General features: G+C 53.1%; 3 protein-coding genes and 1 long non-coding RNA gene across 11 annotated transcripts in view; all 4 read left to right on the top strand.

The window, feature by feature from the left end:
• The first annotated feature begins 13,291 nt into the window (after window positions 1–13,291).
• On the top strand, window positions 13,292–18,360 carry Lbhd2 (LBH domain containing 2). Of its 7 annotated transcripts, XM_074067104.1 has the most exons (6): window positions 13,292–13,446; window positions 15,069–15,155; window positions 16,050–16,103; window positions 16,307–16,377; window positions 16,784–16,940; window positions 18,048–18,360. In XM_074067104.1, the coding sequence occupies exons 3-6, from the start codon at window positions 16,085–16,087 to the stop codon at window positions 18,143–18,145; spliced, it is 345 nt and encodes a 114-aa protein (XP_073923205.1). In that variant the 5' UTR covers window positions 13,292–13,446; window positions 15,069–15,155; window positions 16,050–16,084; the 3' UTR covers window positions 18,146–18,360. The 7 variants fall into 7 exon arrangements, with proteins under 7 accessions (XP_073923205.1, XP_073923204.1, XP_073923208.1 ...); XM_074067103.1 differs by lacking the exon at window positions 16,307–16,377; XM_074067102.1 differs by lacking the exons at window positions 13,292–13,446; window positions 16,307–16,377 and adding an exon at window positions 14,520–14,649.
• Window positions 18,361–21,907: 3,547 nt separating this feature from the next.
• Exoc3l4 (exocyst complex component 3 like 4) lies at window positions 21,908–39,668 on the top strand. The gene is made up of 12 exons (XM_074067100.1): window positions 21,908–22,035; window positions 26,304–26,835; window positions 27,761–28,415; window positions 29,332–29,443; window positions 29,659–29,781; window positions 30,110–30,210; window positions 30,404–30,484; window positions 31,889–32,003; window positions 32,424–32,543; window positions 32,617–32,769; window positions 33,363–33,484; window positions 34,535–39,668. Exons 2-12 carry the CDS (start codon window positions 26,442–26,444, stop codon window positions 34,722–34,724), a joined length of 2,166 nt encoding a protein of 721 aa, XP_073923201.1. The 5' UTR covers window positions 21,908–22,035; window positions 26,304–26,441; the 3' UTR covers window positions 34,725–39,668.
• Window positions 39,669–43,743: 4,075 nt separating this feature from the next.
• Window positions 43,744–55,896, top strand: Tnfaip2 (TNF alpha induced protein 2). Of its 2 annotated transcripts, none has more exons than XM_074067099.1 (12): window positions 43,744–44,002; window positions 46,326–46,695; window positions 46,954–47,587; window positions 49,487–49,601; window positions 49,749–49,871; window positions 50,069–50,169; window positions 50,807–50,905; window positions 51,347–51,470; window positions 52,291–52,413; window positions 52,674–52,829; window positions 53,001–53,122; window positions 54,327–55,896. In XM_074067099.1, exons 2-12 carry the CDS (start codon window positions 46,341–46,343, stop codon window positions 54,466–54,468), a joined length of 2,094 nt encoding a protein of 697 aa, XP_073923200.1. In that variant the 5' UTR covers window positions 43,744–44,002; window positions 46,326–46,340; the 3' UTR covers window positions 54,469–55,896. The 2 variants fall into 2 exon arrangements, with proteins under 2 accessions (XP_073923200.1, XP_073923199.1); XM_074067098.1 differs by having other exon boundaries at window positions 46,323–46,695.
• Window positions 55,897–66,653: 10,757 nt separating this feature from the next.
• Window positions 66,654–68,439, top strand: part of LOC109688801 (uncharacterized) — a 7,847-nt gene continuing 6,061 nt past the window's right edge. Inside the window, exon 1 of the long non-coding RNA XR_002212650.2 lies at window positions 66,654–66,946. This is a non-coding gene — a long non-coding RNA (uncharacterized lncRNA). The remainder of the gene's footprint in view (window positions 66,947–68,439) is intronic.

Raw genomic sequence — 68,439 nt, 5'->3', positions numbered from 1 at the left:
CTTGCTGACCAAATACTATTTTTGCTCTGGGTTCCACCCAAAATTGGTGGTCTTAGAGGATGTTCAGTAAATGAATCAGAAGCTGACTCAAAGTAGTAAATGTTATCTAGAAAATTCAGTATACTGTTTTGTAAACTCTTCTTAATCCACAGCTATGCCCTCATGATCAGTCAACATAGGATGAAAAAATATGGCATGGCATGAATATTGATCTTCATGGAGTGCTGGCTCCAGCCAGAGGTGGATGACCATTGCTTAAGAGACACTGTGAGGTGAAGCCCTAAAAGGTAATGTTGAACAGAAATCCTCCCGGAAGGCAAAACTCCATGTTTTGGAGGCAGTGGCACAGGCTAATGGGCTGACTAGAAAGTCAGAGACTCTGGAAGAATAATAACTATTTTACTGGGGGAAAAGTAAGTGGATGGATTTCTCAGAACAGGTTCAGAATGCCTGTCCCAGGAATGAACATTTACCAAACTACATTGACAGAGGAGGAGGAGGAGGCTCTCAATACTCAGATGGATAAGATGATCCATCTGGAGACATCAGCTGCTCTCTTTCTTCCCTCACCCTGTGCTTGTTTAAAGGACCCATGCACAAATGACCAAAGACACAGGGATGGAGGCTACACGGGGCTCTATAACACAGACTTCCCTCACCCAGGCTGACTTGGCTTCCATTATGACTGACAACCCTAACTTCAACAGCAAGGACCCATGAACAACTAATATGATGCCTTTCCCCAAGTTACTGACACTAGATTCCTTCCAACATGGAAAGGACAGTGATTTGCTCTCTACATTTCAGGCAAGGATTTGCATTTTCTAGCCACTTCACTCCTACCAGCACCACCATTTTCAGACTTGGAGAATGCTTTATTTATCTATTACCATGGCAACTCAAACAACATCACTGTGAAATGCAGGACTCATTTTATGGAGAAGGAAGTATGTCAGAGAGCTCATGCCCATGAAATTCCCTGACTTACCACATATCTCATCATCAGTGCCATCCTGCAGGGTGCTGTGTAAGCCTCCACCCAGCAGGCAATATATGGCGCCATCTCTCAAGAACTCAACACATGAGGTCAGGAACCAACAAGCAGAGGAGGGGCCTTCCCACTTTACACCAAATAACACACGGGAATTTTGCTTTCCTTCCTGTGACCTTGGGCTAGAGTCCAAGAAAGGAATGCTTCCCTCAGGAAATAGTCATAGTTCCAGTGGATTACAGGACTAGAGTTGAAACTGCCCTTCCCCCCACTCGCTAGGCTGGTCCCTCCACACTGAGCCAACAGGCAGAGAAGCGATGACTGGGATGTTCAGTCCCCAGCACCAGGGAAACATGAATTGGTTCTGCACAGCCAGGCCAAGCAGGCTATGTGTGGAATCTAAGAGCTCCAATAGGGCGCATCTTACTACTTCCTGCTTAGTAGTTCATACTGGGGAAAGAGAAGGGAGCTCATTAGAGTAGGGCCCATAGAGAGCTCTGTCCTGGAAGAACAAATGTTTGGGTCATCCCACCAAGGCTTAAAATAAGTGCTGTCTAGGAGGGGAGGGACCATAGTAGGGGAAGGTCCAGGAAGTAGGCACTGTGGTAACACACCTCTGTTGACTGCTTCCTTCAGCCTGTTCCAGCTGCCCACCTGCCCCCCTTATATCCTGATGGTACTTCAGGTAGGTGCACACTCCAATTGTCACATGGCCATTGGAGGCTGATGGACATGTGTGCTCTTGGGGCTGAAGACACATCTTCCATAGGACAAGGGTGGAGGGTGAAGGGCACAGTGGGCGGGTAGTTTTCATTTTGCCTCCAGAGCTCCCCTTGATCTTGCTCTATACCTCAAATGGGCTGTCCCCACAGGCCACATTGCCCTTGGACTCCTAGGAGGTTTTGGCAAGTCACAGGAGCCAGGTGAGAGTGGGGGGGGTGTTTTTTTCCTCCAGTAGCTGGAGGAACAGCTTCCATGTGGGGTCCCTCTCCTGGGAGCTCCTCTCAGGTTCTGGCCACCCCTCTCTTCAGCCATCCCCAGAGGATCCAGAGATGGGAACAGCTGGCCCATCCCTTCCTGACCTGCCTGGACCCTGCCCTCACTCAGGTGAACAGGCCACTTGCATGGCTTCCTTAATTTCCCTGCACTGTGTGACCCATGCCAGAACCTGGCTGATCGTGTGGGTACTCATGACACTGTTACTTCTCACTGAAAAGTGAAATTCAAAATGTCCATATAGAAAGAAAGACAGATAAATGTAGGACATTCAGAATGTGGTGCTCTATGTAATGATGTGGAGTCATTCATTCAACCAACCACAAGCTGCTGCTCCCATGCCTCACCCACCCTGTCTGGGTGTGAGGACACCAGAGCATCCATTCCCACCCTAGGGACAGGCCACAGACCAGGGGACAGAAGAGTAGCAAGAAGGACCTGAGACTGTGAGGAAAGTGGATGGGGCAACTGATAATGTGATGGGGAATCTTACAGATGGCAGAAGTAGAACAAGGAGATGCAGAAAAGACAAGGCAGCCATGTGAGGCTGTCCAGGCAGAGAAAAACCCCAGGCACAGCAAGGGAGCAGAAGGTGGACAGTGTGAGTGCAGAGAGGTGGGCAAAGCCAGACCCTGCAGGCAGAAAAGAGTGCAGAATAAGAGTGTTGGCAGCAGCCCTCCCTGTCTGCCATCTCACTGTGACCCTGGCAGTGGCTTCTGAGGTTTCCTGCCACCAGCCTCCTCAGACCACAGCTCTTCCTGAAAACGTTTTTCCTCCTCATTCTCAACATCCAAACTGACCACGTGGAAGATTTCAAAGGTCAGGGGCACCGAGCAAGGTCAGATGCAAAGAAAGCATCCACATAACATTTGTGTGAAGGAAGGAGACAGGGAGTGAGTGATGAGCAAGGTGGGAGGGGATGTGGTTGGGTGTGTCAGGCTGAAGGGTGAGGGCCTTCATCCTTCTCCCCTTCCTCCTCCTCTCCATCCTCTTCATTCAACTGTGTTATGGTGCAGGAGCAGAAGTGTGGAACCAGAAGAGCCATTATCAGAGGCACAAGTAGCTAGGACCAAATGCACAGAATTGGAAAGGCAGAAGGCCAATTGGGAAGGTCCTACCCACCCCTCATGTGAGCCGGGCTGGGCATAAGCTCAGAGTAAGCCAGACAGCAAGCCTTCATGGGGATTTAAAACATCCCTATTAGCCAGGGACCCAGCAGGGAACAACTGGCACCTTCAAATTAAGGTCTCTGAAGGAGGGTCTATTTGCAAAGAGCACAGTGACAGGCAGGAGGAGACCACAGGGATGGTGGTGGCAGCACAGCTGTCACAGCCAGGTCTTCCAGTGCCCTTCTGGGGCCATCTTTGCCCTCTATGTACTGCTCCAGGAAGATGCCTTGTGGGCACCATCAGCTCTGGGTCCTCTGACTTGCATGTGGGTTGAAATAGTAGGGAGCCCTGCTGCACATCTGGAAAGGAAGGAAGGAGGAAGAAGTGGGGGTGTTTATCACCAGGCTTCTTTCCTGCTGCATGGCTCCTGGCAGGGTCCTGACTGAAGATGACTCCCTCCCTCTGCTCTCTGTACTTCTTCCTTCCATCTGAGGGTGGCTTTTGGCTGGCTGCCCCAGACCAGGGGCTGGTGACACAGGCAACCTACACTGTCCTTCCTTGAATGTGCTTCCACCCAGTTCTGACCACCCTGGTCTAGACTGGACTGCCCTCCTAACCCCTCACCCATTTCTTTTCAGGAAGGCCCATTGCCATCTAAGAACACTGAGCCCAGCAGTGGCCAGCAGCCACCCACACAGACACCCTGTAACTTGGGAGCCAGGCGCTTTCTGACTCTGAGGTCCCCAGCGACTCATCACTTGCAAGGGGAAGGGACTCTGTGCTGCAGTCAGTGAGACTTCAGGAAGGTCACAGGTAGAGCCTGCAGCCATAATGGGTATGTTCTGTATGATAGTCCTAGTGTCGCTGAGAGCAGCTGACACCACAACACAACACGGCAGAGGCTGGGGGTGCTGACCACAGCCTGTGCAAACCCTTGCCCTGCTGCACATACTCCCCTCCTTGGCCTCACCCATCTATCTTCCACTGGCTACCAGGGGCATCTTCAGAAAGGCCACCTTGACCACCTCCAAACTCTGCTCAGAAGCTTCCTATGGCTCCCTGCTGCCTCAGGCAGGAAGGGGAGCTCTTAGGTTGGCATTCAGGACACTTTGGAGCCCTAGTCCCACAGCCTGCAGACTACAGCACCTGGGTGGGAGGGGTGAATGGAGGAAGTGAGGGAGGAGATAGAGTGGGGAGGGCCATCAGGGAAAGAAGGTGATTCCCAGCAATAGCTGCAGACACTTTAAATGCCCTGTGCTCAGCACATTGCAGGCTCAACTCCAACCAATGAACCCAAGAGGTAGGGGCAGGAATTGGCTTTACTGTACTGAAGAGCAAATGATGTTTGAGAGGCAAAACTGCTGTGGCTAAGTTGAATTTTAGGGCCTGGTATTGAGCCCAGGCAGCTTGGTCCAGCATTTAATCCTGCTTCCCCACAAAGCGGCAGGATTCTTTTTCCAAATGAGGCTGAGGTCTGGGTCCCTGGGCAGAAAGACTAACCCCATAAGGAATATTCACCTCAGGAATCTCCCTGTGCCAAGCAGCTTCTTTCTTATCTGCACACAGTGTCGCTCCCCTCTGCACTGTGTAAATAAGGTAACGAGGCTCAGAGTGGGCAAGAGACACACCCAAGGGCACACAGCAAGTTGAAGGAAGAGCTAGGACTAAGCTTGTGTGGCTGGCATAAGCCTGGGCATTGCCTCAAGTTCAGATGTCCCCAGAGGCTGCAGGTCTGGCCCATCCTGCCAGGGGTGTGGACAGATGATGCTTGGGAGGGGCAGAATGAGGACACTCTTGTCCTCTGGCCACCCCTTCCACTTGTGGCTTTCAAAGTGTGATCTCCAGATGGGGCCAGTAGTGGCACTTGGGAACCTGTTAGAAATACACCCCAGAGCCAGGCATGGCAGCACACACCTTTATCCTAGCACTCTCGAGGCTGAGGCAGGAGGATTGTGAGTTCCTGCTTAAAAACAAAAATAAAAAAATTTTTTGGCTGGGGCTATAGTTTAGTGATGGAGTGCTTGCCTAGCATGCACAAGGCCCTGAATTCAATCTATAGTATAAGAAAGAAAGAGAGAGAGAGAACAAATGTACTTCAGACCCACTCACCCAGAACTGCTGAGAACAGTACCCCCTAGTGGGGGGGTAGCAATTCTGCTGCAGGTTCTGGGCTGTTGGTCTCTGCTGAAAGATTCTGCTGCAGACTTGCTGCAGGGCCTGTGCTTTAGTCCTGTGGGCACACACTTTCCTCCTACTCTCTACCTGTGTTAGTCAGCTGTCCATTACTGTGACAAAATACCTGGGAAAATCAACTTAAAAGGAGGAAAGTTTAATTTTGGTTTATGGTTTCAGAGATTTCAGTCCATGGTCCACTTGGCCCTCTTGTTTTGGGCCTAAGCTGCCACAAGGACCTCATGGTAGGAGCACGTGCCAGGAAGTGACAGATTATCCATGATCCCCTTCAAGGGTGCATTCCAATAGCTAACTTCCTCCTTTAAGAGGTGGTGAACCTCTTAAAGGCTCCACCACCTCCCACTAGTGCCAGGGGCTGGCAACCAAGTCTTCAACACAAAGGCCTTTGGCTTACATTCAAGACCCCTACTATAGCACCACCCCACCCCTGCCAGGGCTGAGGGAGAGGGATTTGAGGACCTTCAGGGTCTTTACCAGTTGGCACACTGGTAAAGCTGGGAGATTATTAACAGTACTGAGAGAAAAAAAAAAAAAAAACCCTTGGTAATAAGAAAAAGACACCCAGTTTTAAAATGGGCAAACTAATCTGAATAAAAATTTCACCAAAGGCCAGGTGTCGGTGGATCATGCTTATAATCCTAGCTACTCAGGAGACAGCGATCAGGAGGATTGAGGTTCGATGGCAGCCTAGGCAAATAGTTCCTCAAGACCCTATCTTGAAAAAAAGGTACCACAAAAAAAGGGTGGGGGTGTTGGTGGAGTGGCTCAAAGTATAGGCCCTGAGTTCAAACCCCAATACCACACACACACACACACACACAAAATCACTATCTCACAAGGCCTGAGGACAAAAGCAAGAGGAGGCACAGGATGGGGCAGGGGGTGGCCCATGGTCCATATCTTAGCCCCTTATCTTAGTATCACTATCACCTTGGCTACAACCTCCTGCCCTCAGTGTTCAGAGGATAGTCTCCTAAACCAGTCTTCCAGGCCTGTGCAGGTGGGGAGCACAAGCCTGTTGCCTGGCCACCAGTCCCACCATGGCTTCTGGCCTTTCTCCACCCTCACCCCCACCCAGGTTGGCTCAGAGCACATAGCCCTCAGGTGGTCACAGCATTATGGAAACTTGGCTCCCACTCTCCAGTGTGCAGTGCTGCTGGCTGGTCTCAGTGCATTCAAGAAAGTAGTTCAGAGGAAGTGCTGGCCTGAATCACTTTCCCAGCTCGGGAAGAGGTGGGTGGGAAAGGTGAGACTGGGGCTGCTGGGGGGATGTGGCCAAATCCGGGCAGAGTGCATCCAGTTGGTCATGCCTTGGGCATCTGTTCTCCGTGGCTGCTCCTGGGCATAAAGGCTGGGTAGGCCTGGGTGCCAGGCCCCACAGTTCAGCAGCCTTGAACACCGCCCTGTTCCCATGCATGGGTGGAGCTGAAGCAGGGAGTGGCTGTACCCTACCTGTTAGACCCCCCAATCATGGCTTTGCCCCTAGGCACACAGTGAATTCACATGAGGGGTTTTAGAAACTGCACTTCTTTCAGAATTGGGGAAGGAAGAATCTGTTAATGCTAGGCTGTGGTGGTGGGCAGTGTCTGTGTGGTCTCCTGGCCTAACACCCATCCCAGCTGTCCTCAGGGTCTCCTGATGGGAGAGGAGAGGGAAGACTCCAGAACCCCGTACACAGCTGGTCTTGGGAAGCAACAGGAGCTGGGAATATAAGTCCAACCTTTGCGGATTTCCAGTTGCTCAACCTGGGGCAAGACACTGGCCCTCTCTGAGTCTCAGTATTGGAGTCAATACTAGGGAACAGAGGTTAAAGGCTCCAGTCCCTAGCACTGCTGTGAGGGGTGAAGGTCCAGATCTCCACTGGGGTGTGTCCAGTTTCAAAGGGATACTGAGAGAGGTGAGCCTCCCCACCCCTGAGCATCCTTGGCCCCAGAGGTGGCAGGCAAGGCCCAGGGGTCCAGTCCGATTGGAGCTCCATCTCTCATTCAGCTCTGGGCAGCTTCCTTAGCCTCTCCGTGCTTGGTTTCTTCCTCTACAAAATAGGATAACATGTCAATCCTCACAGGAGTTCTTCCATGATTAAAGGAAATGACTTAGTTATAGGCAAAGCCCCTGAATGGTGCCTGCCACACAGGAAGGGCTGTCAGCTCAGCTAGAATCGCTGAGTATCCTTCCAGAACATCCTTATGCTATCAATCATGCATAAAAGGCACAGAATTTAAACTTTGTCACCCAAAGAAGACTCATGACAATTGCTACTCATTTACCAACACACCCTGGAGAAGAATCTGAAGCCTAATGGTGTAGGAGTAGGGTGACTACACAGAGTTTGGGGTATGTCTGAGGCTCTCTACTGCAATCTATGGGTGGGGCAGAGAGAAGAGCAGTGCCTAACACTGTCCCTGTAGGCTGGCTGAGGGTGGGGCAGGCGCCCAGGTGACCTCCGACAACTAACTCCCTTTCTCTCCCCTGCCCTGATCACCTCTGACCTGGGCCCAGCCTCCCACAGGGCCTGCTAACCTTTGTCCCTGCCTTTGGGCTACCTCTTTCCTTCCACCTCCACCTGTCTCAGGTCACCTGTCCCTCAAGCCGGAAATCAAGCACTGCCCCACCCCCAGGCCACCTGGCTACAGTCCTGGGATAGGCCGCCTAGTCCCTTGGATCCATTGTTCTCCCCCTCCCAGCCTGGGTTGAGCTCTCTGAGCAGTAGGTGAAAAGCCACTGAGCCTAGACTTCCGCATCTGTGCAATGGGGAGTAAACACCCCCCATACACCCATTGAGCAGGTGTCACCACTGCGCAGGGCACCTGGATCCTGTTAGGCTTAGCCTTAAATTCTCAGGCCAGCTATCTTCCCTGAGCCTCAGTTTCTCGGACTGTACCAGGGGTCGGGGCTGGAGGCAGTGCGAATGAGTAGGGCAGGAGTGTCAACAGGCCCCCCTTCCCTGGCTCTTCCAACCCGGAATCTCCCCTAGCTCTCCTTGCGAGGTGGGGCGTGGAGGGAGGGCCAGAGGCCAACAGAGATGCAAAGCGACCCTGGTCCACGGAAGAGCCTGAGGACCCATAAGTTCTCAGTGCCTTCCTCCATTCCCTGCTGCTATGTTGGCACAGGGGTGACAACCCAAGACCTACTGTCCCGACCTGCCGTTCCTCCTCTAGGTTCGGGGACCTCGGGAATTGAAGTAGGGAGTGTCTCCTCCTTTCCCCCCTCCCTTCCCCGCCCCCCCCCCCCCCCGTGCTGGGCACCGCGCAGGGTCGCTTCATCCTGGCTGCGCTGCCTGTGGCTGCTGAAGTCGGAGCATGCTGACCCGCATTTGTCGCTCAGACCAGTAGGGGGCGCTGAGAGAACAGTCCATGCCCTGCAGGAACCTTGGGACCCTTGGGGCTGCCGGCCCCGCGCCCTCTTCCCCCTCCCCCCAGCCTCGGGTCCCCATTCAACCAGCCCCAGAGTCGGGCTCAGTCCTGTGGCGGACACAGGCCTGGGTCCCCTTCCTGTCACCACTCCGTGCTCCCTGGGAGGAAAGATTGTCCTCATCCCCCGGAGTTGATCTGTCCTCCAACTTGTCCTGGGCCTTTTTGCAGGAGGAGCACAGCACAGGCCTCAAGGGAGGCTGCGGTGGTGGCTGATGGCAATGTCGTTGGCTCTCGGGGTCCCACAGAATGGCCCCCTGCAGTACACAGCACACATCTACTCCCCTTGCTCTCCTAGAGCTGCCTGTGTTGGTAGGATTCCCTCATTAAGGTATTTTAAAAACTCTGATATCTGATTATTTACACCTGGAAACTTTGTGCAACCAACCAATACTTAGGGGTTCAGGATTTATTTAGGATCCTCTGCCCACCAGCTCATCAAGGACAGAGAGGTCAGTGCTGGACCTGCCTTCTCACAGAGGATCAGCACATGAGGACAAAGTATAGGATTGTTATGCTTAAAGCATCCTTCAGCAAATATTCAATATTGCCAGACACTGGTGGGTCAGGCCTCTAATTCGAAGGCAGAGATTAGGAGGATCATCATTAGAGGCCAGCCTGGGCAAATAGTTCAGGAGACCTTATCTTGAAAATACTCAGCACAAAATTGGGCTTGGCAGAGTGGCTCAAGAGATAGAGTACCTGAGCATGAGGCTGTGAGTTCAAAACCTCAGTCCTCAAAAAAAAAAAAAAAAGGAAAAGGGAAGGGAAGAAAGAGAGAAGAGAAAAAAAGAGATTCAATGTTACAGACGGGCAAAAGCTTTCTGGTTTGCCAATCACTCAGGGTGTCTGGGGGTGTTGTACCGCAGAGTGGCCACCAGAGGACGATAAGGGCAAACATTTCTGGCCCAGGACAGGGCTGCTACCAGAAAAAGTCCTGTACCCAAGCTTTGGAAGGGGTGTCTGTGCGTGTGTGAGAAGGCCTTGCTGGAAAGGGGTAACTACAGTCCCAGCTGGGCCAGAGGATGGTTGTTTTTTGCCCTTTAATTTGTCCACTCCATCCCCTTACTGCATTGGCAGAGATAAGAAGGCCCAGAGTGCTGCAGAGCCTCCCCAGAAACAAACAGCAAAGACCAGGTGTGACAGGACACAGCTCCTGCTTTTGGCTTTGCCTTTTTCCTGTGGAGACCATCATGGTGGGGGAAGGAAGGAGGGACAGAGGAAGAATCTGAGATGAGAACAAAGATGGGTCCCAAGGCCACACTGCAGGGAGCCATGGGCTCTGATCCTGTTTTTAAAGATACTCCCTGCCCCCACCCATTACAGGATACATCTTCCAGACAGCTCTATCAGGAGCAATTCCAGGAGCTGCTAGACCCTTGTCAGCTAACACCTCATATGACAGCTAACACCTTAGGTGACAGTTAACACCTGCATTAACAAGTAGGGAGAGCAATGCCTGCCCAAGTGGCAAGGAGGTGGGGTGACCTTTGGGGGATGGGGTGTTGGGAAGGAGAGCATGTCTGCACAGAGCATTTCCTGCCATGAGAGCATCTCTGTGTAGAGACTGTATAGCTGCAGCCACAATGACCCCAGTGTCAGGCATGTGATCTACTGGGCACTGCTGTGACCCTAAGGTGAGCAACTGTCCTTGCAGTCCCTGGGTTCTGGAGTGGAGAAGTGTATTGTATGGGAGGGGTCCCTTCTTAGAACTTAGCTAACTAGGGTACTTACCTGCCTGAAGTCCTCCCAGTGCTCTTTGTTGTCCCCACATCAGGGACTGATTCCCTAGACCTTGCATGGTTTCTGCCACCTCCTTCCCCAGTCTCACCTCTCTTTATACCATATCATCGGGTCTCTGCTGATCCTGTTGTGATGCCCCCTCTCCAACCCAGAGAACTTGGGGAAAGAACTTCATCTGTCCATCCCACATCCAGGAGATGAAGGCACAATGTACATTTTTACACTGACACCTCTCTCTGACCTGTTTGCTCCTTTCAGAACATCAGACCATGAATCTGGATTGAGTCTTACTCATCTCAATATCTCAGAATCCAGCTCTGGTATTGAGTAATAAATGTTTACTATTTATTAAATGGTAAATATTAATAATGAGTATTAATAGCTGTTGATAAATTAATATTTTGTTTATGAGCACAAAATAAGGTAAGGAAATAGCTGGATGAATGATGAAAATGGATGATGGAGAGATAGTAGTGAAAACAGTTCAATTGGAGTTGTGTGGCTCAAGTGGTAGAGCACCTGCTTAGCAAGTGTAAGGCCCTAGCTCAAACCCTAGTACTGACAAAAAAAGAAAATAGTTGACTGATGTATATATTATCAACAATATAAGAACATATTATAAAGATAACAAATGAGTAAATGGAAGGATGGTGGATGGGTGAATTACTAGCTAGAGATGAATGATGCATACACTGGTAGAATGAGTATGTGGGGTGGGTGCATAATGGCTGGATAAGTACTGGAACATGGTAGATGGTGGTACTAGATAGCAGATGGATGGAAAATGATAGATGCATCTATGTAGTGGAAGTTGGTGGAGTGATGAATAGATAACTTGTAGATTCATAGATGGATGATGAATTGGTATGGATGTTGAATTGATGATTTGATGGCTAGCGAATGGATCTGTAGGTAATGGATGAAAATTGCAGGTAGATGGTGAATGAACCACGGAAGTATAGGTGGATGGTGGATAAATAGTAAGTGGATGATTACACTAGATCTATCCACAGAGAGTGGATGGAAGGGTGGTAGGTAAGTGCTAGTAGATATAAGACTAATGGATGGATCATGAGTGATGAATAAGTGGTTGTCAGGTAGAAGTTGGATGGTGGCTGTATGGTGTACCATGGGAACTAGATGGCAAGTAAATGAATGGTTGCTAACTGGATGAGATAATGAGTTGTGTATCATTAGTCATGGAAGGATAGATAGAAGATGAATGGAGGATAATGAATGGATGGACTAAGGTAAGTGATGATTAGAAGATGAATGGTGGAAGGTTAAATAATAGCTATATTCTTGGAAAATGGATGCATGAAAGATGAATGGTGAACGGGTACTAGTGGAGAGATGGTGGGTGGATGGAAGATGGTGACTGGTATATGGTAAATGGATGGCTTAATGTACACATGGATAGATGACAAATGCACAGTGAGGGGATGATGAATGGAGATGGATACTAAATGAATAGTGAATAATAAATAGGAGGTGATGCATGAGTGGATGAATTGTGGGTGGATCTTAATGGTGGGTGGTTGATGGTAAGTGAATGCTCACTGGTGTTTCTCTATTTTATCCCCAGCAGCTAGAACACAGATGTCACTTAATAAATTGTTTTAGAATGGGTGAATATGGTTACATGCACATGATACTTGGGTGGTTTTTGGATGAGTAGTGAATTATGGCTAATAATGGATGGATGGAGAGAGGATATTGTGAGATGGGCATTGAATGGTATATAGGGATAAGGGATGGTAGATGGTTAGTGGATGGATGGAATGATGGTGAATTGCAGTTCATAGAAATATGAATGGATTATGGATGTTGAATGATCAATTACTGATAATGGATGAATCGCGACTGTATGGATTGAGCCTAATGGATAGATCAGGATCTATGGCTAGGAAATAGATAATAGATTGATGACTGACAATTGTATAAATAATTATATATACATATTGAGTGGTTTGGAAAGTTGACGGATGAATAAATGGTAAATGAATGTTGGACATATGGGTGTTTTCGTGGTGTATTAGTGCTTAGTAAAATGGTGTGGATGGTGAATGGATGAATGCACAGTAGACAAAAAGTGGTTGGATCGTGTGTAGTGATAGGGGATGGAGGGTTAGTGGATGTGGCTGTTGGATGATAGCTGGTGGCTGGTAGGTAGTGAATGGATGTTGGGTGTTGATTGAATTGTAGACAGTGAATGGATGGGTGGCAGTTGGAGGGTGAAAGGTACATGGTTGGATTTTGGACAGAATGGATGTTGGGTTATTGATGGTGGATGATGGATGGTAGATGATTGATGTTACCTAGAGGTTGGATGGTGACTGGACGGTGGACAAAGATGACTAGATATGGATGGTAGACAGATGGATAAGTGGATGTTGGATTGTGGATGTCAGATGGAAATTGGATCAATAATGGATTTTAGATGGAAGTTGGGAATTATGTGGGTAGAGATTATGCACCTTGGCCTCCAGTGTCAAACTAAATGAGATTGTCTGTCTATGTCGGGCTGTTTTGCTCCTTTTTGGGAATGGGACTGATGATGAAGATGAGAGGGAGGCTGTGGGGTGATCCCCCTTCCCTTACACATCCTACTTTGGTGCTTTCTGTGTTCTTTTCAGTCCTCCCTTCTAGTGTCTCAATTGGAGGGAATCCTTTTCCTATGTATCTGGCCCCACCTAATTCTGTACCTCAAATTCTTGAACACTAATGTTGAGGATTGGGATCTCAAGTGGGTAGGGGCAGGCTCTCGGCGGGGTGGGGGGATGGGGTGGTGTCAAGGGAGATCCTTCGTGGGGGCGGGGGGCAGAAGCTGCTGGGCAGGAGGGCCGAGGGGCAGGCACTCCCCACCCGCCGAGGGCGTGAGTGTGAATGAGAGACCCGCGAGCAAGCGTGTGTGGGCGGAGAGCGCCGGGCACCGAGCTAGGCGAGACCCGCTGAGCGCAGCCCAGCCCGGCGGAGGCCCCGGCGCGAGCACCCGGCGCGGGCGGTGAGTGTGTGGGAGGCAAGGGGCGCCCCGGAAACCCCCTCCCCAGCCTGGCTCCGGCCACCTGTGCGTCCCGCGATGCGCCCTGGCGGCCAGGTGCGGGTGGGTGCGAGGAGGACCAGGGGAGTGAGGAGTTGAGTAGGAGCTGCTGGGGAGGGGGCAGGCGTGGGTTCCGCGGTCAGCCCAGGCTATAGGACGCGGGGCTCTGTCCTGGCTCTGCGCGGCAGCGGTGCCTCTGGCGGCTGTGGCCGGCCGCACCTGGCCCTCCACTCCTGGGATTCGGTGGAGGTGTGTGGGGGCGCTCGCAGCGTTCGCTTCCTCAGGCGCTGGACCCTGGTGCCAAGCAGGAGCAAGGCAGCCCTTGGACACTTGCTCTCTGCCCCGCTGCCTCTCTGCTTGCTTACAGTGACAGCTCTACCATCATTCCTCTCTCCACGCTCTGGATTCTCTCTGGTCTGTCTTCTCTATGTGTCTTTCTTGTCTCTCTGCCTCCAGCTCTGTCACCTCCTTGCCATGTCTCTGTGGCCAGTAGTTTTCCCTGCCACTTCTTGCCTCTTCCCAGAATCTGCTGGGTCTTCCAGATGTCTCTCTGGGTCTTGGTCCTGGCTGCCCTGGGCTCTAGCAGAGGTTCCCAGGACCTGGGGTGGGATACTAGATGGGCCCCAATGGAGGAACAGAGCTGGGAGCAGCGGGTCGCCAGGGAATTTCATGGGCTCTAGGGTTGGGGGCAGGCACCAGTGCATACTGCCTGGATGCCCACTGCCTGTGGATGCCCACCACAGTGTGTGCAACCCTCTCAGCCTTCCCTGGGTCTCATGGAACCTGAGCTGACCTTAGCTGGGTGTTTGTTGAAGGAAACTCATTTTCCAAAATAGCAGACCCCACCCCACCCCACCTTGCTGGGTGTCCCAGCACTCCTCCCCCACAGCCAGCATCTCTCAGGCATTCCATCCTGCTGCTCACTGCTCTCCCTTGACCCAGTCTTACAACCCAGTCCCCCCCCACCTGCTGCCTGTTCAAAATCAGGTTTCTGCCTGCTAGACCCCACCTTTGTTTTTGCCTCTGATGTAGGAATAGCCCCAAGAGTCCGCCTGACCACTGTGCAGGTGGAAAGTCCAAGACTGTGAGCAAGACTTGTGGCAGTCTTTGCTGTGGAGGCTCTGGTGGATCCCCCTGTGCCTGATCTGCATCAGTTGCCCTTCAGTGGTGGGTGCAGAGGACATGGCTCAGGGGTGTGTGTGTGTGTGTGTGTGTGTGTGTGTGTGTGTGCGCGCGCTCTTGGGAAGGGCACTTTGACCCCTGCCACTCTCAGCCTGCTATCTCAGAAACCCATTCAGGTCCCTCAGGTTCGCTGTGCCCTCCCCTTGCTGTTCCCTGCTGTTCTGGCTACATACATTCTGCTCATCCCTTACCTGGGTCTCAAGGCTGGGTTAGCCTCTTCCCCTCCTGCTGTGCCCCTCTGCAACCCTGGGCACTGGGTGGCAACTGTTGAGTGCTTGCTGTGATTTGTGGAGGGGCAGTCCAGGATGGGGTGGTGTGGGCTCAGTTGTCTAAAGGATTCCTGGAGGAGGAGGCATCCAGCACTGGCTGTAGTGGACACCCCATTTCTGTCTGTCTTCACATAGCTCAGCCTCAGCAGCAGCATGAGCACTCCCCAGCACATTGCATCGGAGCCAGGCCCTGCTGAGAGTGCCACAGGCCCAGTAGGGAAGGTAAGTGGTTGGGCCTTCAGGGTTGGGGGACAGGAGAGAAACAGCTTCAATCTCTGGGCAAGTCCCTCTCACTGCTGGCTTCAGTCTACCCTCTGAGTGAGAGAGGTGGTTGCTCTTTTATAGAAGTCTGGTGGATGAAGCAATTGAATGCAATCCATCCTGGCTTACTTTGGATCCCTCACCCCTTCTGGACCTTGGGCTTGCTCCCCAAGTACAAGAGCACACTTTGCTCTCTGTTGCATAGTTCAATGCCAGTCCTGTCCCCAGCTCCAGTTTTCAGCAGATGTGTCAATTCAGAAAAAAAAAAAAAAAAAAGGTGGGAAAACACACACACACACACGAAAAAAATCCAAGTCCTGGCACAAAGGAAGCAGACTCAATAGTCTGTTTCAAAGTTGGGCTGGAAGGAGTGGGACCGGTAAAAGGAGAGCTGCCCAGAGTTGCAGGGACCAGCCTAGAGTCTGGAGTCATAGGCATAGCCACCTGCAAGCTCTGCCAGCCTGGGATCCCCTCACCAGAGTGGGCATGCTCTGGGCAGAGCAGTATCCTTGGATGGGGGCAGGGACCAGGATGGGGAAAGAGCCCTGGACTGGCAATGCCAGCATGGGGATTGGCCCTAGGAGGATCCGGCTGCAGGACTCTCTGTCCTCTGTCCTATCTGCTGTTCTCTGAGGCCCGTCCAGTTTCATGTTCCTCAGATGGGCAATCTGGTGATACCTGTTTACGGGCTTCAGGTGGAGCCCAGGAGTGTGCATTGAAACCCACTGTCAGGCAGTTCTTGGCAGCAATTTGGAGCTGTTTAGCACAGTCCCACCTGCTGTGTGCCTGCCCCTGCTTAAGGCATGTGGTGCTACTGGGGGAGGGTAGACCAGCACAAGACAGCTATCCTTCTAGGTGAAAGTCATGGAAGGGATGAGCCCAGGTAAAAGATGGAAGGGGCCTGTCCAGGTAAGAACATGGAGGTGGGGCAGTACAGGTAAGTCAGGGCTGCTGGGGTACCGAGATGGAGGGGCACAAGTAGTACTGCAGCCTCTACCTTGGAAGGCCTTGAATGGGAGGTGGAGATGATGAGGGCACCCAGAGGGCATGTGGGTGGGCATTGAATAATGAGCTGAGAGCCAGCTCAGGTTGCCATGACAACATTTTTCCAGCTCTGGCTGTGGAGGGAGCAGGCCAAAGGCCCAGCAGGGAAGACCCCAGGAAGAGGTTGTGTGTATTCCAGGTACAGGAGGCAGCTGGGAGTGCACTCAGACCTGGGTTCACTCCTAGAGTGACCTTAGCCTTTCCAGCCCCAGGCTCTGTGACATGGGCTTCTGGGGACTGAGTCCAAGTGGGTCCTATGGTACCTCCAGGGAGAACTGTGACCCCAAGGTATGAATGCCTCCTTCCCCAGTAGTGGAGTGGGGGAGGTACTGGGACTGTCTTGGAGATGCAGTGTGTGTGTGTGTGTGTGTGTGTGTGTGTGCAAGCGCGCGCGCACGCACGCATGCACTGGTGCTCACTCCTGCCCTAGGACTTGAGGGGAAGGTCCCTGACTTTCCTAGTGGTGTGAAGAACAAGGCAGGAATGGGAGAAGGCAGAGAGCCCAGGCCTGGCATTGCCTCTACCTCTGCTCACATTCTCTGCAGGGTGCAGTGGGTGCCTGGGAGAAGGTTCCTCGGCTGGGCCAGCGGCTGCCCTCCATTGTGGTGGAGCCCAGTGAAACTGGTGCTGTGGAAAGTGGGGAGCTGCGTTGGCCCCCAGAAGGCACCCAGAGGGGAGCTCCTCAGAACCAGGCTGCTGCTGGTGAGTAAGGGGCTGCCTGTAGGGGTACTGAGAAGAGAAAGTAGCCTCTGTCACCTGGTCAGAAGCAGTGCCTCCTTCCCTGCCAACTTCTGCAAGAGATACTCAACACCTTCAACCTGCTCACACCCCAGCCATCTGTCTCCCCTGGAGCTTCCACCTGGTGATAGGCACTGCCTAGCCTTGACCCTTCCTAATCACCTTCCTTCTTCTTGCCTGAACCACTCTTGTGACCCCACGCCTGACACCTGGGAGGCACGCAGCATTTGTTGAATGAATGACTGCACATTCTGGGCCCTCATCCAGCCCTTCCTCCCTTTCCTTCCCTTTCTCACCAATTCAAGACTTTTGGAACAGTCCACATTGCCCACTAGGACCTGGAGGGGTAGGGATACAGGAACACATGTGGGGCCATAGGTGGCTCCTGTCATGGTAGCTGGTGTGCTGTTGAAAGGCTGGAGCTTCTGGAGGACTGTGGAGAAGGTGGGGTCACCAGAGTCAGTGAGCTGGGCAGTGGGAACCTCTGGAGAGGACTCTGAGGCCACTGAAGGTTCTGGAGGGGTATGGGAACTGAACTTTGCCCTGTGATGTTTTATGGCCTAACACCTCCTGAGGCGAGGGAATGAATTTGGTAGGGTGCTCAAGCACCTTACCTACTCCACTTGTCCTCAGACCTCAGTCCCTGGGCAGCAGCCCTATGGTCAGTCCCCCCTGGAGCTTGGGCCCAGGAGAGATTCATGCCCATAGCACTCATTTCTGCCCAAAGCCCCCTCACCCTCTGTCAGTTTCTGCCCTGCACCAAGAACAGCATCAAGAACTTCCCCTTAAGCAACCACTGGGCCTTGGGCCTTGGGGAGGTCTTGGGTCTGCCCTGCACCACCTTTCACTCTGCCACCCTTTTCTTTGCTGCAGGGAGAAGGATGTTCCTACTCCCAGAGCCAGGCCTCATCCTCTACCCTTCCTAGCATACCCATCATCCTCTCTCTTTTTTCATCATTCTAGAAAAGTGGCCTGTCCCTGCCTAGGTGCCTACCAAAGGCTTACCTCAGACCCCATGATCTCCCCAGGCTGCAGCCCATAACCAACATGGAGGTCTTTTTATTTTTGCAGCCCCCTCCCAAAGCCTACCAGGAGAACCACGGAAAGCAGCCGATGATGCTGGCAGTGAGTGTACCAGCTCCAGGCACCGGCCACCCCCAGCTCAGTGACAGATAAGGACCTGGTGAGGCTCTGCTTTCTGACTGCTGAGAGGGCATCAGCTGCATGGTGGCCAGGCTGATCTACCAAGAGGGCTGGACACGAGCCAGCAGAGCTTCCCATCTTGCCTGGTCTGGCCAGGACTTCAGCCCCTGTGCTTTTCCTCGTGGCCCCTCCTTGTTCAGTGGTTTGAAGCAGAAATAAAGGTACTTCCTGGTGGCCAGTGGGCATACTTGGTACGGACTCAAAGGGCTGAGGACAATTTAGGTTCTATCAGTAGCCTTCTGGACTCTCCTTGGGGCCAAGGGTGACCAGAACAGAGTCAGGTGAACATGGGTACTTGGCACGTGGGCTGGGGGTGGGGAGTGGCAGGTTGGGCAGGGCCAGAGGCTCTGAGTGGAGCTTTGCAGGGACTGTGGCCTGTACTCTGCTGCCTGTGCCCAGAGACTCTCTCTCTACTCTGCCCCCAGCATAGGTTACCCAAGGCAGAACTAGCTTCTTCTAGGTGGTCTCTTCATCCTTACTGGGAACAAACTTGGGGTCAGGGCTGTACCCTGAGGGTGAGTTTTTCCTGACACCTCCTTTTACCTGAGTGCAATAGGGCCCAGGGATGGTACCTTGGGTGAGGGATCCTGTTTCTTGCAAGAATTCTCATTTTACAGATGAGGAAACTAAAGTGTATATCGAGGTGCCCAAGGCTAGGCTTGGCTGGGGCTATGCAAGGATCCCTCAGGCTAGGAAGCCACCAAGCTGGCCTCAGAACCCACATGGGAGATTCAGTGAGCAAGCACTTCTACTTGCCCCAAGGGAGTCCCTTCCCAGGGGTCCATCCACAGGAAGTTCCATTCACAGGGTCTCTTGGCTGTGTCCCACAACATGAGGGCAGGCAGAGCTAGCTTGTGGGGGCAAAAAGCTGACCACAGCCAAGGGCCCACTCCCCAGGTGTGCAGCGCTCTTGCACCCTCCCAGCCTGGTCCCCTGCCCTGGGCCAGCCTGAGCCATGGCTGAGGAAGCTCAGGACCCAGCAGGAGGTGGTGTTCCTAAATGTGAGTTCATAAAGCACTAAGCCCAGGCTAAGTACTGCCTGAGTTGGATGGAAGGTAGAGACACAGGCCCCTTGTTCCTCCTGGCTGCCTAGCTAACCTCCAGGATGAATAAGGCCTTCTAACAATAGCCCACCCCCAAATGCAGGGAGGTGGAAGAGGAGGTGTCCTAATTTCGCCCAGGAGTCTATTAATTGTAAACCTGTGGGTCGTGCTAGGTCCAGGGTCCAAAATGTCTCCGTGATCCCTCCCCAGGTCTACAGTTTAGGAGAGGTGTTGGGTGCTTCCTGTCCTCACTCAGCCCTTTCTATGGGTCCTGGAGCTAGGAGAAGCCAGGGAGTGAGATGCTCTGAATGGCGGGGCGGGTAGGAGGGGGGGGTATAGGGACAGGAATCAGGCAGACATTTCCCAGGAAGTGCTGCGACACGAGGGATATGGGGTGAAGGAGCCTGGCAAGCAAATATGGAGGCCAAATTTACTGAGATTGACTCCTCACCACACCCTTCCGAGTCAGGGATTATTATGCCCTTTTAAATACGACTTGACCAAGGTCCCACAGCGGACCCACAGAACCATAGAACCCAAGCCCAAGTGGTCCCCACTCCACCTCCAGAGCTCACCATGGACCAAGGCAGCTGTGGAGTGGATATGACCCATTCCAGAGACCCTAGGGCCCCGCCTTGCGTGTAAACTGGGGGGGGGGGTGTGACAGCCCATGGTTCACGGAGCGGGGGCCCAGCCCACCCACGCACTGCCACCCGCCAAGTAGGGCGGCAGCTAGAAAACACCCAGACAAGGCCAGATATGACGCCCCGCCCACCAACAGCCCCGCCCCCGGAGGCCCCGCCCCCAACATGCGGGCCGCCTATGATCGTCCTGCAGCTCCCCCTGGTGTCCGCTAGGGTCACTGTGGAAGGAGCGGAGGCCCTGGCCAGGTGCGCATCAGAGGTGGGTCACCCATCTGGGCTCTGCAAATTCCTCTTGGAGAGATTGCTGCTTGGTGTAGGGTCTGGCTCCCTGCCACGCCCCACAGCTGGTTTAGGGGCAGAGGATGGACGACCTCCTGGTCTCAGACTGGGCTCCAGCCTGGACCCCACAGCACTAGAGGTGGAATTTGCTGCCTCTAGCATCTGCATTCCAGGTGTGGACTGCCTGGCTTCCCAAGAACTCCTCCGGGCAAGCAGCTGGTGGTGAGGTCCTTCTCCACGCCCTTCCTTGCCTGGGCCAGGTCCTCATCTGAAGTGAACCCATCGAATCCCCAAAATAATCTCATTTTATGAAGGAGTAAACCCCATTTTCTCAGGCTCACAAACGAAAGTTTCTCTCCTGAGGTGGCAGGGAGCTGACTGCACTCTACTGGAGGTCCCAGATGTGCCTCTCCACCTCAATTGCCCCCTGCTCTGCATTCTTCTGACCCTGGCCAGCCCAGTCCTGTGACCCAGGCTCCTTGGAGACAAGGCTGGGACTTTTCCACAACTGAGAAACTTAGGGAAATAACATGGCAGTAGAATAAAACAAACATCACAGCCTAGTGCTGAAAAGTGGCACGGACTTGGGTGGGCTGCAGTGCTGCTGGGCTTTTGGGGGAGGTCCTGGAGCAGACCCCTGATACCAGAATGGAAGTGACCTGTACCTGGAGATCCCAGGTCCTTGATGTGTCCTGGACACAATCCTGGTCCCTCTCTGGCCAGCTATGTGGCTATGAGTAAATGAGGTCATAATCCAATATAAAAAGGAAATTGAACCCAGACACACACAGAGGCAAGATTGCCCAAAGACACAGGGAGAGGGTGGCCACCTATAGACGGAGGAGAGAGACCTCAGAAGAAACCAGCCCTACCCACACCTTGAGCTCAGCCTTCCAGCCTCCTGAATTGACAGAATAAATGTCTGCTGTTTGAACTACTCTGTCTGTGGTGCTGTGTCATGGCGGCAGTTTCTCTGGAGCATCCAACTGGCTCCAACCAGAGTGGGACAGGCCTGAGTCTGTCCTTGGATTTCCCCTGAGTTTCTTTCCTAGGACAGTTGTAGTGGAATCCCCCTGTGAAGGAGTGGGGGTTGTCTCCTCTGGACCATCGCCATGACCCTCTCCACAAAATAACTCCAGTCTGATTCGTGGTGGTGGCAGTGACCCATGCTTCCAATTCATCAGACTCAGGACCATCTCCACACCTTTGTTGTAACACTGCCCCTCCACCCACAGGGTGACCTTCACTCCTGAGAGTGACCTTGTCTGTTCCTTAGCGCTCTCTCCTGCTTCCAGCTTCCCAGGTCCTCAGGAGCACTATATGATTTAAGGCTATTCCCTGGGAGCTCACCCCACAAGGCCTGCATGCCTGCAGTCTGGCTCTCAGCACTGTTGGGGATGAAACTGATGGACAGACCCGGTGCTGGATCCCTTCACTGGAGGGAGAAGCACTACTGGGCTTGGGCACTGGAGGCTGGGTGTCCTCCCTAGACCAGTGCCTGCCTCTCCTGGCCTTCAATCATAGGAGGGGCTGGCCGTCCTTAGTGGTTCCACCAGCATCCACCCCCATTTTGAGGCCCAAGGGCCCATCCCTCTCCTCCTGTGGCCCCTCACTCTCCACAGCCTCCTCCTCTGCCTCAGCCTCAGCACTGCAGAGATCAAAGTTTGCATCTCTGGAATGAAAAGGGGTGGGAACTTTTCTGAAAGTGAAAGTATGGGGGGTGGGTGAGGGCTGGTAGGCCTGGGAGGAGCTGACTGGGGCTGGGAAGTCCCAGCTGTTGGTCACTCCTCTGGAGGCCCCATGCCTGGGCCCAACTTTTAGGTCCCTGCTCGACAGGCTGGTTTCTTCACAGCCCTTTCTGCCTGGGCCCAGTGTCTGCTCACTTGGCAGGTATGTCCTTGGCAGGTAGGACAGGAGGGACTGGGGTGCTTTGGACAGTGGATACTGAAATTATTCTGGCTCTATTCTGGCCAGTAGGCAGAGTACCAGCTCAATCACAGCGAACACACATACCCAGATACAAAGGCATTCGCACACACATGAACACAGCGCGCACGCACACACACACACACACACACACACACACACACACACACACACTTGAGACATACAGACATGCACACAGGCTCAGAGAGACATACCTGGGCTTATGAGGGGAACCACTCACAGACTCTAAGGCACACACATACCAGAACAATCACGTACATGGGGAGACCCTCAAGCCAACACACAGGTGAGCAAAGCTGATACACACATACATGTGGACACACAAAAGGCTCATACTCATATGTTAGAGTCACTTATCTATTTTCCTTGGGTACCTGGGTATATATCAACCCTGGCGGATGGCTGGGTCAGGTCTGTTCTCTGCTGGGAGGTGGGGGGCTTCTGGCAGAGACACCCCAGACATAAACTGTCCCTTAGTCATGGGAGAAGTTAGGCCTAGAGCTGGGCTTGGGCCCAGAGCAGGAGGTACTGACTGTGTTCTAGGGCGTAGCTGGTCAGGAAAGGCTTCTTGGAGGTGGAGCCACTCCTAAGCCCTAAAGGAGGTAGCAGCTGGAGAAGGTGAGGCTTAGGTCACTGCCAGCAGGGAGAACAGCCTGTACAAATGTGTAGAGAGAGGTGTGGAGGAGAAGTGAATGTTTCTGAGTCTGGCAAGCCAGGGTGAGAGCATGGGGGATGAAGCATGAAGGGCTGTTAAGAAGGGCCTTGAATGCCAAGGTAAGGAGGAGGCTGTACTTCTGGTGATGATGGCAGCCTGGGAAGGTTTACGTTCCATGACTACTGTGAAGGGGGCCTTTAAGTGTCATTTTCTAATAGGTTTTTCTGGTGTAAAGGAAGCTATTGATTATCTGTGTAAAATCAACATTGAAAACTTTCTAAACTCTTCAGTTAGCTCTCATAATTTTCTGATTTTCTAAGTTATCATATCACCAATGAATAACGACTGTTGTATGTGTTCCTTCCTAATGTTTGTAGGTCTTACTTTTCTTGTCTTATTTCCTTGACTTGCTCCTCCAGGCAAATGTTGAGGAGGAATGAGAACACACATTTCTTGTTTCAGAGAATACTCCTAACTTGCAAGGAAAGCCTTCAAAGGCAGGTTTGGGTTTCAGCAAGGCTAAGCCCCAACTGTTCCAAGGGCACAGTGTCTGGGGAAGACCAGGAAGAAGAGTAATTAAGGGACTGTGACCAGGTGGTGGTGGATGACAGATGGGGAAGCAAGAGGGGCATAGATCGCCCATGGAGTATAGCCAGGGAAAGGGTGTCACCTGCCTGCACCAGTAGCTACTTCTGGGTTTTGAAGGATGGGGGATGGGAGGATGGTCCAGTCCTGGGTTACATGTTGAAGGAGGAGTGCTGTGAGCCTTGGAGATTGGGAGAGTAGGAGTTGCTACAGGTCTAGGAAAAGGGGGTGGAAGTGAGGCTGGATATAGGGAGGGTGAGGGAGTCCAGACCCAACTTCTGGGGATTTCCAATGACCTTGTCTTCTGAGTGGCTTTCCTGCCCCTGCCACTGCCCTAAAGTGGGTATGGTAGCCTGACCTGGGAAGAGTGGAGTCCAGGATCTGGGGCTCAGTCTGGCCTGGGTCTTCAGGACCTTAGAGCTCTGCTATCGCTAATCCCCAGTCAGGAAGCAGCAGCTCAGGAGCCAGGGCCTCCCTGGACACTTAGAAATGGGGACAGGGAGACAGAAAGAGTCAGGGAGAGGCCCCATGAGTACCAGGAAGGCGTAGGAGCCCAGCAAGAGTCAGTAGGGGCCAGGGCTTACAGGTGAGCCCATCAAGCAAGAAAGGCCAGCCTGGGGATAAGGGGCTCTCCTCACCTTGGATAGTTCACATCTCTTCTGGACTGAGCTCTGGAGGGACAGGGAGGGCAATGGACAGAGGATCCCAGGTTAGGAGGAGGTCACATTACTGCAGGGATAGTCCAGATGTCGAGTTCTGGACAAGTGTCTGAGGATTCATTGGAGGTAGGGGTGCTCCTGGGTTTTGAAAGCCAGGTCAGATTTGGGGAGCAGAGAGAGGGAGACCAGGAGAGAGAAGAGCCTGAGGCAGAACCAGAGGCTGCACATGCAGGGAGACAAGGGGGAGTCCATGTGGTCCACACAGGGCTTTGAATGCCAGGCCATGGGGCTGGGTTTGGCCTGAGGGCAGTGAGTTGCTGTGGAAGTGTTTAGAACAGGGGAGTAACCCATCCGGAGTGTGGAAGGTTAAGAATGCTTTGGGAAGCTTTTGGGTGCTACAGGGTCAATGATGATGTGACTATAGACTAGGAGACATCTAGTGGCCTCCATGGCCCTTCAAAGCAGGTCTGGTTTGGGACAAGGGTAGTTGAGCAGGTTGCATGAGCTCCAAGCTTATGCCTGTGTAATCTGTCCTTGGGAATCCTGGGAAAGAACCACTAAGTCTGTCTCCTCCCAACCCCCACCTCCACCTTTGGGTCCTTCACACAAGAAAGAGCTCCTTGGACAGTACCAGACTCCCTGGTGCTGAGGGACACAAGTCAGTTCAGTCTCTGTACCTGGTTTCTGGGAAAATCTGGCTTGGTTCAGGCTCCCCGCTGTGAGCTGGATGGCTTGAGGCAAACGCCTGCTTCTGTCTGAGCCTCAGGTTCCTCTTCTGAAATGGGCAGATAATAACCCCAACTTTGTTATAGTGGGAGATCTGATTTGTGTCAGCACTGGACTGGGCACACAGTAGATGCTGTGTGGATTCTTCCCAACCAGGGCAGGGCCCATCTTGTCCTCTCCCCACAAATCCCCTGTGACAGGGAGCCCAGAGCCCCTGAAAGGGGCAGGTGTATCACTGGCTCTTTATCACACTTTGAACCTGAGGGTAGCAGTCCTCATTCCAGGCACTGAAGGCCCCAGGGAAGAAAGAAAAGGGAGGCCAGCTGGCCCCTCACTGGGTGTAGGTCTCATCTGAGTGGAACAGGGTCCCTGAACTCTGGTGCCAGGACAGATGATGACCTATGTCCAGGGCAGGGCTGATAAGGCTCCCATCAATCACCTGGGTCTGCCTCCCTCAGCTGGGCCTCCTTGCAGTTGCCTGGTGGCCTCTGGAACCCAAGGAGTGTAGGCCTCAGCTGGCCCTCGATAAACATCTTCCTGGGGAGTACAGTGTGGGTGAGGGTCTGTGCCTGCTCATCACGCAGTCAATTCAACTCAGAGCAAATGGAGTTCCAGAGAGGGGACGTTCCTTTCTGATTCACCCAGAGGTCTGGCCCTGACTCCAGACTGGGCTTTGTCCTGGCCACTGGGGTGGTGGGGAGCCCTGAGGAGGGCTGCAGGCTCTGCATTGGTGGTTCTCTGAATAGCAAGTCCAGTCCTTGTTTTGGTCTCAGTCTCTCCAAGGGTAGAGTGAGACCTTGCTAGTCCGACACCCCAGTGTCCCAGTTTGCAAGATGGGTGGACAGGAGGTCCAGTAGGCAGGGAAGATTCTCCCCACCTCCCCTCTGTGCAGCCAGAAAAACAAAAGCTGGGGCCTGGGCTGTGTGTGGCCCCCATACCTTTGGACCTCCTACCAGACTCCCTATGGTGAAGGTGGGAGGTAGGGGATAGGGGGAGGTGCAATGGGTGGGAAACAACATCAGGAACCCCCAGCCTCTGGTTAAATATAGACCTGAGGTCCCTCCCACCACCTTTCCTGTGGGCTGACTGAGGGAGATAAGCTGCAGGGTGGCCTCTGGCCAGTGCCCGCAGGCACCACAGCACTGCCCTCCAGCTCCATGACACCCAGGGAAGGGGTGACTCCCCTGGGGTCCCTGACCTCTTCTTTGAGCAGAAGTAGTCAGGTCTTTTGTGCTGAAAGGGGGCCCAGTATACTGGAGGGCATAAAGTGGCTGCTGGAGGAATGAGGGGGGCATTTTAGGCATTAGACCTAAAGTGAAAAGTCCCGGATGTGGTTTCTGGGCCCTTCCCTCAGTGTGGGCTGTGGGTTGGGCTGGGCCCCAGAATCTGCTTGTTCAACTACCCATCCAAGTCCAACGAGAAGGTCTGGTCTTGAAGACTGATGAACGGTGGGTAGCTGGCAGGGGTGGGTGGGGAGAAGACCCTTTTCCAGGGAAGGTTTCTTGATGACAGTAGCTATTTACATCTTAGCTGCAGCCTGGCACACAGAAGGCTCTAACCAAGACAGTTTTCCTTCCTTTTAACAGCTAAGGGCTACCACCTCCAGGAAGCCTTCGTGGACTAAGCCCCACAGGGCTGGCACAGGTGCTGTGTCTTCTCCCTAGGTTAGGCACCCTCCAGAACTTTTGAGCAACCTTATTACCCCTAGCTCTCCTGTTGCCAAGATGCCATTGCCACGGACAATGACTCCTGGGCCAGAACTTCAAAGCCCCAAGGAGCCTGAGGATCCACAGACCCCAGCTCAGGGCACTCGGCGGACAAACAGTGGGGAAGAGCCCAACACTCATCATGAGGACACTTCGAAGGCTGGCCTGGGAACCTTGAAGCGAGCCTTCTCTTGGGCAAGCTGGCGGGCCTCTACATCCAAGGAGGACCAGGGTCCACACAAGCGAAGATCCCTTTCCCTGCTCCCCTCCTTCCGGCGGGCCCTGGATGGTGGCCTAGCTGCTGGTCAGTCCCAGGTTGCTGCTGTACCAGAGGAGCCCTTCAAGGTCAAGGATGGTGTCAGTCGGCAGGCATCCACTGGGGCAGGTCCTGAGAAACTGAAACCCCAGGCAGGTAAGAGCCTCACACACAATACTAAGCACAAGGGGAAACTGAAGCCAGAGGGGCAATAGCCTGGTCAAGTCTTCTAACAGGTTCTCCTTGAGGCCCAGCTCACCCATACCCTGCCTCCTGCACAACTGAACTTCAAGTTCTCCCAGCATCTTAGCAAGGGGAGCCTCCCTGGGCAAATGAGGAAAGTGAGGCTCTGAGAGGTTAAGTGACTTACTTCAAGTGTCCCAGCTGGGAAGTGGAGAAATGGGATTTGAACACTGATCTGCATGACTGTAGAACCCTGGCCTCTGTATGTGACCTTTCACAACTGGCTCCTGGCCATGTGTGAAGCACTGACACTCTCTGATCACAAGGCTGCTGGGGTGTATTAAAAGCCATCACTACCTGAAAAGAAGGCTGAGGAACTGCCCAGAGGAGGACAAACTGGACTTGGGCCCTAAGGGAAGATTACAGATATAAGTAGAGGGTTCCTGGGGCATGGGACTAGCAGACAGCTGTCCCCAGAAGAAGCAACCAGTAAGATTGACTCTGGACACTGGGGCAGGAGCCCTGAGCATGGCAGGACACACCCAGCCTGAGCTCTGACCCTGTTAGACATGCAATCAGGGCTGCACCTGAGGCCACCAGGACAAGCGCAACAGAGCTGGGTGTGGAGGTAGGAGCAAGGTGGAAGGTAAGGAGTTGCAAGTGGTGCAGGCAGACATTAATCCAAATAGTACTTTTCAGCCAGGTTTGGGGCCCCTGTTCTGCCTGCTCAAGTGTGATTGTGGAGCAGGGCTTCTGGCAGGTGGAGTTGCTATTCCAGTAGAGGGCATCCAGTCAGGCTCAGAGCATCCAGGCAGGATCTGAGTGGGGCCTACACACCTTAGTTTGGTCCAGGGTCTGGGGTGGTCTCTCTTACCCCTCCTCTCACTGGCCCTTGCAGAAGACAAATCTGTGGCAGACCTCATCACTGAGCGGCAATTGCTGGCGGCCTTCCAGCAGCTGCAGCACCTGGAGTCGAGGCTGATAGCGGAGAAAACGTCGCACACCTTTGAGCAGGACCCCACGGCTTTTGCACGGCGTGCCATGGACGTGTGCCTACATTACGACGGGCTGGCAGCTGAAATCCGCACCATCGTGCGTGAGACGCTGGGTCCTGACGGCGTGGACAAAGACGCGCTTGCCGAAGTGGCCCACGTGGTGCCGGCTGAAGAGGAGGCCCACCCGGTGTCCCCCACCGATGGTGACTTCCTGCGTGCACCCCGCCACTGGCGTCAGCTCTGGAAGGACACCGTGCAACGAAGTGCGCAGGAGCGTGTGCAGAGGGCAGGTGCAGGGGTGACCTCTGGGGCTACAGAGGGCACTCCAGACCTGGCCCAACTTCTGGGCGAGCTCGGTGGCTTGGTTCGGGGCGACCTGCAGAAGGTGCGGTTGGAGGTGCAGCCTGTTTATGCAGCAGCCGGTTTTCCAGTATGGGAGGCCTACCTTCGTGCCTTCCACAGCGCGGTGGCCCAACGCCTGCAGGAGCTTGCGCACAATGCCCACGGCTGCGAGCAGCTCTATGTGCTGCTGTACTGGGCCGCCAATGTCTATGGCAGGTGAGGCCTGAGACAGGGACCCACCTGGGGAAGCCTTGGGGAATGAGCTCTAAAAATCCAGTTCACCTTTCTTCTCCATTCCTTCCCTTGGAAAGAATTGGTTATGGAGCACCTGGAACCTTGACATTCTTTTCCTTTGTTAGGCTGTGGTGTGCTCCCACTCCAGGTTTTCCTGAGGGGCCACTCATATGCAGGTTCCCAAAGCTGGAGGGTCCCCAAGGGGAGGTTCCCATTTAAGTCAGGAGCCCGGTTGAGGGGCTGTGTTAGTCCATAAGGTGCCTGTGAGTGCATTCAGGCAGGACCCTCCTGCCGGCTGACAGAGCTCAGTGTGGGTTTACCCCGACTCTTCCTTTTGCATGGCCATCTAAGTTCTGGGTACAGCCTGCTGGGGACTTCCACCTCCTGCTGTGCACTGTGGGATGGGGGTGGATTACCTTCCCTGATGAGTGGTCCCCAACCCCACAGGCAAGAATGCCATCCTGGGCTCCTTAAATGGCCATGTACCAGCCCTTTTTGGGGACTCCCTGATGTAGGTTGGATGGTGAGGGAGGTCCCTGAAAGTGTGTGGTATGGAGAGTAGTGACAATTAGAACTCAGTCTTTGGTGTGTGCAAACCAAGAGGGCAGAAGTCACCACTGAGGTAACCTGGCAGAGGTCCATGTGGACAGCTCCTTAAGCATTCTCGGCAGGCACAGCTGGTTGCTGGCATACCAGGAAATCCAGCAGACAGAAGCTTCTGGGGAGAAATGTGGTGATACAGACTCCTGGAAGTCAGGGGGGTGGACTGTGTCAACAGAAATCCAAGTTCAGGGACCTGACACATGGCTTTAGACTTTGAGCCTGATCAGAAGAGAGGGGTAGCAGCCTCTGTCACATTAGAGCTCTGCCCAGGCCCATATTCTTCCCTGCTTTCCAGCCCTGATTTCTTGGGCTCTCTGGACTTGGCGCTGCCCACGGAACCGCTGCCCCCTCTCCTAGAACCTGCCATGTGGGCCCAACTGGAGAGTGATTACACCAACTTTCTGGAGGTAAGGGGGGAAGGAGGCTCGAGGAGGCCCGGTGCCCAGGACCGTGATCTTGATTGTGTTGGTGGTGGCTCATCCATCAGCCCTGGAGGCGGGTTTGTGATTAGGGGAGAGTGGCCCTCATCCCTGAGGGCGCAGGACAGGGCTCAGGAGGCAGAGGGCGCTCAGACCTTCTTTCTGAGAGGGTCTCACCGCGGCCTCACACTTAACCCCCACAGACCAAGATCACAAGCTGCTTCGACGGCCTCTTGCAGCACGAGCAGAGCAGCTGGGCGGCTGCCGAGGCCCCGGAAGTGCTGCAGGGCCTCTACCACACGCCTCTGTCCATTGATATTCACATGGTGCGCCCGGGAGGGGTCTGAAGAAGGGCTTGTGTGGGTATGGGTGGAGACCCCTCAAAGCTATCATATCCGGTCCTAACCATCCCTCCCTATTAGACGGAAGCCTGAGGTCCCCGTGGGGCGGATAGGGACCTCTGGGGCGTATGGCGAGACTAGGGTACAGCTCCTGGTTCCTCTGGTGGACCCGGGAGTGGGAGAATTGATTTTGCCTTGGGGCCACTGAAAACTCGAGCCAAGACTGTGAGCAGAACAGGGCGGGCTGAAGATGTCGCTAGGACATCAGGTAGATAACTAGGTGCGTTGGGGTCCGGGTCTCTGTCGCTCGCAGCTCGTGGCGGAGCATGTAAAGGCGGCAGGCGCTATCTCTGCGGAGCTGGAGGCCACCACCCTGGGGATCTGTGCGCGGGCGCTCGGCGGCTTTGTGCCCAGGTGAGGGCGCATCCTCGCCAGGATAACCCAGCCAGGACATGGGCGGTGTCCTCCCTGTGGGCTCAAAATGGGAGAACTCACTGGGAGAACCCAAGACCTCATTGGGAGTCTGGGTGTGGACTTGAGAGGACGCAGACCCGAGGTTTAAGCGCAGACAGGAATGATCCCCAGTGTTCTGCGTACCTGCCCGCAGGTTTGAAAAGGCTTTTCTGGAGTCGAAGGCAGTGAGCGAGCCGCACCTGGGCGCCTATATTAACACCTGCGAAGAGCTGAGGTAGTTCTCGCCAGTTCCTTCTGCAGTCAGCAGGGGGCGCGCGAGCTTGGGAAACCTGGACCTAGGTGGCCTGTGATGGAGAAAGGAGCAGGATACGGGTGGGAGGCGGGGTGGGGGTAGGTGGGGGTGGGGGGAGGTGGAGGAGAACAGTGGGAAGGAGGGGGAGGGAGAGGGAGGGATATGGAAAAGGATTTGGGCGGAAGGGGTGGAGTATGGGTTTTGTGGAGCCCCCACCATGCTGACTTCCCTCAGTCCAGACTGGGGCCATGGAAGGGATGGCTTCTCGTCTGAGCAGAGGCCAAGGGAGTGTGGCTGCTTCGGTCCCTGAACTGTGTTTTATTCCTTCATTCATTCCAGCCAGGGTTCTTCTTTTGGGGACACCTTCTCCTTGAAGAGCCCTCCCTGACACCCACACTGTGCTATGCTAGGTATCTGGGTCCCTCTGCCCCCAGAAGGCAAGGCCCTTCCTGTGGTTGGCAGGGGCTGTCTTGGTGCCAGTGAAGATGTAATAGCTGCCTCAGGCAGTCAGTGACAGAGGGCACAGACTGGACCACCATGTCTGTGTTCAGATCCCAGCTCTGCCACTCACTGGTTGTGTGTCCTGGGACAAGTCACTTCATCTCTGTGCCTCTTTTCCTCTTTTAACAAATGAAATCAGAGCACCTGCTCCCTGAGGGATGTGGGGACTCAGTCCATATTGGCTCTTTGTGAGCACTTGTGATGTGTCAGGCACCGTGCTCCTGCTTTACCTGACTGCTGCATTTCTTCTCAAGGGTAGCGTACCTACGTTCAAACAGGCAAGTGGAGGTTCATGCAGTCAGTAAGGACTTGAACTGGGCTTGCCTGTTCATGACAATCAAGGCCCTGTTTCTCCAGCATGCTTTTGCCTAACTGTGCCAGGCAGGTCCTCAGCACTGGGATCCTGGGGGTACAGCTCCAGGGAGCATTCTCCATTTATTGGTAGGAAGCAATGAACTACAACCTGCAATGCTGTGTCCCTGCCGTGCTGTGGGCACTGGATATCACTTGGCCGTCAGTTTCCCCAACAGTGAAATGGGAATACTGTCACCTTCAGGGACAGGAATGAAGCTCAGTGGAGAATATGTGCCAGATGTGGCTATGCTGCACTGTCCCATTACCAGGAGGGATGGAGGGTTTGTCCCAGAGCTGCTAAAGAGAACTTTGCCTTGGAGTAGGGTCAGCTTACCACCCCACTGGCCCACTCCCTTTGCATTGGCTCCCAGGGCTTTGGGGGCTGTCCCCTCACTTGACTTTGGTCCTGTGGCTACTGCATTGTGCAGCTCCAAGGATTGCCTTTCACATCAACATCTCAATGATCAGAGCTGGTACAGTGCCCAGATTGCTCCCCCTTGCCCACCTCATCTTGTCCTGGCCCCTCCCCAGGACCAATCTACTGACCAGGTTCCCTGGAACCCTAAAAGAGCTGGAGAAGCCCCTGGTGGCTGCCATCTGTAGCTTCCAGAAGCACTTGCTCCAGGTCTTGCAGCAAGATGTGCAGGTGAATGTGACAGGCCTTCCTTTCCCCGCTTTTCATGCCCAACAGGTGCCATCTACTCCCTGGAGCCTAGTGCCCAGGTACCAGTGTTCATCTTCCCCAGATCAGCTTCCAGCTAATCAATCATACACAGTTGGAAAATGCCTCTCTTCTCACTGCAGTCCCTACCTCTTAGTTACCCACACCAAACCTCTGGGATGGTGGGGCCCCTCACCCAGTCTCTAAAAGCATCCCCAGGACACATTCTGGCTAAACACTCAAACTCATACCCTGCCCACTGGAGTGCCAGGCCTGGAGGAAGCATTCTAGGAAAGCACCAGTGACATAATTTGTGGCCAGGAGAGGGGATGGCACCAGGGATCCCCATAGTGAAGGGGGTCAGGAGTGATACACTGGCTCAATCCCACTTTCCTCTGTTCCTAGCCACTCTTCAGAGTCCTATGCACCAAGAGCTGGCTGACACAAGACACACTGTATCCCCTCATGGATAAAGTGGTGACCTTTGCCCACCACCTACAGCATGTGGCTCCACCACTGGCACAGGTACCAGGAGTAGGAGGGCCCTTGCAGGGGTTTGTCCAGAGCTAGGGACTTAACTCTGACCTTTCCTTCCCAGGAGATTCTGCAGGAGGTACACCGGTATGTGGTCCGCGAGTACCTGGCACAGGTGCTGAGGCCACGGGAAAGATTCCGGGGAGTGGAGCGTGTGAATGGCTCTCAGAAGATGAGCATGGATGCCCAGGCCATTAGTGGCACCTTCCAGGGCTTGGTAGGAGCAGCATCTGACTGCCTGGAGGCGCTGGTGTCCTGCTTTCAGGCCTACCACTAGCACCCCCTATTCTCAGGGAAAGAACCCTGACGCCGGGGTGCAGGGGCCTTTGGCAGGAGTGGTTCTCCCACAGATAACAGCTGGAAGTTCACACCCAGTGGGGGTGGGTAGTGATGGGGAAGGCACTTTTCCCATACAGTTTTCTGGGCACTTGGGGAAGGAGTGAGGGATGCAACTCCATCTGATGGGCAAGGCCCACTGATGGAGACTTCCTTCCATTGCATCTGAGCTGATGTGCCCCTTATCTGGCCTTCTGGTCTCCCACTGACGGGATGATTCCTAGCAGCTCCTCCCAGCTCAGCCTCAGTTTCCCGTTGGCACAGAAACAGGAAGCTTCCACTGCATGAGAGTTGGGCGGGGAGATGAATCTGGTGTTGCAGATGTGCCCTCAGTGCCCAGGTCCCTGACTCCTCCTGTTGTGGGGAAATCAGTCACAGTGGGGACGCCGGCTGGCGGTGCACAAAAGCAGTGATTTGCAGGCCGGGACTCCTGGGGAAGGTGACCCAACCACACACATCTCCTTGTCTCTTCAGGGCTCTGAAGCCACGTGGCTAGACCAAGCTATCCTGTGCGTGGCCATGATCCTGGGCGAAACTTACAAAGACGATATCCGCAGGCACCTGGAGACACTCATCCGGAGCTACCCAGACATCAGGTTCGCAGCCCTGCTCCCCCATTAGGTTCCTACGGAAGCAGGGTTCACGAGGCTTCCCGTCTTCTGAAGAGTCCCAGTGGCTATGGGTGGGCAGGTGATGAGCCGAGGGAGGAGTGAGCTTGTTTGAGGTGAAAGGGGGGAGTCTCGAACCCGTGCGACGCTGTGTGCGCATGTGCCTGAGGACAACCGCGCGGGGTAGACTTCGGACCTTAAGGTGCCTAAGCAGAGAAGGGAGCCGGGGCTGCGTGTTCTCCACCACCCCTGATCTGCCCCATGCGGGTCACGGTTCCGCCCCTGGAATCCGAGGGGGTAAGCGCGGGCCCCAGGACTCTGAGACAGGGCCGGGAGGAAGGAGATTGATCCCGGACCATGGAAATCCCAGCTTAGCTCCCTGCGCGGCCGTGGAGATTCCGGAATGGGGAGGCCGCAGAAAGCCCCTGCCCAGCCCCTGGCCTGAGTCCCGGCTGCCCACCACTCGGCGTGGACTCCCAGCTTTCGGATCTCAGAGACGGTCCCCTGGTTCCCTGGTTACGCCGGAGTTTCCCTCCTCCGCTGGGGTTCCCCAATCCCGGGGTTGGCCCCGCCCTCTTTGGCAGAGTTGGGGTGGGGTGGGGCTCTGGTTGGAGCCGGAATCAGACTGGCGAGAGGGGGGACGCTTAAGAGGCTTCAGCCTGCGCACTGGCCCGCTCCTGGAGGCGTTGTTCGTGGACACCTTGCGCAGCCTGCGGTTTCCTAGCCAAGACCACACCTCCCTCCCCTCCCTGCCTCCCTCTCCACTATAGTTTCTCGGTCCCCTCGCGACTCCCTGGGTGCCTGTGCATAGGTCTTTCCTGCTGTGGACATGCCCCCTCCCCTGTGCGTGTCTCCGCCCCTCAAGGCTCAGCTACAGTGCACCCCCAAGTCCACACTCCCGCTTTCTGTTGTTCTGGATCAGTCTGGACTCCAAGAATGCTGGGTGACTCATACTTCCTTCCAAGCCCAGGGTTTCCGTAATTCAGGGCTGGGGTTGCCAGGGACTACTCTGCAGTAAGAGCCCCCATGTCTCTGCAGGCGCCACCACATACTGGCCATTCTGGCCCTGCGCAGACTGGGACGCCGTCGGAACCAGAGCCTCTTGCAGCATGCCCAGGACCTGCTAAGGGCGGCCAAGTCTGTGGGCTTGGGGCTCACACGGGATCGCGTGCTCTTTGCGGAGATTGAGGTGCCTACCTCTGTGGACGTGCTAATCACTTGCATCTAGTGCTATCTGGCCTGAGACGGAGGTGGGTGGGCTAGGTGGAGGGGAGTCTGTAACTCTCTCTGGTGGACTGAGCACTGGACTAGGAGCCCAGGGAGTCACTCTGGGCCATGCTCTCCATTCTGAAGCCCAGAGTAATGGAATTTTTGCCCTCAGTCATGCTCAGCTGCTCGGGCAGAAGGAGGCAAGGGTGGCAGCATTTCAGGCATTTGTGGGGGTGTACGTGGGGGTGGCAGAGTCTCCTTTAATATGGCTGGTCAGGAAGAGCCTCCCTTCCTAACTGTTCAGCACCACCCCATTCCACCACCAGTCTGAAAGTGAAGAACTGAGTCTTCATTCTAAAAATAAATGTGAATTAAAATGGTGCCTCCTTAAGGAGGGGGCAGGCCAGGCTGACTGAGAGGAGGAGGCCTGGGTCCACACATACCCAGGGAAGCACTGGAAGGCATCTTTGCTGCCCTCTGTACTTATGGGAACACTGAGGCAGATCCAGAGCTGGGACGATCCGTTTGTGACTATTGCAAAACAGACCTCAAACACTGGCCTCAAGTGCTAAACTGACTCTGTCCAGCAGGTGTGAACATGCTCTGCCTCATTGTAGGCAGACCTAGGCCCCTCAAGAAAGCCTATTTGGCAACTTGAGGTATTTGAGTTATATGTGGGAAGGACCTCCCAGAAACAAAAGTTGGTGGGTTACACAGGGTGAGTGCCACCCATTGGGTGTGTGTATGGGGTGTGTATGCAGGCTGAAAGGTGCCTGGAGGCACTTGAAGAAGACTGTACCAGTGTGCACCTGCAGCCCCCCTTTGCTCTGAAATTTAGCTGCAGCATGAGAGGGAACCTATTTACTTTGGCAGGGAGACTGAGCACTGGGGCATATACAGGGTGCTGCTGGGACAATCTGGATAGCTGCCCCACCCCAGCCCCCCATTGCAGGCCTCTGCTGTCTCTCTGGGCCTGCCGCTGCCCCTTGCTGGAGTTGGGGGGCAGATAACTACAGATGGGCTAAGGTCCCAAGAACCCAGCGAAGTTTGCTTTCTGGAGGACAGGGCCAGGGTTCTAAAAGGCTGAAGTGCAAGGTGAGTAGGTGCTGCATCATTTCCAGCTCCCCCTCCCCCCATGGTGTGAATAGCCAGATCTGCTCCTCTCCCTGCACTGGAGCTGGAGTACAGAGGCAGGTATGTCTGATTTCGCTGGGGCCTTGGTTCTTTGCTCCCTCTGGGAGCAGGTATCATGGCAGCATCCCCCCACCTGCAGCGGGTGTACACCAGGGCTGGAGGCCAGGGGCAGGGCAGGTCAGGCAAGGGAATGTCCAGACCTCCCTCATAGGGTGGGTGGAGACATGGCAAGAATGAGAAAGTAAAGAAGTTGGGGTTCCCAGGCTCTAAGACAAGGGAAAAGGGCAGGGAGCATGAGTGCTGACACTGACAAGCAGTCCTTGTGCAAATGATGGAGATACCGAGGCTGGCAAAGGATGAATGGCCTTGGGTCCTCATAACCTGGAGTTCAGGGTGTGAGAAGGACACCTCTGTCTCTAAAGGAGGGATGGAAGGGCAGATGAGTCATTGGCCAACCTCTCCCCTGCCTGATCCCACGTTTCCCCAGTGGCCATTATTGTCCTGGTAGGAGGATCCTGGGACTGGGCTTCTAAGCCAGGATGTGGAGAGTGGGGAGGGCTTTGGTTTTGGGCTCTGTCACTTCCCAGCTGTGAGTCTATGTCAGGTTCCTTTACCTCTCTGTGCTTCAATTTTTCCAGATATGAAATAGGCTATCTGTCAGGGGAGGGTGGAGTAAGAACCAGGCATAAAGCCAAGCCTCTGGCCTCTCTATGATCCCATGTTCCAGGAGCCCAACCAGGTTATGGTCGGAAAAAAAAAAAATTGGTGAGAAGGACTTGGGTACAGGTGTCAGAGGGGACCCTGGATGTCCAACAAAGCATGAGATGGGAGGAAGTCACTGGGTGGGGGAGGCTCCCAAGAGGAAGCTGGGAAGAGCTGCTCAAGACTGAGCAGCCTCAGCCTGCTAGACATTCCTTCTGCAGAAGGTGGGATTTAGGCTAGATCCTCTTAGAGCCTCAAAATGGTCTTCCTGAGGAGTTCTAGACCTGGAGACAGGAAGTCAGGATTTCCTGGTAGGAACTATGTGCACATGTGATACAGGTACCTTATGCAAGAAACATCACTGGGTGCATGTTTCCATGCAACTGGAGTGGATGGGGGCTTGGGCGACCTTCCCCAGGCTTAGTCACAGGAAACAGGAGACCAGGGCATAGTTAGTGGTGCTAGGATAGAGGGCAGGTTCAACCAGGGGCCAGGTCTAGAGCTTTGTCCCTCTACTGCTCATCCCACAGGTCTCAGAGGGTCTTTTGAAGAGCCTAGGGTATTTCCTATTGTCCAGGCCAAGCTTGGGGTGAGGGAACTCTTAGAGAGCTGCTTCTGGACTTTCTGGTCAGTTGTCTGGTAGATAAGGGAGAGAAAGAAAGGGAGAGAAGGAAAGAGGGGGAGAGAGAAAGAAAGAGAGGGACAGGGAGAGAGAGAAAGAAAGAGAGAGAGAGAGAGAGAGAATGATGATGATGATGATGATGATGATGATTGCTAGCTCCTGTCAGCATGCTACACCTCTGCCCCGAGATGGAACCCTTGGCCAGCCTCCTTGTTCTTCTTACTAGCAAGACAGCCTGGTACCATTCTCTTTGCCCCTCAAGCTGCATCCCAGACCCTGCCAGCTGTTCCCTGGTCCCCTTTTCTTCTCTGTGTGGTCCAGGCTGTGTGGGGCACAGCCTGGCTTCCCCCAAAGGCTTTATGTATTGGAGGTCACCTCTAGTCTATCTCTGAGCCTTAGGTCCTTGAGGCAGGATCTGCTCTGTGACTTTTCTGGGTACCTGTCTAGACCTCCTGGCTGGGAAGGCAGTGAGGATGTGCAGAGGGCCAAGTGCATGAGGCAGATTGCTCAGGTCTGCAGGACGATGTGTTATATGTGCAACTGCTGCCCCAAGGACACACAGCTGGGGCCTGTGGCCTTCTGGTCACCTGGGCTCAGGGCTATCCCTGCTTGAGTGTGAACAACCCATGAGACTGAGGCACATGGGACTTCATCCAGTATCAACTATGCCCTCCCCTTGCTTATGACCTGGGGTCCCTTTTCCTCTCCATGACTCAGTCTCTGTCTGTAACGCAGGAGAGTATGTGCCACAGAGGTCCTGGCACGAAGGCCATGCTTTGAGTGATGGCTAGCCTGTCACCTCCATGCCTGCTCAGCCTCTCCCTCTTCCTTCCTTGCCTGCTGACCCTGGATACTTCCTTCCTGACCCTAGGCCTCAGCAGGCTATCTACATGGGAGGACACCCTCAGTGTCTGGGCAGAGGTTCCTGCAGAGCCCTGCCCTCTAGGTGGGGACTGGAGGCTGTGGAGTCCCTAAAGCTACCCTCCATCCTGAATCTCACTTCCTTCCTTTACTACAAAAAAAAAAAAAAATATCCCTGGGAACTGCGGCAGGCCACAGGAGCTGTCTGCCAGGGCCACCCACCATCCATCATCAGGCCTGGGGGAGAGGCTGGACTGGGCTGTCTGGAAACAATGCCCTTCCCCAGCCAGTCTATGTGAAGAGCTGGGCAGGGGTCTGTGCTGGCAGATGTGATAAGACAAAGCAGCTGCTGCTAGGGACATTCCACAGAGCTCCAGTCTCAGAGAGACTGCCTTGTAGGGGGATTGTACGGGAGGCAGGAATCCCTTAGTGAGAGCCCCTGGATCCCCTGCTCCCCTGAAATGCATAAAGAGAACTAAAACTTGGATAAGTCACACCCACCCCTCAGTCCACTCCTCTCCTGGGACCTGTGGGGACTGGAACTGGTCATTGCAAAGGCCCTTCCTCCTTCCAGGGACAACCTTACTTCTATCTATCTGCACAACTACCTATTAGCCATTTTAAAATGTATGTGTTCAGGGTTTTCATTTTTAACTTTAATAATGTTTTGGATGTTAATACATTCACATAGGTCAAAAATAAAAGGTACACAAAGGCTGGGTGTGTGGGGCAGGCTGTAATTCTAGCACTCAGGAGGCTGAGGCAATTCCTCCAGGGATGAACTGGAGTTCAAGGCCAACCTGAGCTACATAGTGAAATCCTATCTCAAAACATCAAAAATAAAAAATAGAATTGTTACCCAAAAGATACAAGGTAAAAAGTCTCCTTCTTATCCCTTCATGTCCCCCTTGTAAAAAGTGAGGCTTACCCATGAAGTGTTCATGAAAGGTGACATTTCTGGAATCACTGAAGCCCCCAATTTGTGGTTGGGTCAGGGGATGGGACAATCCTTCTTGATCCCTATAAAATCAAATGATGGAGAACCAAGGTTCTTAGAGAACACAATTCCCAAATAATGGAAACTTGGGATCTTGGAAAGGACAAATGTCAAGAAATGTCCTGCTGTTTCTGGGACACTCATTGAAGGCTGGCTCTGCTCAGTGATTTATGGCCTTTCTGTTCCCCATGGATTCAGTATTGTAGATAAGTACCAGCCTTCTGGATTCAGACAGCTTGGGCTAGAACCTTTGCACTTTACCTGTGTGTCCTTAAGCAAATTACTCCATCTCTCTGGGCAATGTCTCTCTGAAAAATTGGTAGCCAAGAAAAGTGCAAGTGTGATTCTGGAGGATGACCCAGCCCTGGTTGGGGGTATGAGAGCACTCCCCTGTAAGTAGCAGCTATTTTCTCTGTACTGTCTTCTTTAAGACATTCTGCTAGCCCTCTGAGCAGCATCAGCTTCATTCCCAGGGGCTTTAAGAGGCACTGAAAGCCACAGACACAAGTGATGGAGCTCAAGGGACCAGATGTTCCCACACTCACCCCCCTCCATTCTGTTCCAGCCCCTTCCACTGCTTCCTGGAAATCATGCTGGTTCAGAGAAAGACCCATGTGCAGCTGGCTCTGCGAAGCCTGAGGCCTGATGGGGCCTGTGAGTTTTGGCAGGGCTGAGTTCTTCAGCAAGCCCAACTGCATTGCATTCCTTGGAGGCCACCAGGGTTAGTCTAGCCACTCTGAGGGCTCTGATTTCTCCCACATAGCCTTGTCAGAGGGTGATGGGCCAGGCTCCCAGGGTTCCTCAGAAGCCTCCTCAGGCCTCAGTTTTCCTATCTGCCAAACACAATAAGGGATCCTTGACTTGGCTTGTTCATGGAAGGAAGAGAAGAGGCTATGACAGTAAACAGCTTTGGGGGTGGGGAGTTTCTCACCAGTATCATCTCTGGTGTGCACCCTCTGCTCCCTGCCTTGGTAGGAGGACATGTCCTGAGTGTGGCCCTGGCCAGCTGTCCTGGTCATCCCATGATCCCAGGGAGGTCAGCAGACTCAAACCAAAGCCCCTTGCAGCTGCCAATGTCCCTAAGAGAGTCAGTCAGTTCCTCCCTTGGGAAAGCTGGGTGGCCCCAGTAATTCCAGCTTCAAAGCCTCAACCTTTGTGCCTACTTTTTTTCTTTGAGACTCAGTTTCCTCATCTGTTGACAGAAGATACAATGGTGAGTGCAGTTAGCGACTGGGATGTCCCTAGGAAACAAGAGGTTCCAGGAATGGTCAAGGTCTTGATGGCCTGAGAAGCAAAAGGGAGAAGCTGGTGTCCTGAGAGTCGAGGTTAGGGCAGTGGGAAGTGCAAGTCATCACGCAGAGGGAAGTGGGTCTGGTGACAGGGGTGGTAGGGGACATCTTAGAATGCCCTGCCCCTCCCTCCTGGGACATCCACCCCACAACCAGCACTGCCCTTTTATCCTAGAGACTGCTAGCCCAGCCTTCTGGCCAGGCCTCCTGCTGTAGCCAAGCCCAGTGACTCACGGCCTCTTCATACCTGCTTGATCCCCCATCTGGCCTTTGTACCTGCTGAGCCCTGCCCCAAAATGTGGTCCTTCTGCTTTTAGCTACCCCCAGCACCTTCTCAGACAGGCCAGAGAATGAATGGAGGAAGGTCAGTGATATACCGCTGTGCATTTTTTTCTGACCAGAGAGGCTTCCAGGGCTGAGCTCTCCCCTCCTGTTGCCCCACAGGGCAGGGCTAGAGGTTTAATTAAGTGACTGAACAGGGTAATAAAAATATTGAGAATTTTTATCAATGAATAAAATGAAGGGGAAGACAGCGCCTCCCATTTCTCGATCTAAACTCTCTGTCTTTCCTTGTGTCTGACTTAAATGTATCAAGCTGCATTTCAAATACTGAGCAACACTGGAGGAGAAGCAGTGTGGCACAGTGCAGCTGACTGGACCTATCCATGCCTCCGTTTCCTCATCGGTGAAAAAGGAGTGATTCAACAATACGTACTTTGTATGGTTGTGTAAAGAAATCAGTTAATGCATGCAAAGCACTTAGGACAGAGCCCCGCACCTGTGCAGGTCAACAAGTCAGCTGTCTACCTAAACAAATGGAAAGCAGGGACATGAATGGAGAACTGCACACCTGTGCACAGCGTCACTGTTCACAGCAGCCAAAAGGGGGCAGCAATGCAAGTGCCCACAGAGGAATGAATGAATGAGCAATGTGGGGTCCATCCATACAACGGAATATGATTCAGATTTGAAAAGGAAGGAAACTTGGATGCATGCTGTAACGTGGATGAACCTTGAAGACATTATGCTGTCTAAGATCAGTCCACTCAAGCTGGAAGATTGGTTCAACTGGTAGAGTCCTTCCCTAGCAAGCATGAGACCCTGAGTTCAAACCCCAGTACTGCCAAAAATAAAAAATAAATAAAAGTCAAAGCCATGGAAACAGTAAACTGGGGATGGGGAGTAAGGAATGGGGAGTTTCAATTTTGCAAGAGTAAGAGAGTGCTGTGGCTGGATGGTGGTAGTCATTGCACAATAGTGCAAGTGTAAATAATCCTAGTGACCAGTACTGTTAAAATGTAAGTTCCATGTTAAATATATTGTACTACAATTAAAAGAAGGAGCCCAGCCAGCATGGTGGTACATACCCGTAATCCCAGCACTAAGGAGGTAAATAGCCTGGTCTATCAAGCAAGACACTGTCAAACAAATAACAAAACACCCCAAAACACAGTCAGCAGCTGCTCCTTGAGCAGAAGAGACAGAGGGGAGGCCATGTGACCCAGGTTGCATCCAAGGAGTGGACCATGGCTCCTGGCCAGGTGCTGGCCTCTAGGACTTCTAGAGTGGACTGGTGGGCCATTGCCAGCCTGCTTTGCCCGCTGCCCCACCTCTCAGTCTCTGGGGAGCTGGGGAATGGGACAGCAGCTGGTCCTGCAAGCAGTTCCAGATGCTCACTTTCTGCCAGGAGTGGAGTTCTTGGCTGGCCTTTGGGGCCCTCTGGAAGTGCCTGGCCTCTCAGGGACTGTCAAGAGGAGGGTGAAATAGCCCTTATCTTGTGGACCCTACTGATTTTTGGCCCTACGCCCTCCCCACAGCTCCATTTTCAGGTTTTCCTTGTGTTGGGGACTTCACTGGGGGGGTCTTTGACCCTCATGCCTGTACTAGAAGAGGGGAAGTGACTGGTGTATCCACAGGGGAAGGCAGCATCTGCTTCTGGGTGAGCCACTATGGGCAGCTGGAGACCAGGTTGGCAGTCCAGCACCTGCCCTGAGAAGACAATGTCGACAGGAACTCTAAGCAGATATGGGGTCTTGTGGGTTGTACTGACCGCCCCCCCCCCACTCACACAGGGTTTCCTAGCAATTTCCCAATCTGGGATTAGGAGAGGGGTGGATAGAGCAAAAGCTGGGGAAGTTGCACAATAGCAGCCAGCTGGGAGCAGTGGTCATTCTCCTGCCTTCTCATCCTCTTCCCCCCTCTCTGGACGAACCTGGGCAGGGCCAGGCCCCTAGTCTCCCTAGCTGCTGCAGGGTGGAGGGGAAAGATGGAATGACCCACCAGCCTGAGCCCTATGGCTCCATGGGCTTATCTGAAAAATCTTATCCCTGGGGGCCTCGTGGAAAGAAGAGGTGGGGTCTCTGTCTTCAAGCCACCTCCTGGCAGCCTCCTATACCTGCCTCTCACAACCCCCCAGGGACAGGATGGAGAATAGTCCAAGCCTAAACCTGACACTCAGCCTCCACTCCCAAGGAGGAAGAGGAAGTTCTCAGTCCCAAGGGACACCCCCTGAACATAACCCCCATTCCACAGTCCCTCCCTACCCTCAAAGACCTGTGCCCAGGCTAGTAGGGGGAGAAAGGAGGGGGGAAGAAAAAGGAGGACCAAACAAAAGGTGGGGAGGAGCCTTGGCTCCAGCAAGAAGCAAAAGGGAAGCTGGTTCCCAGAGGGAAATTCCTGAATGACATGATCCTTTCCAGAGGGCAGGAATTCCTAAGATGAAATAGAGAGGGGCTAAGTGACTTATGGAGTCGCCCATGGATCTCCTTCATATTTCAGTCCATCTTCTCCCAACCTTCCCATCCCCGGAGACAGACTCAGAGATACAGCATGTAGATGGGGAAACTGAGGTCCAGAAAGGATGCCATGGCTCAACGCCATGCTGAGTCGGGTGTAAGGTGAGCTAGTGGTGGTGAATGAAGCCTGAGTTTTCGGGTCTGGACCTTGTACCCATGGTCCTGGCCCAGCCCTAGACCAGAAAGGGAAAGTGCTTCAGTGGGAGTCCTCCACGCCTGTGCTTGAGGCCATACTCTGCCATTTCTGTCACTCTCAGATGTGACTTCACCTTTCAGAGCACGTCCTCATTTCAAGCAAAGCTTGAGAATGAAAGGACTGGATAGACACCAGCGTTCGGCTCAGCGCACAGCAGCCCCTTTTCCTTTGGGCTTCTCCTGAAAGCCCGCCTCCCAAGCCTCTGCGGCCACAAGTGGTGCCTTTAGGGGAACGCTCTGCCCAGAGGGGCGATCTCACGCGGCAGAGCCGTTAGGGCGGGAGAGGGCGCTCCCCCCAGCTGGGGTGGGTGCTGGCTGTGTGACGTAGCCCTGGGCATTCGCCCCTGCCAGGCAGCCAATCAGAGGCCGTCGTCGGACAATGGCTCGGCTCCCATTTGATCCATCCGGGGGTGAACGGGGGCGGGGAGGGGGGGGCAGATGCCTTCCGAGCGCCCCACATACCCGGGCCACGCTCGGCTGGCCCCGCCATCCCGGGCCCCGGCTGCGGGGGGCAGCGTCCCGCCCCTCTATCTTGGACTGGGCAGGGACAGCACCGCCCGACCCCAGCGCAGCCTAGGCCTTGGCCTCCGCCCGCGGGTTTTCCGCGGTTACAGCAGGGCGGGCGGGGTGGAGGCGGAGCCTGCGACTATTTCAGGCAGTGTTCAGTCGGGGCCAGGACAGCGGCGACCCAGCCTGGACACAGTAAGTGACCTCCGCCGCTTTGCGTCGGTCCCCACGCTCCGCGCGACTTCCCGCTGGTCCCGACCCTGAGTCTCCTACCGTGTTCCCGGAGGGAATGGCCTGGAGTGGCCTAGAAGGCGGGGGTAGTCCCACTACTAGGGAAACTGAGGCCCATAGGCTAAGCGCTAGGGAGCAGAGGGCAGGGAGAGGGGTGAGGCTGGAGACAAAGGCATTATTCCCATTTCACAGATGGGGAAACTGAAACCTATGAAAGAAGGGGGTTGTGCAGTGTAGTCCACACACTAGTGACAAGTGAAGCTGAGCCCACTGCTGGTTCCACACCAGCTGTCTCTGACAGGCCAAGCCTGAGACAGACCCAGGGCTGCTGTTGCAGGAGGAGTTTGTGCACTACAGCAACACCCTAAAGGACCTGCAGGAGCTGGGCCTGGAGGTCACACAGAGCCTGGCGGGTGTGGGACCAAGAAACTGTGCTGTTGGGAGGCATGACAGTGAGAGCCTAGGTAGGGCTGGTGGGCAGCACTGCTGGCCAGGGTCACCCCTCCCCCATCCCAGGAGGAGCATAAGGGGGGCAGGTACCCCAGGTACTGGGGAGGGGCTGAGCAGCCCCTGTGGCCAGACCAGTTTCTGTGGGTGCTTGGTATGCAAATGGAATGGATTGGGAGGGGCTGAAATGGCCTGTGACCTCAATCCTAGTGACTTTGGTTGAGGCCTCCCCAGAGCACACCCTGCTTGGTCCTGGGGGTGGAATTCTAACCCACATGGCACTGGGGAGGCAGCTGATGTCTGGGAGTGCAGGACTCTGTCCAGAGAACCTGGGGAGGATGACAGGGGCTGGGTGAAGAAACCCAGGCTTCCTGTCCAATCAGGTGGCTCTGATCAAGCCCCAGGGTAGGGGACAAGCCCATCAGGGAATGGGCAGGGTAGCTGGGCTGATGGAGGCAGAAGGGGCTGTGGGAAGAGGTCTAATCTGAGCTCCCCCTTTTCTCCCACCTGCTGGTCCTTGGGCAAACACCTACCATCTGCAGAATTGGTTTCTCCTTTGGGATGATGGATCATCCTGTCTGCCGTGCACGGGTGTTTCAGGGTTACTCCAAGACATCCTGATGAACAGGAGATACAGTTTGATGTATTTATTCTTGAGGGTGGGGCAGGCAGGTTGCACCATGGTTATGGGTCATGCCAGTTACCAGGGAGCCCAAACCCCTGCCTGCTCCCTCTCTCAGGGTCAGCCATACTTGGCTCTGGTGGTCCTGGCCTTGCTCAAACAGTGGGGAGAGTCTGCCTCTCTGGATGCAATGGGGGATGAGGAGACAAGGAAAAGCTGGGCTCAGGAGCCAGCTGACCTGACTTCCAAGTTCAAGCTGTTGACCACAGGGATATTTTAAGCTAAATAACACCCTTTTTGGGTGGGAGAGAGGAAGAGATGGGATGGGCACCCAGGAAGGACATCGAAACTGAAAGCTTTTGTGAAGGTGACATCACCCCATTTGGGAGCAGGCAGGGTGGGGTGGAAGCCAGGCTCAAGTTGCTGGTGACCTCAGGCAGCCCTGTGCCTTGCCAAGCCCCTTCCCTTGTTGACATGTGAAAGGTTCTCAGAGGTCCTGTCCCATCATCTGAAGCCTGAGGGGGCCTTATGTCTTCTATAGTCCTGACACCTGAGGCCAGCATGGGGCAGTCAGGCTCTGCTCCCCTGGTGGCCCCAGTAAGAGCAGCTGTATTTCTACTCATGGCATCTTTCCATAACCTCAAAGTTAGATCAGAACTGTGATAGGAGGGCTGGGGCCAGGCTGAGTATGAGGAGGTGTGGGCCCCTGCCTCAGGCTAACCTGGTGTTCTGTAATCCTGGCATGGCTCTAACCTTTTTGGACCTCTGTTCTTGCTCTGTCCAAAGGGACAGCAGCTTGTGTCCTGCCTCCTCTCCAGGGTCGGGTGGGATCAGGCAAGTACTCACTCCCTGCTATCCCTTCTCCTTAACAAGAGGGTGGACTAGCAAGGAAAGATTTGCCAAAATGCAGAGAAGGCCCTCCTCTATCCATCCCATCTGGGAGGCTTGGGGTCTCCAGCTTCTTTCCTGCCTCATGGGTAATTTTGGGAGGGTACCATGGAGGACTGGAAGAAGATCTTTTCATGCTGGGACACTTGTGGCCAGGGAGGGAACAGAGTTGGTGCTCACCTAAGCCAGGAAATGGCTGGGGCCCCTGGTGGTTGTACAGGTAAAAGTAGAGTAAGCATGCTTATTATTGCCACCCAGCCTGGACATGCAGGCCTGGGAGCTGGCCCACTGTCATCACTGACTCCTTCACTCCCCATCCCCCACCAGCAGGACTGAGCCAGGGTCATGCTGAAGATGATGACCTTCTTCCAAAGCCTTCCAAGCCAGCAGCCTATGCCAGAGACCTTCCACTTCCCTGGAAGTCCCCCCAAATTGCGCTCTGTATCAGAGGCCGAGTCAGAGACCTCCATGTCAGAGGCTTCTTCTGAAGACTTAATGCCACCCCTCCTGGCTGGGGTGGCCCCAGGTGGGGAGGAGGAAGAAACTGCAAAAAAGGAGAAGAAGAAGCCAAAAGGACTGGCCAACATGTTTAGCGTCTTCACCAAAGGGAAAAAGAAGAAGAAGAAGGGTCAGCCCAGCTCAACAGAGCCAGAGAGCGAGCCCAAGACCAAGCCAGAGCTGGATGGGCCAATGCCCACAGGTAGGGGGAACCTTAGCTGGGACTGGGGTCCTGCCATAGAGCTGGTCCAAGCCTGGGCAGGGTTGGGACTCATGGGAGAGAAAGAGCCACACACCCAGAACAGGACTGGGAGGTGAGATGGGTTAGGAGGTGCCCATCTCCCTCTGTCACCTGTGTCCCCCATCTTGGGGGCTGGGGCATTAGGCTCACCCTCTGGGGTCCCAGCCTCTTCTTGTCCACGGTGGGTTTGGAAGCCTAATGCAGGTTTCTGGCCCGCAGTGGAGGAGCTGAAAGAGGCCCTGGAGCTCGGGCGACTGGAGGCGGCGCGGCCGCTGCTGGCGCTGGAGCGGGAGCTGGTGGCGGCGGCGGCGGCGGGCGGCATGAGCGCGGAGGAGCTGGTGCAGCGCCAGAGCAAGGTGGAGGCGCTGTACGTGCTGCTGCGCGGGCAGGTGCTCGGCGTGTTGCGGAGGCCACTGGAGGTGGCGCCCGAGCGGCTGCGCCAGGCGCTGGCCGTGGTGGCGGAGCAGGAGCTCGAGGACCGTCGGGCGACGGCGGCGGGGCCCCGGGCGGCAGAGCTGGCGGCCACGCGCCCGCGGTGTTGGCTGCAGCTGTGGCGGGGCGGCGTGGCCGAGGTGGCGGCGGAGCGCCTGGCTGCGCCGCCGACTACGGGCGCCGAGGGCCTCTCGGAGGCCGAGAGAGTCTTCCTGCACATGGGCCGCACCATAAAGGAGGACCTGGTGGCCGCGGTGGAACGGCTGAAGCCGCTGTTCCCCGCCGAGTTCGACGTCGTGGCCACCTACGCTAAGAGCTACCACGAGCACTTCGCGACCCACCTGAGCGCCATGGCGCAGTTCGAGCTGTGTGAGCGCGACACCTACTTGTTGCTGCTCTGGGTGCAGAACTTCTACCCCAAGTGAGCTGGTGCTGGTGGTCGGGGAGGGGTCTCCTCTCGGAGGGGTGTCCCGCGGGAACCAGTATTTACTGAGTGCAGAGTTGCTGGGTGCGACTTGGGTTCAAAGGAGCCAAGCCTGGGCATGATGCGACTCGTCAAGCCTGGGTACAGCTGGGTCTGTCTTGTGCTTGGAACCCTCAGGTGGCCCCAGCCATGTTCTGCGGTTGGGAAAATAGAGGCACAGAGAATGGAAGGGGCTTGGTCATTCACTCAGGAGGTCCCAGTCTGGAGAGAGATGAAGCAGAGCAGGAAGGGTGTGGCAGAGGAGGCCAGACACAAGGGAGGCCAGAGCAGGGCCCTGAGAGGAGACCAGGCCTGGGGGAGTCACAGTTCATAGTCTAATTAATGGATGTGGAGTCAGACAGAGAAGGGGACAGGATGGGCAGGGAAGAAGTGGTAGGAGGATGGTGTTCCTGGCAAAGGGACTGGAATTCTGGGAGTTGAGCAGAGCTGCCAGGTGACTGGATTTGTCTGGCATGCTGTGCAGGTAACCCCAAGCAGGAGAGCTAGCAGGGTTGGGATAGGGGCAGGTGTCCTCTTGGGAAGATCCCTGTGAGCACACTGCAGGACCACTGGCCTTGCATGCTAAGGCCTGGAGATCCGAAAGTGAGGGTTTGGCTGCGCCAAAGGATGGTAGCTGGTACCCAACTGGGTCTGGCCCCAGACTCCATGGATCCCAGAGTCCCTGAGTGTGTCTGTCATTCACACAAGCTAGAAATGCCCAGGGCAGTGAAGACTGGAGGTTCCTGTTGAGGGTATTCCACCCTTGCTGTCCCCTTCCCTGAATGTGAAGTCTGCAGGATGGAAGGGTAGGGGGCACAAATAGTGTGAGCACTGTCTGAGGGTCTTGGAGACCTTTCAGTGGCCAGTGGCCTGCTGGTGCTGATGGACCAGCCCCTAATAGGAGGGCCAGAGAAAGGCCACAGAGGGGCTGGAGGGGGGGTGGTTAGGTGAGGAGGTGGCTGGGCAAAGGGAAATGGTCACAGGGCAGGGGCTGCCAGAGAGAAGCTGGGCCCTGATCCAGTTCCTGCCAGCCTATCTTGACTCATCAGGAAATGCCCAACACTCATACCTCTACCTAAATGCCTTCCTGTCCTTGTGACACTTGGGTGTCTGGGCCTAGTGAGGTTAGCAAAGCAGGAAACTAAGCCCAACCTAGATATGGAGTCCAAGGAGTCATTGTTGAGGCCTGTGTGGCCTGAAGTGTGGGAGAACAGAGGGATACGACTGCATCCAGACTGGTTGAGAGGCACAGAAAGGGTTATTCTTAAGCCTCTAGGCAGACAAATGGTCTTTAGAAAGTACCAGGGCTGGGCAGGTCCTCTAGGATGTCTGGAGCCCCGCAGAGGCACCAGGAGAGCAATATGGAGCAGCCCTTCCTGCCTGTCAGCAGGGTAGACTTGTAGGGAGCCAGTGGAGTGGGCCTCAAGGCCACTGGGATAAGGAGTTGGGTTGTATCTGTGACAGAGAGAAGCTTTTGAGCAAGAGGTGATCAGATTGGAAAGGAAGCTCTGGGTGGTGAAGGCAGTGGAGGCCAGGGTAGGAGCAGGGAGGGAGGAAGGAGGAGGTTCCTGCAGGGGGCCAGGAGGGAGAGAGTGGTAGCCTGGCAGGGGACCAGGGTAACCTCTAGGCTGATAGATTTTTAGGGACCTTTTAGAGCAGGAGTGGCTGTGGGGGTGTAAGGCACAATGATCCCAGGGTTTGGGGCTTAAACCAAACTAAGCAGATGAGGATCCATCCTTTGACCTGGGGAGCCTTGAGTGAGGAGTGCCAGGGCTGTGCTGCGTCCGGGACTCCTGCTGAAGGGATGTTGCTAAATGGGTGCAGTTTTCCTCATGCCAGCCCCACCTCTGCCCACAGTGAAATCCTCAGCAGCCCTAAACTGGCAGGGGAGCTGCAGGGTATCAAGCTGGGGAGCCTACTGCCACCTAAGCAGATCCGGTTGCTGGAGGCTACATTCCTGTCCAACGAGGTGGTGAGTTCCTGTGCCGGGGTCAGGGCTGGGCTGAAAACAGAGGAGCCGTGCAGAGACAGACCGTCACAGGCAGGGAGTGTGACAGGTGCTTCCAGGTGAGCAGGGTGACAGGGCCAGTGCTGTAATGACCTACCCCTCTTCCTCCAGGCCAATGTGAAGGAACTGATGACCCGAGCCTTGGAGCTGGAGTCCCAGCGCTGGACCAAGGATGTAGCTCCCCAGAAGCTGGATGGCCACTGCCACAGTGAGCTGGCTATTGACATCATGCAGGTACCACAGGCCACCCACTGAGCACATTATGCAAGAGCAGAGTCCACCTGTGCACAAGCAGTACCCACGCCCACTAGCTACCACGCACAGGCACCAAGTCCACCCGTGAGCACCCCTTCGGGCCATCATGCTCCCCTGCCTCCCCCTGCCCCAGTCCAGGCAGGCCCCTGTTTTGCTCACCTGCTGCCATCCTGCAGATCGTCTCCCAGGGCCAGACCAAGGCCGAGAACATCACCCCTGACGTGGGCAGGCAGATAAAGCAGGTGCTGCTGGTGGAGATGGCCAGGTTCTTGAGGAGGTAGGTGTGTCCCTGTGGGCATGGGGTGGAGATGGGGGGGGCTGCAATACCACTTTGAGCCTTAGCCCTCCTTTGTGCCCCAGTTGGGGATACATCAGCCCTGCCCTGACCCTGTCATTCAGAGCTAGAAATCCTCTACTTGCTACCCTGCCCCTGGGCACTGAGAGCCTCAGGTGGTGTGACCCCCATGGGAGTCAGTGTGGGTGTTTCCTGCCCCCACCTCCATCAGTAAAGATCCCAGAAAAGCAGAGTCCAGCTTCTGAGAGGATGTCCCATGAGAAACTGGGGGACCCTTCCCTCCACACACCCATTCCCCATTCCAGAATTAACTCATTTCTGAGGACTCCATCAGTCAACCATAGCACTCTGCAGAGTGCTGGAGAAGGGGGAGGTGACTTAAAGAAGGAGCAAGGACCCCAGAGCTGGGTAATACCTTCTTAGGAGTTGCTTGGCCCCTTTGGCCTTAGTTTGTGTAGCCAGTGACCCAATACTTACGGGCTCCTCCCTGGGCAGTGGGAAGACATTCAGATGGAACAGCACTCAGTAAACCCAGAAAGCCTGGGAGGAACGGGGAGGGAGGCTGCTATTGTCTCAGTGTTTGTGCTGGTCTTAAAGGCGCCCCTTCTGGTTTTTCCAGCTACCAGCACACCTTTGATGAATTTCTGGAGAGAGGCAAACAGCTGAAAAATTACAGGGCCAATGTCATTGCCAACGTCAACAATTGCCTGTCCTTCCGGTGAGGATGATAGGAGGGTTTGCCTGATGGAGACATGGGGCAGCTGGGAAGTGGAGGGAGGAGTCGCCTTTGCAGAGATGTGGAATTAAAGTTAACACGGTCTGTGAGGATGCTGCAGGCATCTGTCCAGGGCTGAAGGAGTCAACATGGATACCAGTGATCTGCTCATACTTTATTCTTATAACAAAGTCATGAAGCAGATGGCAAACTGAGGGATGCAGAGTCAGGTAACTTGCTCTCAGGTAGAAGGGGATGTGCTTCAGGTATATCCTGGGGTATGAGAGTATGAAGGTAGGACTTGGACTTGATCTCATTGGGAGTGGGGAGCCATTGAGAGTTCTAGAGTGAATAGATGGTTTAGGAAGATTGGTTCGGGGCTCACTGGGTGTGGGGCTAGAGGCTGGGAAGTCTGGTATATAACCTCCTGCCTCCACTGTCCAGAACATCTATGGAGCAGAAGTGGCAGATACCACAAAATCCCTCTAGCCACCTGCTAGACCCCCTGAATGAGCTCAAGGGTCACAGCTTTGACATCCTTCTCCAGAACCTCTTTGTGGACCTGAAGGTAAGATGGGCTTCTTTCCCTGCGGAGCACACTGAACCTAGCACAGGGGCAAGAGCGCGGGAGGAGCTCAGGAGGGAAGGCAGAAGCATCCAGTTGGGGAGGACCTGCTCCAGGCCTGTGGGAGGCATGACTGGGTTACTGCTGTGGTGCTCGGTATGCCTGGGTGATGGGATCCTGTAAGGATTTCCACTTTGTCCCCCGCACCTGCTCCTGGGGCTTGGCTTGGCCTGAGAGGGGTTGCCAGGGCTGGGACGGCCTGAAGAAGTCTCAGTGCCCTTCCCCATAGAGCTCAGAGCTCCCCCCACCTCTCACCCCAGCTCATGCCTCACTCCCAACTCCTGGTGCTCAGGGCCTTTGGTAGTGGGATTGCATCTCCTGGAGGCCTAGAAATCCACAGAGTGGGAGTCAGGGGTCCCTCAAAAGGCAGAGGCAGGGCTCCTTGCCCAGTGTCTGGGACTGGAGGTCATGGCAGCCCTGGGATTTAGTTAAAGGCCCCGGTAGTGACCCTGAATGACTTGGCACAGGCTCATGGCCCAGCCAAGAGCAAGGCCTTGTTTATGCAGGAATTTGTTTATTTAAGAGGGAGTTGGTGGAAAAGGCCTCAGGGCCTGCAGGCATGCTGTCCTGGCTCCTGAGTTGCAGTTGGATGACCTTGGAAAAGAGTACACAGTCCCTGCCTCCACTTCCTGTCTGTGAACGGGGGGACCTGACCTCTGTCCGGTTCCTGGGGAGTCCTTGAGTGTGTCAGTGTGAGGTGTCTGTGCCTGGTGGCCTTCCTCTCCAGGGTGTGACCAGACATCCTGCCTCTCTCTTGTCTCAGCCACTGTTCAAGAAGTTCACCCAGACTCGCTGGGCAGCGCCAGCTGAGATCCTGGAGGAAATCTTCACCACTGTGTTCGGAAGGCTGCCTGAGTTCTCAGAACTGCAGGACTGTTTCCAGAAGGTGAGGGGGGCTCGAGGCTGGTGGCTGGCCCTGGGGGTGGGGCAGACTGGATGCCCATGCTGACACGTGTGTGTACACCCATGCACCCACATGCACTCACACTTGCATGGGAACTCATGCACTGACATGTGTGCGTACACTCGTGCACCCCTCTGCTCTGCATCTGTCTCTCCTGGGTTCCTGGCCTGGAGGCTGCAGAAGAGGAGAGCTTCCTGGCAGCATGAGCAATGTCTCATACCATCGGCCACTTGCCTCTTCAGGAACTCATGGAGGCTGTGCACCTGCACCTGGTGAAGGAGTACATCATCCGCCTCAGCAAGCCTCGCCTGGTCCTCAAGACAGCTGAGCAGCAGCAGCAGCTGGCGAAGCACATCCTGGCCAATGCTGAAGCCATCCGGGACTTCTGCACTAAGAATGTGAGCCCCTGCCCACTGCTCCTGGGCCCTTTGGGATGGACTGCCACTTCTTCCCTAGTCCCTTGGGTTTAGAAGGGACTAAGCCCAGCTAGTAATTGCCCTGAGCACCTCTAGCCCCCAAGTGCTCATGGGGACAGGTGTACCCTCCCTCAACCAACCCTGTGCCTGCAGGGCTCCCCAGCAACCTGGCTGCACCTTGCCCTCCCCACACTCGCTGAGATCATTCGTCTGCAAGATCCCAGTGCAATCAAGATGGAGGTAGCCACATATGCCATCTCATACCCTGACTTCAGGTGAGAACAAGGGGCCCTGAGGATCTGAGCAGTTAGGATGACCCTGTCAGGCCCCACCGTGGTCAGGATCTCAAGGGGCTGAAGTCTTTACCAGAAATGTATGCATTTGACCCTCACTACAACCTGAAAGGCTGATACTGTTTATTGCCATTATACCACTGAAGCCTAGGGAGATGAAGGGATATGTTCAGGGTGACATAGCTAGTTAGTGGTAGAGCTAAGACAAAGCCAGGAAGTGTGCTCCATGGCCCATGCTCTTAGCCTTACATGATGTTACCACTCAGAGGGGAAAGTGAGACCAGAGAGACCATGGTCTACCACTGTGCCTGTGTGTATTTGGGGCTTGGACCTATGCCCTGGGTCCTGGGGCTCCTTTTTGGAAGTGGAGCTGCCTGAGGGCCTGGTGAGCCATTGTTTCTCTCTGTGCTGGGTCCTCTGACATGGTAAGGAAAGTATGAATGGGCATCGACTGGAAGTTGACCTAGCTTAGGTCATCCAGCACTTCCAGCCCAGTCCATTCTATCCACCCATTCATCTATCCATCCATACAAGTAGCCATCCACCCATCTCATCTATCTATCTATCTATCATCTGTCCATCTGTGTACCCATCTACCCATCCATCCATCCATTTATTCATCTATCTTTCTGCTTACTCACCCATCCACCTGCCTATTTTTCCATCTATCCACACACCTACCCACTTATCCATCCCTCCACTCATCCCACCAACAAGTATTTAGCAGTTTTCTAGGTGACAGGCTCTGTTCTAGACACTGGGATGCAGTGAAGTACAAGATAGGTCAGGCCTCAGTCCTCCCTCATGTAGGCTACAGTCTGTTGAGGGTCAGCAGTCATGAGGTAATCAGGCAAAGAAATCCAACAATTCCAAGTTGTAGAGTTTAACCAAGATCTTGAATCATAGGAGGGGTTGACTTCACAGATGGGAAGGCCTTTTGGGGGTGGTAACATGAGACCTAAAGGATAGGAAGTAAGTGGTCACCTCAAGGGCATGTTTTGATGAAATAGCCAGTGCAAAGGCCCGATGGGCTGGAGCACAGTGGGTGAGGAACAGTGGGATGCCCTAGTGAGCAGAGGGTTGGCTGCAGGGTCCTATGGCTGGGCCTGAAGTTTGGGGAGCTGGGAAGGGCTGTGAGTAGGGGTGTTGATGACCAACTGGGCTAATGGGATGCTCTCCTTGCCAGCAAAGGCCATCTGAGTGCCATCCTGGCCATCAAGGGGAACCTATCAAGCAGTGATGTCAAGAGCATCCGGAATATCCTGGACATCGATATGGGAGTGCAGGAGCCCTCCAGGTCCCTATTTTCACTTATAAGTATTGGTTAGCTTTTCCTGCAGTCTGACCTGCTTGTGAGCACCCAGCAAGCATCAGGCACCACCCCACTTGGGGACTGTTTAGACTGGTGCTGTCTTCATGACCCCTCATGGGCCTCTTACATACTGCTGCTGCTTCTGTCCAGCCCTGGCTCTGGACCAGGACCTGGGCAGCTAGGGTTGGACAGACCCCAGTTCACTTACATGTCCTGTGGGGAACACTAGTTACAGGGAGAAGATACATCGGCACCTAAGAAACTGTAGAAATGATGGTTGATCGTGTCTACATAAAAGGAGGGAACTGAGGCAGGGAGGGTATGGCCAGAGGTCAGGGATCCTGGGCCACTCCCTGCCCTTCTACAGTCTGTCTCCTAATGGTCCTCCTTATGGGTGGGTCTGAATGTGTCCCTTCAGCTTCCTAGGGCTGAGGCCAAGCTTCACTTGTTCTGCCTCCTTCGGCTCAGGCCACCATGAGCTGGGCAGCAATTCTAGAACTGAAGACAGAACTGGAAAGGAAAGAAGGAAAAAATCAACTCTTATTTGGGGCCTGGAAAGGGGCTTTTAGGGCTCCATGGTGAGCTAAGGGCAGAGATGGCATCAGAACATACTTCTGATTGTCAAATGGCCCTGGCAGGCTGCCCCTCGAGCATAGGCCCATACCCTCCTCTGCACTCCTCAAGGGCTTCCCCTAAGGGGGAACCTGTGTTGTCCACCATAGGTTATTCCAGTGTCTATTGGGTCCTCCAAAGTTCACCCTGCCCCCCATGCAGGGGGTCAGACCCCAGGGCTGCCTCTGTGAGCCCTGCCACCTGAAAGTCTGGCTGAGGACTGGCAGGATTAGGGCAAGCTCTGTATCATTTCCTATTGCTGCTGTAACAAATTTCCACACACTTAGTGGATTAGAACGAGAATTTATCTCCACCTGCAATTTTAATTCCTATTTGCCATGTCACCTGACAGTCACAAGATCTGGGAATTAGTGTTGGGGGCCATTATTCTACTCAGTACAGCCCCATCCATTCCCTGCACCATGGGGCATCTGGTTGTACACCAAGGAAAGTGTAAGTTTAGTTGCCCCGGTAGGCCTCTGCTACTCCAAAGAGCCTACTCCTCCCTGAGCCTAAAAGTCCCCTCAGAGCACAAGAGAGGGCAAGCCTGACCTAGCTTTGATTATGCTTCTAAGGTGCCGAGCTGGGGTTTCGAGCCAGCTCTGTGAGTTTGTCCCTTTTTCCCAGGTACTGTCTTAAGGCACTGTGGCCAGTAGCTGGCCAGTATGACGATGCATAAAAGTATTTCTACATTTGTATGAGTTAGCTTATATGATGTTATTATTAATATTTTTTTATAGTACTGATTTTGTATATGTGTACTAAGACTAGATCCAGGTTTTTATAGCTTGATATAAAGCTGATTTGAAAAGTGGTGTGGTGTGTGGTCTATTTTGGGAGCTGCAAACTTGGAGCACCTTCGGTGACTTTCTCATCATTTTGGTGTCTGGGCAAAAACTATCCTCCTAGGCTCTGTGTCAAATCCTGTTCCAGCTCCCCCACCCCTACCCTCACCTCCACCCTCACCCCGTGATCCAGTCAAGAGAATGCCCCGCCCCTTCTCCTTTGTGTGCTGAGCTCAGAGGGACAGCCTGCAGGCCATGGCCAGCCACTTCCCCCTGACTGTTTCCTCATCTGTAAACAGGGGGTTGTCCCTCGCAGCCCTTTAGTGAGGAAGAGTGGCTAGTGGAGGTTGGAGGAGTGGACTCCATGCTTGGGCCCCTGTGGAAACTCACATTTTTGGAATTTTGGCTGTGAACAGAATAGCCCCTGGTTTCTGTATAGCTGGTAGGGCAGGCTGCTCTTCCTCTGCATTCCAATTCTGGCCTAGGATTTGGGGTAGAACAGAGTCCCTAGAGAGGGAAGGGGGTGGAGCGTGACAAACCCATTCCACAGAGTCGGGGAGTGGCTCCGGGAGCCGGGTCCACGGGGACACAGAGGGAGCTGCAGCGGGGAGAGGAAGTCCTGTCTGGAGAGTCCCACGCGCGCGGGCTGTTGGGCATGGGATGGCGCCCAGCGCGCAGTAGGAAGCCAGGGGGCGGGACGGGGCCTTGCGCGCGGGCTGTGGGTGGGAGCTTGCTGGAGCCCAGGGAGAGTTGGTTTCTGGGGCTCGCCTCAGCTTCGAGCCTAGGGAGGAGACACTGCTCCCCTATCTCACATAGGGAGGAGAGCCGAGAACCAGAGGGAAGCTTTGAAGCAATCTCACAGACAGTAACAGACCGCAGGAGGCCGGGCTAGCGCCCGGGGGGTCCACGATCGCGGGGGTGGGGGGCGAGTGGGAAGAAAGACAGCAGGTGGGAAGTGTAGGGTAAGAAAGAGGAGAAGGAATAGGGTGGATGAAGGTGGTGCACAGAGGGAGACCTGTCAGGGAGAAGGCCAGGGCCCAAGGGCAGTGAGTTAGATGGCACTGGGTTCATTCCAACTGTAATGGAAGGTGTTGGAGAGTTCCAAAAAGGGGATTTGGTGTTGGTGTGACATGAATTGGAAAGACCCCTCTGGCTGCTGCATGGAGAATGGGGAGCAGAGGGAAGGCCCAGAGAGCCCATAGGAGACTTGAGGTTCTCCAGGGATATAGCAAGGGCTGTGACTGTGAGTAGAATGGGTTGGCTCTGTGATAGAGCATTTCAAGTCTAAAAGATCCTAGCCAAGCCAGTGGTCAGTGGCGCTGCTTCCAGAAAAGAGGAAAGAGGACTTGTGGGGGGCTGGTGTTGGCTAAGTTAAGTTTGAGAAGTCTGCAGAAAGGGCATGTTGCTTGTTAGAAAGAGCAAGACCCAAGTGAGTGACAATTCCCTGTGTGAGGCTGTTGGCCACCAGGCCCTCTCACTGCTTTGGGGCCTGATTATGCACAGGCTCTGTGGAGGTGGATGTGGTGACATGGGTCAAGTCCACAGGTGCACAAACCTGTGAGCCAGCTATTCCCTTTCTAGGGATTTATCTTATCCATAGCCCAACAGCCACCACGCAAGTGACACAGGTACCAAGTCACTCCCTTCTATTGTTGTAGCAAAATACTGGAAATTCCCCGAATACCCATTGGTAGACACCAGAGAAATAACTGCAGTATCCCCAAACAATGGAGGGCTGTACAGCTGTGAAAGAAGGAAGTTCAGAACATATAATGTTAAGAACATAACAACATAATGCAGACGAACATAATACAGGGGTTGTGAGAGTCTGTCTTCAAATAGATGAAAATGGAGATACATGTACGTTTTTGTTTGCTTATGAGTGCAGCCTGGAGTGAATAATAGTGGTCATTTGCACATGTGGTGGTGTGGCACGTGTGTGCTCTGTGTGTGTGTGTGTGTGTGTGTGTGTGCATGTGTGAAAGGAGGAAGAGAGGATCTAGGCTGGATGGAGACAGGGTGAAAAGACACATTTCATTGTGTACCTGGTTATAATTTTTATTATTGAGCCATATGAATGCATACATATTAGCATTTTATAATTGAAGAAATTGAAAGCAGGTACTGCTGGAGACTTGGGGACAGGGGAGATGAGACTTGGGTGTCTTGGGTGGGGGATTGCCCAGCCATGGCAAGCACCCATTTGAAGCATGTGTGTCCTCAGCCTGTGATTGCTCCAGCCTCGCTTGGTGCTCAGGTGCAGGCCAGGGGTCACAGAGTGGGTTTAACTGACAACTTGGTTTTTGTGAGCACACTAGAGGACAGAGCTGAAGTGTGAGAGGTGCTCACTAAGGACATGTCCTCATGACAGACAGTTGGTGTCAGGAGGATGCAGGGGCAAGGAGGGTGGTAGGACATGTGTGAATGGGGGCAAGGGGCTGTGAAATAGCCCTAGGTTGGAGGACAAGGTTCCTAGTGGGCAAAGGAGGATTGCTGAGGTATAGTGACAAGGCTCTGGTCACAGGACTATGGAGGCTGTAGACGTGCAACAAGTTACTGGTGGACACAGAGCTGGGGTGTGACCCTGAGAGTGTGACTGACCTTGTTGGAAGCTAAGAGCTCACAGAACTGGGCAGCAGCGTGTGGATACTTACGGAGCTGTGGTAGATGGTAAGCAGGGGTGATGCCCTCTGAGAATTCAGGGAGAGAGTCAGGAGAGATGACAGCAACCATGAAGAAAGGAGAGATGGTTGGGAGTTAGCATGTCTGCCAGTGCGGGTGGCACTGACCTTAGAAAGGCCTCAGCCTCATCCACTGCCTCCTGCCCCTTGCCTGAGGGAAGTGGACAGTGCTCAGATTTAGTGGTTGGATCAGGCTTGCAAGGGCCTTGCTGGAGCCTCACCCAGGAAGGCTGAGTCTGGGTGAAGGAGCCCCGATGCTCAGTTCCCTGAGCCTTTTGGAGACAGTGCATATGCTGGACCTGCATTAAGGATTGCCTAAATCAGTTGGTCCACAGTCCTTTAGTTGTCACTGTAGAGTCGCCCAAAAAGCTGTGACAACCTGGAGTGAGGAGGATGCAGGGACATTGCTAGCCAAAACCTTCACTAGTGAGACACCACTCCTGCAGGGTGGAAGGAGTGTTGATTGATGGCTTAGGGCTGTGCCTGGAGACTGGACTGCAAATGAGTCTGGCAAGATCTGGGGGAGGAGCCTGGAGCATCTGAGGTGTTTCATCTCCAGGAGGCCAGCCTTGGCCAGCACACAGGATGGCAGAAAGGTTTTATTTGTGCTAAGAGAAGGCAAATCCCTTGCATAAGCACTTTTCCTGCTCCTGCTTATGTCACATTTGCTGATGTCTAATGGCCAAAGTCAGTCACATGGCCAAGTTCAGATTCAAGAGTTGGATAAATAGGCTCTCTTTTGATGAGAAAATATGCAGTATACTATGGACATGCTTCACCCCAGCTTACCACACTCTGACCTCTGACCTCTGACTACAATTATTTGCATTCCTCTCTCATGCAAAATACATCCTCCCCATCCCAAGATTACCCAAAGTCTCATCCCTTATGGATCATGGTTGCAATAGATAATCCTGTGATCTTCACAGGACTGAGTGGTGACAAGGCTCCTCAATGCAGCTCTGTGGAGTTTTTGTTTTGTTTTCAGTGCTGGAGATAGCAAATCCATGGCCTCACAAGTATTCAGTCACTGAGCTACATCCCCACCCCTTTTAAATTTTATTTTGAGACAGGGTCTCGCTAAGTTTTCCAACTTGGCCTCAAACTTGTGATCCAACATTGGGCCATCACTGTTGATTGAGAGACTTAGAGGACAAGTTAGGTGCACTCACAAGGGAGATATGAGGATAGGTAAGACACCTAAAAAATTAGCTAGCATTTGTTGCCCTCAACGCAGAGAAACTAAAGCAGATACCTTAAAAGCAACTGAGGTCAATAGGAGAAGGGGACCAGGAACTAGAGGAAAGGTTAGATCAAAAAGAATTAACCTAGAAGGTAACACACATGCACAAGAAATTAATGTGAGTCAATGCCCTGTATAGCTATCCTTATCTCAACTAGCAAAAACCCTTGTTCCTTCCTATTACTGCTTATACTCTTTTCAACAAAATTAGAGATAAGAGCAAAATAGTTTCTGCTGTGTATTGAGGGGGTGGGGGGAGAGGGGTGGGTGGTAAGGGAGGGGGTGGGGGCAGGGGGGAGAAATGACCCAAACATTGTATGCACATATGAATAATAAAACAATAAAAATTTAAAAAAAAAAGAACTAAAATGAAAAAAAAAATGATTTCTAAGAGACACAACAAAGAAAAATAAATGAAACCATATCATATCAATAACACATAAAACACAGAGCATGTAAATATGATTAAAGGGAGTGATCAGTATTTGCACAAGTCATTAATAAATGTGAAGATGGTGGGCTGGAAAAAAAAAAGTTAGGTGCACAGCCATACTTGACATAGAGAGGATGGCCACTGTCAACCATGTCATTCCAAGAAGTGAAGAGCTGGGCCATCCTGAAGTCTAGCTGGCTCATGGCCAGAACCTCTTCCCCAGTCCAGAAGAGGAACATGCTTCCATGAGAGCCCAGTTTTGTTCCATTCTAACAGTTCTCAACTCCCCTGTTTCTCTGCACCCTCGCCGTGGCCTGCAGAGGACTCCATTTGCCACAGTGAGTGGCCCATGTGTGTGGCTTTCTCCGTCTTTGTGTTAGCTAGGGGCCGGTCACGAGGTAGTAGCGCGCAGTATGATGGGGGATGTTTAATACAGGAGTTGTTGACTGGAGCATGGAATGAGCATGGGCCAGTGAGGAATGAGGGAGAGGTATAGAAACACAAGAATATCAGACACTGGGCACAGCCACTGCCCATAGGGCTGAGCCAAGCTCCAAGGAAGAGTGAATCCAGAAGAGTCTTCATCCCCCGAACCAGGACTTGGGCCTCTTTGAAAAGGAGTAACTTTGGTAAAGTTCACCCAGGTGTTCTGCCAGAAGAACTTGCTGGAAAGTCTCCCTCCAGAACTCCAGGTAAGCCATGCAGGTGCCATGCCTCACAACTTGTGCAAAGCCACCTAAGGGAATCCTGGGGGGGAAGCAGTCCATGGGAAGAGGTACTGGTGACAAACCAGAAACAGGTGAACAAGATCCCCTTCCACCTTCATTGTCTCTCCAGCGCCCTCTGCTGATGAAGCTTAGGGCTGCCAGCTGGCAAGTGAGAAGCTCCAGAATCCTCAGACAGAATGCAATGAAGGATGGGGGTGGAGCCCAGAGGCAACAGGTTGATAAGTAGCAACCCGCTTCCATATGCAGCCTTATACATACAGTTAACCTTTCATAAAAACTTCCACCACCACGCGTGATGCATCCACTCTTCCTGTAAATGAAGTCAGGTTCACCCTTTATCCAAAATAAGAAGATACTGCATCCATCACTGGCTGAACTGATTATCCCTCAAATTCAGGCATAGCCCATACAGTACTTTGTTGTACAATACATTAGCCTCCAGAAAAATATGTACAAAATTACAAATATGTAAATACAATAGTGTAAACATACACAACAAAATGTCAAGGAAAGAAGAGGGAAGTGGTTAGCATATATTAACAAACAAACACAAAATGAACAAAGGAAACAAAGCCAAGCTACTGCAGTCATCAGGAGCTCATTCTTGATACCCAAGACCACTTGCTTCATTTCTTATTCAGCTTCTTATTCATCCCAGATAGTCCTCATTTCTGCCAGGACCTCAGTCAGCTCTTTGCAGATCTTAATTTGATGAAACAACCCAAACTTTCATTCCAGAAGGCTCTGTCTGGATCCTCAGTTGACCTACCTTTCTATGGCTGGGGTAGTTCTCTACTCAGTGTTACTGATGGTCATGAAATAATAAGTGCTGGAGAATACCCCTTCCCAGACAGGTCCTCCTGACGCTGATCGCACAGTGGCAGTCCAGCATCTCCCAGCTGGCTTGGCAAAATCCATCACCTGAACAAAATGCAAAGAGGTTAAAATTGAAGCAAAAATCAAGTGTTATTTGTGAATAGCATTGCAGTGGAAATACACATGCCATAGTAAACTATGGATGTACTGGAAAGACTAATGCAAAGGGAAGTTTTTGAACAGAAAATGAGCATTATTAGTTGGGCACAGTGGCTCACACCTGTAATCCCAGCTACTTGGGAGGTGGAGATCAGGAAGATCATGGCCTGAAGCCAACCCAGGCAAAAATTTCATGAGAACCCATCTCAACAAATAAAAGCTGGGCATGGTGGCATGAACCTGTAATCCAGCTATGCAGGAAGCATAAATAGGAGAATCATGGTCCATGCCAGCTTGAGCGTAAATGCAAGACCTTATTTGAAAAATAACAAGAGCTAAAAGGACCTGGGGCATGGCTCAAGTGGTAGAGCACCTGCCTAGCAAGTATGAAACCCTGAGTTCAAAACCCCAGTACTGCAAAGAAAAGTTATAATCAAGGTATTTTGAAATGATAATCTTTAACATAACAAAAGTGGCTTGAGCAGACAGTTGCTGAACAGATGTCCTCACAGAAGTACTTCTTGTTTAACGTTTTGGTGGCCTTTGTGTAAGGTTGTGGTCCTGGCAAAGCAGGCACTCTGCTACTTGAACTACATCTCTAATCCATTTTGCTCTGGTTATTTTGGAGATAGGGTCTGGTGAACTAGTTGCCAAATCTGGTCCTGAACCATGATCCATACAATTTCAGCCTCCCAAATAAATAGGATTATAGGCAAGAGCCACGGGTTCAGGGCCGCGGCAGTCTTTTGATAGCTCCTATCGGGCAATCATATGTAAGAACCCTTCCTTCACAACCTCTCAGCTTTATTTATTGTGCTAGGGTCAACAGAAGCAACTTCATTTTGATTTTGACAACTTTCCCTGAAATCAGCTATCACTACAGACAGCAGAGCAATGACATTTTAGGCCTTTGGGGCAGCATGAGCCCAAAATGGCCAGGTAGAAATATTATCCTTCAACTTAATGCAACCATTTTTGTGTCCCCTGGTCGGCTCCCCTTGGAGACTAATACCTTTACTCAGCAGAACTCAAAGTTGTGGGACAGGAAGCAAAAATCCCACAAGCAGGTTATTAGGTTTACTACCGAGTGAAACCACCTCACCTCCATCCCTTGGCTCATGGGTCTGTGTATTTTGGCTATGGGGAAATAGAATCATGGCAGTCTCTGATTCAAAGCATACATGAAATCCTGTAAAACAGAGCGCTATTCCTCCTGGCACTTGGGATTGAGCACAGGCCCTTACCCATGTTCTACTTCTTGCACCACATCCCCAGCCCTTTTGTTTATAATATTGTTTTTGATATAGGGCCGTGAAAACTTTGCAGAGTCTGGACTTGAATTTATGATCTTTCTACTGAGTAGATGGAATTGCAGGTATGCACCACCACACCTGGCAAGGGTGTTATCTCTTGAGTGGCACCATAATCAAATCTTCAGAGTTACACAGCCTTCCAATAAGGCCAACCACTTCTGGGTTATGGTATAGATGGGAAGACCAATGAATTCCATGGCTGTGAGCTTACTGCTGGACTTCCTGGGCAGTGAAATGAGCTCTAGGTCAGGAGCAATGCTCTGTGGAATACCAAGATGGTGGATGAAGCACTCTGTCAGTCTGCAAGTCATGGTACTGGCAGAGCACTATGGGCAGAGTAGGCAAATCCATGTCTAGTACGTGTCTTTTTCAAGGAAAGTGAATCTGGCCCTCATGATGGAAGCACTCCAGTGCCACCAGGCAGATGGCTGCCCTCATCTGGAAATGGTGCCACGAGGGTCTATACCTTGGTCTCTGCTGCAGCCAAAGAAAAGCTTCGGCAATGGTGTTGGCCACATCAGTACAATAATCCCATGCCCACGAGCCTGGCCATGGCCTCATCCCAGTTCCCACAGCTACCTGCTGCTGGATCCATTGAGAAACACTGGAGTAGGAGGGGAGTTGTGTCTCCCCAAATTCACATTGAAGTCCCGATGCTCAGCCCTTCAGAATGTGACCTTATTTACACAAGGTATGTTTACAGAGATAATCATGTCAAAGTGAGGTCAATAGTCTGATGCACTGGCTGGTGTCCTTATAAAAAGGGAAAATTCAGACACACTGACACACAGGGAGAACATCAAGTGAAGGTGGAGGCAGAGAAAGGAGAGATGCTTCTATAAGCCAACAAAGGCCAACAATTGCCCAGAATTCACTAGAAGCCAGGAGAGAGTCCTGGAACTTATTCCTTCTCACAGCTCAGGAGGAAACACGTTATGTTAGGCTTCCAGCCTGCACAATACATTTCTGTCACTTAAATGACCCAGAAATTCATACAGAGCTGAGTGTATGTCCACAGAACTCCATCCTTTCAACTGGTTGTTAAGAGTCACTGGAAGCGGATGGTGTCCTGTGGCAGGCATTCATGTGACACGTAAATGTCCATATAGTTTGTACCCAGACTTCCATGACCCCAAACTTCCAATTCTGTTCCTTCCAAGTCCCTGACAATCCAGCTAAACTGCCAGCAACTGTCTGTGAATTGGCATCCATCTGCACCTTGGGCCACATCTCCTCCAACCACCGTGGCCAGCCAATGCATTGCTCAAGTTTTCATTCATTACTGTTCTGCAGGGTTACCCCTGAATGGGGCTGTAGCACAGCACCTATACTTTTTGGGTGGAACTAGTGCATCACGCAGACCCCTCTGTTGGCTTGAGTTTCTCCTCCTCCACCTACTGGTTGTAGAGAACCTGTCAGAAGGCTGTGGCGTAGGCTGAGGGAAGGAAGCAATGCTGCAGGAGCTGGTACTGAAGGGGCTGAACCCACTTCTGAGCATATCACCAAGATGCCTGGACCTCCTGGTTTCCATATGATGGTGGGTCACTGCTGCATGCTCCAGACCTTCTGGCCAAGTAAGCCCAACAACACTTTGCTTATGATAGGAAACCCAGCCTGGATGGTCAGTGATGCCCCGTGCTTGGGCAGTCGGTCTCCATCAAGTCCCGGGGCAGAGGTAGTTTCTCAGGAGGAAAGTTGTTCCTGCAAAAGACAGCACAGATCTGCTCCAAGTTCTGGTGGTCTGGAGTGGTCATGGGCGTTCTGAGTACCATCAGATCTGCCAGATCACAGGGCTCTGGTCGTCAGAATGGCTTCTATGGGTACAGCAGCTAGAACCTACAGAGTTGTGTTGCTCTGGCCTTTTCTTGAAACTTCTTCTTCTGGAGGACTCTGGAGGAGGTCTTGGTAGCACATTACAATGTGCTGCTTCTGAAACCTCAAAGGGCCTCTGAGAATTCACCTCTTTTTTCACAGTAGGTGAGAAGCACCATAGCTACTTGCCTTTCACCTTAGAGTGGATCTTGCAAAGTTCTCTGAGCCGAATAACTCTTAGAAATCACAGGTGCCTGTAATTTTTTTCCGGTTTTTCTCTCATCTGCTAGTTGCCATGTGTTTTATTAAGGTTGCTGAAGTACTTGGTGCCTTAGTGTTAACCAATTCAATTTTGGAGGCTCATCATCCAGGAAAACCAATACCTGAGAGGAGTGTTGGAGAGAAAGAAAGGCTTTATTGAGGAGACCAGCAACCTGGAAAGGAGGCTGACTAATACCTTCAGTCCCTTCTCCAGTGTTTGGGAAAGTGGGGAATGTTCACATGAGCATTAGGTTAGAGCTACGTGCAGAAATCCGTGTTTCCCAGGAGCTTGGGTAGGGCAGGTCTGGTGTTTTGATGCCAACCAGGGTGACAATAGCTCAGTAACTGCCTATTCTTATCTCGAGAGCAGCATGCTTTGGAATGCAGAGGAAAGGTCATATCCCGGGAATGAGAAGGGGAACAGGAATAAAGCAAGATGGGGTCACTGATGGCAACAGCCTGTTACACCACTTCCTGTGTATCATATCTAACCTGCAAACTGCCATCAATATGGTGGACCTGCCATGTTCTGTGAGAAGTTCAGATAATAAAGATCAGTTCATAGAAATGGAAATGAGAATAGTCTGTGGGAGAGGGGAACTGGAGCCAGTGATTAGTGTGTATAAAGCTTTGGTTTTACCAGATTGAAAAAAATCCTGGAGACAGATGGCAGCAATGGCTTGCACAACAATGTGAATGTACTGAATGCCTCTGTGTGAGATGCTTAAAAATGATTAAAGTGGGAGGATTTATGTTCTGTGTGTTTTACTGCAATATTCTAAAAATAAAAAGAAGAAAAAGTAAAACCGTTATTAAAACTGTCAGGATCAAAATGGAGTCTCTTATGTCAAAGACTAATAAAATGGAGTTAGAAGGCCTGAAGGAAGGATCTTCTTGCATACTTTCCTGCTAAGAAGAACTACTGCAAAGACTCCCACTAAAACTACAGCCCTGCAGCCAAGGCTACTTCTATGAGGACACCTTTCCAGTACCAGCCAGTCCTACCTGTAACCTTGTAAGTAGCCTTACTAAACCCCAACTTTGCGGTCAAAGTCAATTATGAAGACCTTCTAGCAATAGCCAGTACACATTTCACTGCTTGTGATAAGCCCCTGTAACTGTGGCGGGAAGGTGGGGAGGAGGAAAAGAGATTAATGAGTGCTACAGTAAACAAAGGAAAACTGGAGTTGGAGAATGTTACCTGGAGACCAGAGAAGGGTCACCTCGCCCCAGAGGTTAAAACAGCCAATGAAATAACATATGATTATGTATGGGACAATCTGTACCCCCCCCATTTCTGTAACCTACTCTAAATGGTATATAAGGAAAGCTTCCTTTATTCTTGGTGCTCAGCCTTTGGACATGAGTCTGCTGAGTCACTGCCAGCTTACTTAATAAACTTGCTTCCTGAAAGCTTTGGTGCCCTCTCAGTCTCTGTCTGAGCCTCCTGCAACATTTCTGGGGGCTCATTCAGGATTTGGAGGGTGGTGTTTTCACCTCCTTGTCACCGGCTCAACATCCCCAGCCTGCCAGGAGGGCTGCCCCTGCCAGGCACCACCAGATGGTGTTGATCCAAGGAGGCGAGTTCCAGTTGCACAAAGGGACCAGGAAAGGCTCGGGAACCAACCTGGGAGCCCTACTCATCAGACTGGTAAGAACCAAGGTTCAAATTCAGGCCTGCCTCAGGAGGCAGTAGGGGAGTCTGATCAACTCTCAAGAGCACCAGAGTAATGCCCTTTTGGGGAGTGAAACTGTGTCTTTCAGGTTCAGGGAGTGGGGTGGAAGTACTGTGCAGTGTGAGAGTGTGTGAAAGTGTGAGCCTGAGATGTAGACTGTTTATAAAGCAAGTGTGGAGTCCTGATCTGTGCGTGGGGCCATGGTGAACTCATATGGTCTAGGGCCTCTGATCTGGGGACTCACTATGGCCAAGAAATGCTAAATCCCCACAAGGGGAGTGGCCAGAGTGAGTGGTGTTATTTGTTTATCCCTGTGCCAGAGAGGAGGACCCCTTACCTCCTCTCCACAGCCCTCATCCCTTCTGTCATTGTCTCAATGTCTGACAAACAGGAGGAATTGGGAGGAGGTCAGAGTAAGTACACCCCCCTAGAACTTTAAGAGGGGATTTAATGGAGATTACAGAGTCAAACTGACTTCTGACAAGCTTAGGACTTTCTGTGAAATAGACTAGCCTACTTTTGGTATCGGATGGTCCTCAGAGTGGTCATTAAATAAGGTCATAGTCAATAGAGTTTTTAAAGTGGTTGTAGGGGAGCCTGAAACACCCAGGTGTTTCCTTATACAGACTGCTGGCAGGATGCAGTCCTCAACCAGCCCACGTGGCTAAAACCCCAGCTAGAGAGAGCATGTAAGATCATGGTACCAGGGTGGCAGCAGCTTCCAAGTACAGGGGAAAATGTGAAAAGCCAGAGAAGCCCATATTAATGAGGGACCCCAAGGAGTTCCCACCCCCCATGTGCCACTGTACAGATTAGAGAATTCCTAGGAGCTGCAGGTTTCTGTGGGATCTGGATCCCCAATTACTCTGTCTTAGCAAAACCCCTTTATTAAGCCACAAAGCGGGGAGAGTGGGACCTGTGGTATGGGGAGAGAAACAAACAAAAAAAGGCCTTTAAAAAAACTTAAGAAGGCACTCACAAACACACCCACTCTGGGCCTGCCAGATAGGATAAAGCCCTTCTTCCTTTATGTACATGAGGGACTGGGAGTTGTAGAAGTCTTGACCCAGCTGCTAGGTTCCTGACACTGCCCAGTGGCCTATTTATAAAAGCAACTTGATATAGTTTCCCCAGGCTGGCCACCCTGCCTGTGTGCCCTGGCAGCTACTGCCATGGCTGAAGCAGACAAACTTACTTTGAGACAAAAACTCACAGTCTGAGTTCCCCACTTTGTTTTGACTCTCATGGAATATAAAGAAAATTATTGGTTAACACATTCCCAAATGGTCCAATATCAAAGGATGTTATGTAAAAACCCATCTGTCCAGCTAGAGGTTGTTAAAACTCTCAACCCAACCACCCTATTATGGGTTAATTCAGGCCCACTGGATCATGACTGTTTAGAGATTATGGATGAGGTGTTCTCCAGCTGGCCAGGCTTGACCAACCAGCCCAATTAGTCACTTGG

Source organism: Castor canadensis, chromosome 3 (genome assembly GCF_047511655.1).
Source record: "Castor canadensis chromosome 3, mCasCan1.hap1v2, whole genome shotgun sequence".
NCBI lineage: Eukaryota > Metazoa > Chordata > Mammalia > Rodentia > Castoridae > Castor > Castor canadensis.
This window is presented reverse-complemented; position numbering and strand designations above follow the sequence as displayed.

Coding starts and splice junctions, on each gene's coding strand:
- Lbhd2 (XM_074067101.1), top strand. CDS start 16,207: ATGGGAGGTGGAGATGATGAGGGCACCCAGAGGGCATGTGGGTGGGCA. Junction 16,378..16,783: donor AGAGGTTGTGTGTATTCCAG/GTACAGGAGGCA, acceptor CATTCTCTGCAG/GGTGCAGTGGGTGCCTGGGA. Junction 16,941..18,047: donor TCAGAACCAGGCTGCTGCTG/GTGAGTAAGGGG, acceptor TTATTTTTGCAG/CCCCCTCCCAAAGCCTACCA.
- Exoc3l4 (XM_074067100.1), top strand. CDS start 26,442: ATGCCATTGCCACGGACAATGACTCCTGGGCCAGAACTTCAAAGCCCC. Junction 28,416..29,331: donor GCCGCCAATGTCTATGGCAG/GTGAGGCCTGAG, acceptor CCTGCTTTCCAG/CCCTGATTTCTTGGGCTCTC. Junction 29,444..29,658: donor ATTACACCAACTTTCTGGAG/GTAAGGGGGGAA, acceptor TAACCCCCACAG/ACCAAGATCACAAGCTGCTT.
- Tnfaip2 (XM_074067099.1), top strand. CDS start 46,341: ATGCTGAAGATGATGACCTTCTTCCAAAGCCTTCCAAGCCAGCAGCCT. Junction 50,170..50,806: donor ATGGCCAGGTTCTTGAGGAG/GTAGGTGTGTCC, acceptor TGGTTTTTCCAG/CTACCAGCACACCTTTGATG. Junction 52,414..52,673: donor TGCAGGACTGTTTCCAGAAG/GTGAGGGGGGCT, acceptor TTGCCTCTTCAG/GAACTCATGGAGGCTGTGCA.